The sequence below is a fragment of the Pseudochaenichthys georgianus genome, chromosome 8 (assembly GCF_902827115.2).
Source record: "Pseudochaenichthys georgianus chromosome 8, fPseGeo1.2, whole genome shotgun sequence".
Lineage (NCBI taxonomy): Eukaryota > Metazoa > Chordata > Actinopteri > Perciformes > Channichthyidae > Pseudochaenichthys > Pseudochaenichthys georgianus.
The window spans coordinates 11,953,229-12,004,796 of record NC_047510.2 but is presented as its reverse complement, the minus strand read 5'-3'; the positions used below and the strand labels follow the sequence as shown (position 1 = coordinate 12,004,796).

Below are 51,568 nucleotides of genomic sequence, written 5' to 3'. Positions count from 1 at the left end.
CTCAGTACAAAAGTAAAATTAGACTTTATGCAGAATGTATTTCAGAATTGAATTAGAAATACCTTCATATTTCATTCCTTTAATGTTGCAGCTTGCAAATACTTATTTTACTCCTTCAAATATGTAGGGCTTCATGACGTCACCGAAACTCATCTGTGTGTATACATCCTACGTTTTTCTTTAACCTTCACCAAATTTCAAATCGTCAATTTGGTTTATGTTCAAGAGCAGAGACATTTATCTTTATGGACATTTCAAAAGCTGAAGAGCTGCTTTTGATGATTATTTAAAAGAAGTGGAAGATGTTCCCTCAAGAGCCTCTTACGATGAGTTTGTGAACAAGCATGAGGAATCAATGATTGCCTTTCTAAAGCAATCTGTTATGAATAGCTAATGGACAGATATGTCTCCTGAATAATAATCATACATCGTGAGCTGGGGGTTAAACTTGTTACACGACTGCCTACAAACTTGTGACTTCTTTCAACTCTACGTTTTTAATAAATTAATTAAGTTTGCAAACCGTATGGATCTAATTGAGAAAGATGTAGACTACCAGATCACTGTGTGTACAAAATCTACCTTGACTCGGGCTTATTACATATAACCCCTTAATGACAGTAACCTTTTACTTTTGGGAAAAACTCCTTACGCTTTACTCCCTGACCGCTTATCTTCTTGCTACATTAAAATAATTATTAACAATTAGATACAAATAAAAACCAAGAGGGGTCTATTTTTATGTAGTTTTGGACTCATCACAAATTAGTTTGTATGTCATCCTAATTTTTAGAATTAACACAAATGAACTGTGGTCCAAACTGTGCACACGTTATGCAGAAGAGCAGAGGATGAGCACTGGAAAGACATTCTTGCTTGTTCTATAGGGTCTCAATTTGCTCTGGACTCGGTCTTGACTCTGACTTGTCTTGGACTTTATTTGGACGTTTTAAGGTTGGTTGGTTCTTCAACAATTACAATGAAACAAACACATTTTACATGAAAGTTCTATTGACTTTCAGAATGCTTTTCACAATAAAAATATTTTAGCTCATACTTTTTGAATTTGGGGTAAATGAAAGATTATACAGGGGCCATATGCAGTGATCCCTTGAGGTCTTTTTTTTTTTAATATACAAAGGTATCAGCCTGATGAACACAGTCTATAAACTATATTTTGCTTAGTGAGAGGCTAATATTTTATCTGGAGAGGAAACGCCAAAATGACAAAGTAAAAAATCCTCAAAATTATATTTATTAAGTGATTAGTTGCTTTTTGCTAATGACAGTAACACTTAAAGCTAAAATATCTTCATTGTTAAACTATTTTGCTTTCCATGGGAGATTATTCCTCCAGGTCTCCTCTGGAAGGCAGCAAAGCTAAATGAGTGTAAATGACCACAAACCGAAGCAGGAGGAGAAGAAGAGGAAGCAGGAGAGAGTGAGGAAAGCTGGAGAGGAACAAGGAAGACAGTCAACAATCTCATGTAATTAAAGTCACAAGTTGTCATGCGTACTTAGCATGATAGAAGGGAAGTGGTTGTAAGAGTGCTGCTCTGTTGCTGCCTCTGCACCCCGCGAAACGGCCCTTTTTCCTGCCTTCCGCGCATTAAACTTTCACTATAGCGTTAGAAAAGTCAACTCTAGTGTCGTGACTTTGTTACCATGCATTTATCCTTGAAGAATCCATATGGGAGTCTTTCCTAGTTCAATTGAGGAGACGTTATAATAACAGTGGACGCGGCAATAAATTGAACATGTATTAAAAGGAGTAGGAGAACACCATGGCAGACAGGAGGACTTTCAACGTTGTGATTCTGGGGTTGGGATTTCTGTTCATTTTTACAGCCTTCACCACCTGTGGGAATGTTGAAGTAAGTAAAACTTTATTACTGAGTTTCTACACATCTACACCTGCTTTTTTTATATTGTAAGTTGCATCTACTTTTCACAAAACCCTGCAGCAAACCCTGTCCTTCCAGTATACAAAACTTGAAGATAACTTAATTTAACAAAAGTATTGCAGCATACGGAAACAAATCTATTCTATTGTTGTTTGGATTTTTTTTTACAAAGTTAAAATACAAACATCACATTTATGCATTTGTTTTTGGTGGTACATTTTTTTATTACAAGGGCAATCTAATAATGCGCATTACGGTGCAAAAGCTGTTTGTCATGCGCAACTCGTGTTTCTAATTTCCTTCAATGGTCAGTGAAATGATCAAACCGGATGGGTGACTTAATGACACAATCATGACCTATTTTTCCCAATCTAACCCTGTGTTTTAATGTTTAATTTTAATGTTTTAATTTAATTTTAATTTTTTAGCAAACTGTAGTGAAAAGCCTGCAGAACAACACTTTCACTGGGAGTGGGTACCACAGGTAGGCACATTCTCTTTATCGACTAATCGATTAGTGTCATTAACGACGACAGATGTGTAAAACTGAGATTCACCACAAAAAATCATGGAAAAGCACTGCTTTAAGTCTTGTGTAACATAGATGTCTTTATGTATTGTACATTTAGCATGGAAACATCATTAAAATAAATGGAATAAACACATTTTCATAAACAAGCACATTGTAAATAATAACTATCTTTGCCTCCCCGCAGTCTTGGAATCATCTATGGAGTCTTTTCGTTCGCCAATTTACTTGCACCAACAGTTGTTGCTGTAATTGGACCAAAATGTACTATGTTTCTGAGTGGCCTACTTTACAGGTAAACATTGTTATTGTAATTATACAGGATGTTGCAAAGATACTGAAACATGCTGCTCATTGCTGTTCTGCATGCTTTCTGTGCAGTGGGTACATTGCTGTGTTCATCATCCCTTCAACATGGTCCTTCTACCTGACCTCCGTGCTGATCGGCATAGGAGCAGCCAGTAAGTTCCCCTACCAGATAGGAAATGATGTTGAACATATGACTGTAACTTTTTTAATGTTTGCAGCAGCATTCAGTTTATAACTTAAAATGCTGATTAGCAAACGTTAAAAGAAAATTATAGAAATTCCGTTAAGACAAAGAGATTTGTCTATTTTTAATTATTCCATAACTTACAATGCACAATTGAAACCTGGCTTATAATGTCAAGAAAGATCAATTAATTTGGGTGTTAATATCTGTCTCTTTTACTCTAATATACCAGTGTGCCTGGATGTTTGTCTTTTGGATTTTAGTTATTCATTCCATTGATGATTATTGTTTTAATTCATCATTTTGTCTATAAAACGCCAGGAAATAGTGAAACATTTTCATTACTACTCCACAGAGCTGAGGTGAAATCCATAGACAAACATATAAGACAAAGAAATGAAAAATATAAGTCAAATTGGGTTAGCTTTATCTTTCAGGTTATTTGAACGCTGAAATCGCGTTGAAAGTTATTTTTTAAGAATTCAGGTTTACCATTTTTTTGTTCTGGGCACATAGGATCAGATCCCAAGTAAAAATATGTAAACATCAATAGTACAACTTAGTTCCTGTTGGTTTTCAGCCTATTCAATCTTATTTTTGTGTTTCAATAGTGTTTGATCATGCATACAGGGATTATCAGGCCTGGGACGGGTAGACGCGCATAAACAGTCTTTCCCAAATTAGAACCTTAAATGGGTTAGGAGCTGTTTTTGTAAATATTATGCAGCACTTGGAGCTTGCTCGCAGATATGAATGAAAATGCAGAGAAAGCAGCCCTCTGCTGAGCATTTACTGGAAAAATGAAGAAAAATGATTCAGGGCTGTTTCTAATGCAGCCTCAAATCATTGCAGTGCGATGAATTTGTATCATGATTCATGTCCCAGGGCTACTGTGAGGCATTACTTACCAACACAGAAAGATCATTTGTCACATCGGGTGGGCAATTAACTGACTGGTTACATTTTTCCCTCTCATGACCTCTCTCACTCTCTTTCCTAAAGTGCTGTGGACGGCTCAAGGACACTTCCTGGTGGAGAACTCCGAGGCCTCCACCATCAACAGGAACACAGGAGTGTTTTGGGCTCTCCTACAGTGCAGGTACGCAGACTGACACAGATACACTCCAGTCTTTCACTCTATCCACTGGTACACACGATATGTTTTCAAGGGGCCCTGTTATGCTCGTTTTCATGTTCATATGTGTATGTTGTGCCTCTACAGCAGGGGTGCCCACACTTTTTTGGCTGGTGAGCTACTTTTGAAATGACCAGCTCACCGAGGTCTACCAACCAAAAATAATATCCCAAATTGCAAGGGTTGCTGAATAACACATTTTATTTATACATGGGATAACTACAATAGGGCTGCAACAAACGACTCATTTGATAATCGATTAATCTATCGATTAATGAAACGATTAATCGACTATTATTCGGACTATTACTGTATGCCTTGCACAATTTCTCAAACGCTCTTATTTAGCCATCAACTTTTAGATTTAGCTTGAGGTTGTTTTAGGCATGTGGAAACTAACAATGAAGACAATAAAGATGAATACTTGATTCAAAAATACATATTATTAAATTAACTTAACAAATTGTGAACAAAACTAACATTGCTTTTTATTTAAATAAAATAAATAATATTTCACATAAAAAAAAACAACAATGTTTTAACAAATCGTATTAAATGATCTGATGACAGAACTGTAAACAGAATATCTGAAACCTTAACAAACTAAATAACGCTGTTACCTCTAATCATTAACCCATGTTTGTATAATTGAGTTAACTCCGTGTGTTGCTGCTAGCATACAGAACACCTGACGTGGAAAAGTTACTCGTGGATGGAGCTACAGAGCTACTAGAAAGACAGTGGAACCCGGTGCATTCCTCCGTCTGAATGTGGAGCACTTTTTCTAAATGTTTAGACAAATTGCTCGTGTTACCGCCCTCACATGCTAAACACTCTTGGCAAGGAGCATTATCCACTTCAAGACGGGTAACATTTAACCACACCTTGGAGCGCTTCTCTCCGCCATCTCCTCCGTGTTGCTGCATGTAGCAGCTGCGTGTGTGTAAACTGCCCCGCCCCCTCGCACACAGACGGGAGAGAGAGATCTCGTCTGGATTGGAAAGGTCGAAAATACACCGACCATAGATGCATTTGTTTGTCTTTTTGCATGTTAGAAACGAGTTGGCGACACTAAGACTGCGAGATAATGTTTTTGTAGCAATAATGCATGACCTTTCTCTTTCTAAACTCGCTACTCGGAGGGAAGTCGCTGCTATGCCTTGTGAACACTCCGATAATGCCTCTCTCCACGTTACCTTTCTTTGGCAGAGCGACGCTTGCTTTACAAATAAGGCAAATAACCTTTGAATGTGACATCACAAACAAATATTCTTCCTCCCATTCTGGGTGGAAGTGGTATGTTTTTAGCTTCTTGCTCGGTCCCGCACTCATTTTGTTGTTTGTCTCTTGTTTCTCTCTTTAACTTAATTTGAGTTTTCCCGGCACTTGACTGATTTTGTATCGCTTTGCATTCTGGGTTAACAGACTGGAAATCGATAGGTCGCTTTTTCTGTCAATCAAGTAAACTCCTGAATTAAGTGGCAGGGAGACCAAGGGAGGAGGGATCAAAACCTGTTTTGTCTATTTTAATGGAGCTGGATTTTTTTTTTATGATCTACCAGCATTGTCCTCTGCTCTACTGTGACATGTTTTCATGCTTTAATGTTCAAAAAGGTCTTTCTTTTGTGTTAATTGGTTAGCTGGCCTGCTCTGTTGTGATTCCTCAACCTCTTACATAGTGATGTCACTAGGTTAAAGAAGTAAACAAAGGACTACAATGGAAGCATTTTCGGCAGGGGGGAAGTGTGTCGAAGAGAAACTTGGGGATTTTAGCCTTTGGAGACCATTTACATGCACTAGAACCTACAACAAACTACAGTGAAGGGAAAACCCCCAAAAGGATAATAGAGCCCCTTTAATATTTAGATAACACTATGTGAATCTCTTAAAAACATTTGACCACATCCTTTTGGGAAATAAATATTCATTTTTGTATTTGTGAATCTAAAAATCCTCCTGCTTATTTGCTTCCTAAACCAACCCACAGTAGCAAATACAATAGCTAGCATTGTTATTTCTTCCATCATCATCATCATTACATAACACCTTGATTTCCCCCCCATTTTTCTTTAATGCAACTATTCCATTTGAGCAAAGACAGAGTTACACTGCAGCAGCCAAAATACTGTCAGGCCTGTTTTTGTAGCCCGACAGGTTATTACTGTATGCCCAATTTTTAAATACATATACACAAAAAGAATCATGCTAAAAATTGGCTGATCTGTCAGTGAGTCATTTGTTTTCTGCAAAATGTAAAAACACCCAAAGCTCTTTCAACAGAGTTCTGCAGGTTCATGTTGGCCTGTTCATCTCTTGTATTCAGCCCACTGCTCTTGTACACTGGCTTGACCAGCTAACATGTATTTGTTTAAATATGCAAATTGAATTAGTCTAATAATGACATTGGCTGTCACCTGCTCCAAAGCTCACAGGAGGGCCCTGCTAATCTGGCTCTGCAGTGATGACCTCTGCCACAGTAAACTCATGAATCACTTTCTCACTGCTTGTAGAATGCACTTACTGCTATGTTATAATGAAACACTCCTGCTATAGCTTGCAGAGGCTTTGGGAAACACTAATTGCTCATCTCCATATTTTTTGTCAAAGTGTTATGTAATTAAAAAATGCTGTAAAAAAACAAACTGCAGAAGCATACTAGAAAAACGGAAACTGAAAAAGAGTTTCAGTTCTCCTTGTTGGCTTTTCTGCATGCATGCTTTCTCAAATAACAATTCAGAATATACGATATAAGCCCGTGTATCTTTTAATTAAACTGATTGTCTTAATGCAAATACTTTAATTAAAGGTCAACACGTACTCTTACACTAGAAGGTTTGATTCACAACAAATTGCACAGGGCATTACTTTCCAAATGTTTTTTTGTTGTGTAATTCTGGATCTTCCAACGTATCACATGATCTTCAGCCCTAAAGGGGCCCTGTTATGCATTTTGGGGTTTCCCTTTTCTGAAGTGCGTAATATAGCTTTTGGTGAATGTAAATGGTCTGCAAAGGCTGAAATCCGAAAGTTCATGCCAGAGGGAGTTTCTCTCCCACTCTCCCCCCCTGCCTGAAACACCTCCATTGGACTCCTTTGTTTACTCCGTAACATAATGACATCATATGTAACACTCACGCTTCTATTGGCTAACACATTGTACATGATAGGCGAAGGGGCTGGACACCTCTAAGCTGTTGACCAATCACAACAGAGCCGGCCAGCTAACCAATCAGAGCAGACTGGGCTCTGGTTTCAGACAGAGGGTGAAAAATAAAGAGCTTTTTGAACATCAAAGCATGGAGACATGTCAGAGTAGACGCACTAAATACAAATATGAACCTGAAAATGTGCGTAATAGGGCCCCTTTAGATAGCTCGAGATAAAATCAAAATCTATAATTCCATGTTGCGGAGCAAATTCTGTCTGCTGATAATGATCATGTATTACAGTTGAAAGCTTCAGAACAGCTAAACATTGACCTTGAGGTGGAGTTGTTTGTCGATTTACCCAAATAGTTTGACATGTTCTCCCGGGAGCTGCAATAGCTGCCCTCTGCTCATAGTACTAGGATGGGTTAAATGCAGAGGTCAAATGTCACTGTGTGTGCTGTGTGCATGTACTGTATGTGTGACCATTAAATAGGGTTTCGTCCCTCAACCTCCAAAGATGCATCAAAAGGCAGAATTACAACTTTTTGTGCTACTTCTTTGACGTCTGTTATTTACTCATGTACATATTTGATCTTATTTACAGCATGCTGTTTGGCAATCTCTACATTTATTTTGACTGGAATGGGAAAACAGAGATATCAGGTAGGTTAGAACTTGAGTAAGTCCTGTCTGTGACTATAATAGTAATATCTAGCATGGTGATGGAAGCAAATACCAAGAGGATTATATATGAATATATATTGTGTGTTTTAATTAAGCGCTTTGTTTTAATCTTCCTCTCCCAGACAGCAGCAGGAAAAACATCTTTGTGTCCCTGCTGGTCACCTCGGTGCTCGGCACACTCAGCTTCCTGGTGCTGAGGAAGAGCCATCACGCAGAGGAGCTGCTCTCTGAAGAGGAAGGCCAGTCGCTGCTCTCACCTCGCACTATGTAAATGAATATCCTTTAGATGATAACACCTTTTTCTCTCTGGTCCAAATCACTCAGAATATATAAAAATGTCAGTACCACTCGTGCAAAAGGACAAAAGGGTACAAACCTCAAGTGATGAAGAATAGTCCACTGTGTTTTATACAACATGTAAAAATGACAAAGAAGTGAATTCACCTTTCGTTCAGTTGTCCATGTGTAACTATAATTATACCACCTTAAAATGATATTTTTAAATAACCAGCGTTGAAATTTGCAAGTGTTTTCTTCATGACTTTCAAATGCAGTTCTGCAGGAGTTTTAAATCACCCTTGTCCTTCACAGAAATGGCAGAGCGGTTTCCTGCACATCATTGCAATTTTGACAGAGCAAAGCCTAATCATTGCACTTTATACGAGTGGGGTGCAATCAGGCAGATGTGGGACAGCAGGGACGGATACTTCCTGTTTGAGAGAGTACAGATTCTCCAGGCACAGCCCTCAAGAATATTTAAATATTTATGGCTTGAAGGTTCGACTCAAAATACGGGATGAAATAATAAGTGAAATGTGTAGCTGGAGACTTAAAGTCACGTGGAAGTTAATGGCCAAAAGAAGCCCAAATGCAAGGGTTTGTGTAGGACAATTTAGAAAATGTGCTTTTGCAAAATTTGACACCAAGGTTAGTGGATAGAAATCTAGTTTGCGCTTATTTGTAAAAAAACGTGTCCTATAAGCATGCTTGTGTCTGCCTTATAAGCAGTTTGCGCTCAAAAACAGTTACAGATATAATTTCTGGATGCAGGTATTTGATTATTAGCAGAGTGTGAGTGTGTGTGTGAGTGTGTGCCTCATTTCTTTTAGCACTCATTTGGACTTTACAGGATTATTTTAGATCATTATGCAAAAACTAAACTGTGTTTCATTTAATTAAATGTTTTAATTTAGGATTCTTTTTGGATTAAATTCAGCTTTGTCAAAGTTAAAATGTTTTTTTTGTTTTCTAGGTATAAGCAAAGAGCCAACTCTGCCGTGGAGGATGCCAAATTGGAATTCAGTAGGTTATATTATTTATATAAACTAGCGTTTATTTGGATGCAGAATCAACTAAATGTAGTAAAAAGTCCCAAATATTCCTAATGCTCATTCCATATGTATTGTGTTGGATTAGTGATCAATTGTAGTGTAAACCTTATTTTTCCACTTGAGGACATTATGCAAATGTTCACGTTTATATTTGTATTTTGTGCCTCTACTATGAAATGTTTACATGCTTTCATTTATAAAAAGTGCTTTATATTTCTCATACTGCCTGTATGTGGGAGAGAAAGTCCCTCTGGGATTTGAGCCTTTGCAGACCATTTACATGCACACAAACCTATAGAACACACTACAGGAAAATGGAAACCCAACAAAGCATAATCGGGCCTCTTTAAGTCTTCATCACCTGGGAACCTTGAATGTCCATACAGAATATTGTTGAGATATTGTATTTCAACATAGTATTTCATGGCTAAACATGCAAAGGAAGAGATATTGCAATTATTCCATATATTCCAGCATTTCACAGAAAAAGGCCCTCAATAGCTAACAGAAATACTTGTTATTTTCCGTCTCTCACCCACTGCAGGCAGCCTCTAGCTTTACACACTTCACCACTCATGTTCTGAAACTAGCAGGCACTTTGGTTTTCCTTTCAAGTGAAAACTTATTTCGTCAAGGATAAAAAATCTTCTAGCATTACAAGAGCGTACACACAAACTGCCTCGTTTCAGATTCTATCTCTGTTTGTCAACTTTAAACTGCGCAGCACTTGCTCCCGCCTTCAGTGCAGCCTCAAGTTGTTTGGATGATCAGATTGCCCTTTGTCCTGCCTGTATCTTGTGTGCGTGTAGTCCATAGACCATGTAGAACATCTGCCTCAGGTATCAGGCTTATCCAAGATGCACACTGATTCATGTCAAGCGAGGGCATCCGGGCCTGTATATAAATAAAAACAAACCCAGTGGGATTTCTTCCTTTTAAACAATCGGGATTTACCTAACAGCCGGTTGAAATTCTCCCTTGGGTGTTTTTCAACTTGCATTAAGATGCGGCTTTTTGGCCTATTGAGACGGAGTATTTCCTTTTATCTGTGTTAAACGCACATTCTCAGAGGGTAATGGCGCCTTACCATCTGCGTTTCCTCTCAATCCATGCATAAAAAAGGTATATCATATGTTATTAGCAATTCAAATCAGTGTATTGTGTCTCTCCCTGCTCAGGAACCATGCTGCAACTTCTGAAGACTAAAACTATTCTGCTCCTGAGTCCCTGCATGGCATACAGCGGTAAGCTTCATGATAAATGCGCTAAGTATTAGCATTAAGTATCAAACCTCCAGTGAAGGCTCGGGCTACAGCGTGTGTGTCTTCCTCCGCAGGCCTGGAGCTATCATTCTACAGCGGGGTGTATGGGACGTGTATCGGAGCGACTGCACAATTTGGGGAATCCGCAAAAGGCTTGATTGGAATCTCTGGGATTGTGGTAGGCATTGGAGAAATTGTGGGTAAGTTAACATTACCGCAGCTCTTTCAGTGATTAAAAAAAGTCACTCACAGTGTCTTGAGTTCATTAATGTGTTCCCTCTTGTCAGGTGGAGGCTTGTTTGGATTGTTGTGTAAGAACAATCGCTTCAGACGGACCTCTGTGGTGTTTCTGGGAATGCTCGTCCATTTTGTTGCCTTCTATTTAATCTTCCTCAACATCCCAGATGACGCCCCTGTCGTCTTTTATACCAGCTCTCAAAGTAAACCATATTTAGCTCCAAAGTAAGTGTCTCCCCCAACAGTTTTGGATTGTTTGAAGTGGGGTTTTATGAGGTACATAGTCAGTGTATTACCTAGAGTAGAACATCGGAAAAAAGCACAAACAAGTATTAACAAGGAAGCAAAGCAATGTGCTTCTGTGGAAGGGGAGAAGAAGTAAAATGTGTTTTAGCCAACTAAGAGACAACCATTTCAGTTTACTTAATGTATTAATATATTTTCACTGCTTTACCTTAAAGTCATGCAGCCCTTTCTGACAGAAAACTTAAGCAGTTATCAAAACGACCAGACTCTTAGAAAAGAACATTCATTTGACCTCACAATTCACAGAAGTTGCTGATCTAAGATTGTCATTGACATAACTACGCTGTAGCTATATACACATGACAATACAAGCCTTGAATCTTGAATCTAGCAAGGCTTCAATAAGTCAGTTCCTCTGTTTTATTATGCAACTTTTACATTTGAACTAACCAAGGTCACATAGCTGCTGCTCTTTTATTTGATTAGCTACCATTTATTGTAGCTAATTCACTGTGAATACATAGCCTTTTCAAGCTCTCTTCAAACAATCCCTAACTAACGCTTTAACAATAAAGAAGAATGAACGCCAGGAAGGCCAGTTACAATCCTCTTCAGCAATCTTTAATAAGAACTATATTTCTCTCTCAGCGTGTCCATCGCCCTGCTGTGCAGCTTCCTGCTCGGACTCGGGGACAGTTGTTTCAACACGCAGCTCTACAGCATATTAGGATGTGTTTATGCTGAGCAGAGCGCGCCTGCTTTTGCCATCTTCAAATTCATCCAGGTAATCCCGAGTCGCCAATTCCCATGATTCCAAGTGTTGTTTTGTTAAGTATGAAACACATAAATAATAAAGGTTTTGAATTGAATTCACCTGGAGTCCCATTAAAAAAGGGAAAGAACAAGACCTTTCACACACCTCCTAATCCTCCCTTTGTCTTTGCTGCGAAATTGGTCTCTAACAAGAAATACACCATAGGAATTGAATGTGAAATTAACTCCAATTAAAATGCAGTTTTGTACTCTTAGTGCATACAAATCTGCTCTGTAAACCGCCATTTTCTAAAAAACACAGATCCCAAAAGGCGGGGAATTAAAATGGTAATTTCTTGCTTTTATGATGGCCCACCGTAGTTTTGCATTTATTCGACTACTGATAAAATACCTTGTTTTGATAAAGTCAATCAGATCTTGAATAAAGTAGTGTGTTTTTATTTTAATACTTTGGTAAAAGAAACTAATACATACACATTAAATCAACACATTGACATTATTTTTGACTTGAAAGTGATTTGCACTAAATATTTTATAAATATAAAAACAGCAGGAAATTAGATATAATTACAAATACTGATGGCATTGGCANAAAGGTCTATCTTATCTATTAGTTAATTTGATTGCATTTAAAGAGGCCCTATTGTGCTTTTTGGGGTTTTCCCTTTCCTCTAGTGTGTTATGTAGGGTTTTGTGCATGTAAATAGTCTGCAAAGGCGAAAATCACATAGTTCCCTTCAGAGGGAGTTTCTCCCCTGCCTGAACACTTTCATTAGACTCCTTTGTTTACTTCAGTAACAATAATAATGACATCACTACGTAACACTCGCTCTTCTATTGGCTAGCGATGATATGCAAAGGGAGGGACATCTCAAAGTGGTTGACCAATCACAACAGCACCGGCCAGCTAACCAATCAGAGCCGACTGGGCTCTGGTTTCAGACAGAGGGTGAACGTGAAATGAGCATAATAGGGCCCCTTTAACAATGAATGTTCAGTTATATAACTGGTACAATGAACTATGGATTTTGTCGGCTGAACTGAAGCATCCTATATCTTCTATCCTCTCTCAGTCTGTCTTTGCAGCCGTGGCGTTCTTCTACAGCGGGTACATCCTGCTGAAGTGGCAGCTCCTGCTGATGGTCATCCTGGGCTTCACCGGGACTCTCTGCTTCTTCGTGGTGGAGCGGGTGCAGAACCTGTCTGTAGACCTGCCGGAATATTAGACAGAAGACATTTCTGCATCAGCAATGATTTTTTAATATGTGTTAGTGGGAAGAACTACAGCCATCAGAGGAACAATCCATCATGTTTTATTCCATCAGGAGTCATTTGACAATCTTTTATTACTATGCACTATATGTCATAAACCTTGGGATAACATTAAAGTAGTTTGAGTTGTTGCAACGTGTGACACTGAGTTGCCTTTAGAACATTTGAATCGTGGACCTTTGCTCTCTGTTCTATAAATCCCAACACTAAACAATCTCATCGTTAATGATTACCTTATTTTCCTCCTGCACTGTTGATCTTATTGTATCATTACAAACATAACCACTTACCTTTTTTTGTACTTAGTTAGAGTTGCTTCCAGCTCAGGTTTGTAATTCAAGTCAGTGTTATATGGTTAAAAAATATTTTTTCATTTGACTTTTACTTTAAAAGCTGTTCATAGTTTGTCACAATGAAAATGGAAGAGAGAAAGTCATGTAAAACTGTTCCTGTCATGTTTAAGAGAAATGTAAACTAATCTAATGCCTGACAATCCGTGTTGTACATTTTGCATTTTTTCAATGTTTTCTCCCTATCTTGATAAATAAAGTTGTATTCATTTCATTTCATTTCAAACCTTTATTTATCCAGATTGGTCCCATTGAGATCATAGATCTCTTTTTCAAGGGAGACCTGCAGCATATAGGTTCCACATGAAACATAAAACAATAAAGGACATTATACATTATATTTACAGGATACATAGTTATAGACATTTACAAGTGCCCATAGTATCAGCAAGCATTTCATTTACCCTAGCTTTAAAAACATGCAGAGGAATGAGATTGCTCAGTTTCAATTCTTGCTGAAGATTGTTCCAAGCAAGTGGAGCTGCGCACATAAAAGCTGTCTTACCCAAGACAGTCCTTGCTCTTGGCACATCCAACAAGACCACATCATGTGACCTCAGACAATAGCTGCTTGCAACTCTCTGTGTTATCAGAGAGCAGATATAATACGGGAGTTTACCCAACAAAGCTTTATAGATAAACGTGTACCAATGACTGAGCCTCCGTACAGAGAGTGATGGTAAACCTGCCTTGGTATACAGTGTACAGTGATGTGTAAGTGCTTTACAATTTGTGACAAATCTCAGAGCACTGTGATACGCAGCATCCAATTTGCTCAGGTAATTGGCAGGTGCATTCATATACAACAAATCCCCATAGTCCAGCACAGGTAAAAAGGTCACAGAGCCTTTTCCTGGCCTCAAGCGAGAAACAGGACTTGTTTCTGAAAAAGAACCCTAGCCTAACCCTCAGTTTTTTAAGCAGGTTATTGACATGAAGTTTAAAAGAGAGACAATCATCAAGCCAGATACCAAGGTATTTGTAACAGGCAACAACTTCAAGTGTTGTTCCTTGCGTAGTTACAATATCTAAAACAGGCTCTGGTGTCTTTTTAGCTTTTGAAAAGAGCATTACCTTGGTTTTATCCACATTTAAAAGAAGCTTTAGTTCAGAGAGCTGAGTCTGAATAGTGTTAAAAACAGCCTGTAATTTAACACCAGCCTCCTGAATGGAGGGACCTGCACAATACATCACAGTATCATCCGCATAAAAATGTAAAGTAGCTTCATCCACATTATCACCTACACTATTAATATATATGGAGAATAAAAGTGGTCCTAAAACAGAACCTTGTGGTACACCATTAGAAATGTTTAACCACTCAGAAGACAGTCCATCAAAATGAACACATTGGGACCTTTCAGAGAGGTAGTTCACAAACCACCCCACTGCAAGGCTGGATATGCCAATACTGAGTAGCCTCTGCTTTAAAATGAGATGATCAACGGTGTCAAATGCTTTGGAAAGGTCAATAAACAGAGCTGCACAACTCTGCTTATTATCTAAAATACTAGTAATGTCATTCACCACTTTCATTGTCGCAGTGATGGTGCTGTGTTTCTTTCTGAAGCCTGACTGATGTTTTGACAGGATATCATTTATACATAAAAACTCCTTTACTTGTTCACTCACTAAGCGTTCAAGAACCTTAGCCAGAACTGACAATTTAGAGATTGGCCTATAGTTATTTAAAATAGTTGCCTCCCCTCCTTTCAGTAAAGGCAAGACATAAGCAGACTTCCATACTTTTGGAATTGTATTCGTGCTGAGGGAGAGGTTAAAAAGAGAAGTAAGAGGTGGAGCAATAACATCTGCAGCTATCTTTAAAAAGAAAGGTTCTACGTTGTCCGGGCCAGCCGGTTTCCTAGGATCTAACTTGGATAATGCTTCATGAACAATACCAACAGTTAAAGGAGTAAAACTGAAAGGGTTTTCCAGACCACATTGTTCAGAGTCAAGGATTGGAGCGTTCACAGGAGCCACACAGCCAAACAGAGAGCCACAAGACACAAAATGCTCATTAAAGCAATTTAGCATAGTAGCCCTGTCTGATATAATGCCAGATGCTGTGGTGAGGCACGAAGGTAGCTCATTTGGGATATCACCAGTGGAAATCGATTTTATGGCTTTCCAAAATTTCCTAGGATTATTCAGGTTTTCTGTGGTAACCGACAAATAGTACTTTGATTTAGCACTTTTTATTTGAGATGTGAAGCTATTTCTTAGCTGCCTAAAACGTAGCCATTCTACCTCTGAGCCTGATTTCCTAGCCTTTGCCCAGGCCTTGTTTCTCTCATGAAGGAGACTGGACAGCTCAGCAGAAAACCAGGGATTGTTTCGTCCCTTCACTCTAAATTTACGCAGAGGTGCATGTCTATCTATAATTTTCATAAAACCAAGATAAAAATATGACCATGCAGTTTCTACATCAGCACACAAATTGATTCTACCCCAATCAAAATCAAACAGATCATGTACAAAACCCTACTCCACAAAGTGTTTTTTGTCTCTCTTTGTGATGATGATACGAGGTTTAACCTTTTGGACCTTAGTGTCCCTAATTGTGGCTACAACACAGTGGTCACTCACATCATTAGCAAATACTCCCACAGATGAGTATTTATGTGGAACATTTGTTAAAATTAGATCAATTAAGGAGGATTTATTTGGGGACTTAATATTTGGGCGAGTAGGACTGTCTATAATCTGGGTAAAATTCAAAGAGGTACACAGGTTTTTAAAATCCTCTGACACAGAAGTTAACCAGTCCCAATTAAAATCACCAAGCAGCACTATTTCCTTGTAGGAAAGTTGCGATAACAGTTTTGCCAAAGACGATAAAGAGTCCTTGACAGCCGAAGGAGCCCTGTAGCAGCCCACCACCATGAGCTGTTGACCCTTTGTTACCTCAATATTCACGGCTAAAAATTCTAGCTGTTTACTAACAGATTTGGAAACCATATTAGTTACACAAAACTTATTTTTCACATAAATGGCAACGCCACCACCTTTTTTAGGCCGGTCAGTACGATATACACTGTAACCATTTATGTAAATGTCAGAGGCCAAAATGGATTTATCTAGCCACGTTTCTGATAAGACAATGACATCAGCATCAGTCGAACTCGCCCAAATACGGACAAAATCTAATTTAGGTAACAGACTACGCACATTTAAATGAATTAAACCTAGCCCAGATCTAGATATAAAATCAGCAGGAGTAGCTATTTGACTAATACTGCTCGGTGGACCTGGATTTGGCTGTACATTTCCTGATAGTAACAACAATAAAAATACCAAGCACCTTTTCCTCTTAATCAACACGCATACATTGTCAGCTGATCTAGAGTCACCAGCAAACTTCGCGAAAGTGAGATTAGAGTTTAAAAAACAATTCTGAAGGACCATCGTGGCAGGCATGTGAGAAAGACAAACATTTTCCGAAATGAATGTCCGCGACAGTGCAACCAGCAATTGTTTGTGCAACACCTCATTCATTTTTGGAGATTTCATCCAAAATGAAAAGGAACAACCGTGTTATGTAATATTTTTCTTATACAAACTGTAATAACTCAGAAGGTGTCTAGGCCACCAAAAACAACATAAACGATTCAATGCATAGACACACATTATTTTAGAGGAATATTCACTCATAATTATTGATTACGTTGTTTATAACCCATAAATCAGCCTGTGTTTCAGATCTACATTTATAGGGATGTTTTACTTACCACAACATAACCATTGTACATCCAGTTCATTCACCCACAAAACAAGATACTTCTACCACTCTTTATCCTGATTTGCCAGATTTATTTGAAAATCCATGAGCCCATTAATCAAAAGAGCGGGGGCAGAGGGTGTCGGTGGAAGCGAAAGGGTTAAGACCCCGAGGTCCCAAATTACTTCACTGGTAATTGAGTATTGATCACATTTTAATGGGAGTAAGCTGTTTTGTGTGATTCTAACTCAATTGTGCCACGTAGCCTACTTGACGACAACAAAGCACTGATGGGCTAAATGAAGTTTACAGCATTTACTTACAGAATTAAACTCCGCAGGGTTCATATTATTGGTTTAGCCTCGTAAAGGAAAGTAACTACGTTAGGATAAGTCTATTACCTGAACCCAGGCAATGTTTAATGCACCAGCTCTTAGATATTACCCTCGCAATGGAGGTTTTTCAGGTTGCGTTGTTTGTTAGCTGGATTACGGAAACGCTACGCACCGGATTTTTATAAAACGTTTTATCTGCTGCTCTATGGAAGCTTTCAAGATAAGAGATTGACTATCAGTTCATTTACTTTTTTCAATTTTGAGGTACTTGCACTGAGAGTTGACAGGACTGCTAATACTTCTACACCCCTACATCTTAAGAGGGAAATATTATACTTTAACTTACAATACAAAATATGTATCATCATTTTTAATAGGTTAGATTAAACTAAGACCGATAACATACAACTTTATTGATCCTTTGGTGAAATTCACAAGCTCCCCAGCAGCAGTATAGATAGTAAAAAAAAGCTTCACCTTTACCAGAATCAAACTTTGATGTGATGAACACATTGGTGCAATCACAATTATCATAAATATAAATAAATAAATATACTGTTCTGAAATGGAACTTGAGTACATTTTGATGCTAATGTTTTCATACATTTACTTAAAGGTCCCATGTCATGGCCATTTCTACTGATCATAATTCCATTGTTGAGGTCTATTAAAATAGATTTATATTGTGCAATTTTCCAAACTCACATTGGTTTCTCATACAGCATCTCTGTATAGTATGTGTGTTTACTCTCTGTCCTAAACGGCTTGTTGGAGCTCCTGCCCCGCCCTCCCTATGAGCCCCAGTGGCCGTCTGCGAGACAGCGAAACCCAGCCCGAACACACACACACACACACACACACACACACACACACACACACACACACACACACACACACACACACACACACACACACACACACACACACACACACACACACACACACACACACACACACACACACACACACACACACCGACTCACATCCTCGCCGCGTCCCGCCGTCTCGGGGAGGAGAAATTGGCGGAGCTGCAGCTGAGAAAAGATTGAGTGTGTGTGTGTGAGGAAGTCGCGGATCAATTTGGACCAATCCACGGACTTAACCTAACGGCTCCGCGGACGTACAGTAACGTAACGGCTCCACGGATTGATCCATTTGGACCAATGGGTCCATTTGGGTATGGGCACGTCACTGTACCCAGGAAGCAAAAGAGAAATCTCCAACGAGGCGTTCTGGGGCAGCATAGACAGGTATTTTCTGTGTTAGAGTTTTACTCGCTACAGGGTGTACTTTGAAGGTTTGTGACTCTGCAGACCGTTTACATGCAGAAAAACCTTCATAACACACAAGGGGACGGCTAATAACCGGAAAAGCATGACATGGGACCTTTAAGGATTGTATTCAATGTGTATTTATTCAATTTGGTTTAAGTAATTGTCCTTCAGTAAAAGGTCTAAATACTTCATCCACCTCTGGTTACTATTCATAATTTAAATGCATGAATGAGCCCATATTTACAAGCACTTCGAGAAAACAGTGATTCCAAATTTCAGTCACTTGTCAAAGAGAGACAATTTAAACCCATTTTATTTTACATTTGCAGCAAATTATGCATGTTTGATTTAGCCACATTATCGTTTTAGACTGCACTTTGTTCAAAGTCAAAATGTCACACTCGTTGAAAAAAAAGAATTGTATTTAAATCTATTTATTTGGGCTGAAAAATCCTACGAAACTCTTCACCTTCTCCTCAGATGTTTGTCTGCCGTGTGCAGACTGTGAATTGGGTTGAAAGGCAGATCAAATGTGTAAATCAGTGCTGATCTACTTAATGTTGTCACTTCTGTCATACTGCTCGACTCTAATTAGAGGGTTTGATTGAAACAAACCGACGGCATAATGACTGGGGTTTGTCAGAGGTCTGAAAAGTGAAACGAAGTGTTGCCGTCTTTGTAGTCAGGTGTTGCGTTTGAGAGACAGGAGTTGTACTGTCAGGCTGCTTAACCAATGAGACAGTTTTCATTTCAAAGCCTGTCTTTTCCCAGGGGATTAATTCATTTCATTTATTAATTTAATCTGCGACCTGCCTAATTGCCTCTGGCTGTCAGTTAACCACAGAGCCATGTTTATCACCATCTTTGTACCTGTAGCTCGCTCGGTTAGTACATTTGAAGACTTGCCTCATTCCCATTAATTATGGAAATCATACATCTGAGAATAGTTGTAGGAATAAGGTTGAGAACACAATTAAATATACCAATTTGAAAAGAGAAACATACTCTATCAAAGGAGATGACTAACACTGCTCTGTAATTATATGCAGGTTGAAATGAGCACAAACAGTTTGAAATGCTCATTTGTTTTTTCTTCCAGCTTTCCACACAATGGATGTTTTTGCAATCATCAGCAGCACAATTAAACTAATCACTCAGCGGTCTGTGTTTATTGTTCGTGGATCAAAGGTTTCAGTGCCGGTCCTAAGATTTATCAGAATTAGCCTTGCATAAAAACTCCCAAATTGGTTTGCCTCCACAGAAACAGAAAACAACTGAAATTGTACAAAAAGTATATTTTTTATTAAAGATTCGTGCAGTCATGACCACCAGAAGCTGACAGAGAAGCTGAGCTCTAAGGAGCGGACGTAGTGCCAGTGCTGGACGGGGATGAACAGCACGTCTCCGGGCTGTAACACACATTCCAGATAAGGAGCCTTGGCAAACTCCGGGAAGCGCTCTGGGTCCGGGTTCTCCACATCCACCTGCATGGGAGGAAATGCTGCATATATTAACTGGCTCCAAAATGTATTTCTTATCTATATATGGACTGTCAATCCCACCTGACTGGTGTTGTGGAGGAGCTGTGATTGATGAGGGTACAGCTTGTCCGTGTCCTCCGGGGAATAGAGGCGAATGTATTTGCTTCCCACCACCTGATACACGGGAAACCCGTGGTTTAAACAAAGCGCGGTCACGTGACATCTTTAACTGGATTCATACTCGCCCTGAAAGTCCTAAGGCGGCGGAGAAAATACATTCTTTGTTTTTGTCCCTTTATGTTTGAAAAAGAACAAAACAAAGAATTGATTCTCTCTGCCGTCTTAAGCCTTTCGGGGAGTGTAGACAAATTCTTCTTTGTTTTTTTACATCTGTGGTTTTGACTGTTCTACAGTATTGCAATACTACAAGTGTTTGTCTACCGCTTTAAAATCAAAAAAGCTCCACAAGTTGAATAAATGCTCAAAGATTGGAGGTCAACCCTGTGAGAAACTCATGAATCAGCCGACCATAACATCATAGTGAGGCTTTCCAACAACATGCTCTCTGACCACAACCATGTCCTGAACAGCGAATATTCATTTTTACCATTAAATCACAGAAACAGGGTCTCAAGCAGGGTTTCCGCTAGGATTTTTTCTCGCAGGTCAAATTTCCGGGCAGAATTTATTTTACCGGACAAATTTGAAACTTACCGGTCATATTTCAATGATAATAATAAGAGTTGTGTAGCAGAGTTTCCGTTAGCAGGTAATTACCGGACTATGAGCAGATATGCTTCAGTTTAAAACTCAGTTCACGGGGCTCATTTTTATATTGCTTCAGTTTATAATCGTAACAGATCGAAAAATTCAACATAATTATTACATTCATACATACATACATACATTATTCAAAAGTTTACATTACATTTGAATAATAACACGGGAGAAACGGATCCTCTCTTTTCCCCTCTCCCTCTCTCTCCTGACAGCCCGTCAGTTTCTCAAGCAGCTCCTGCAGAGGGCGGGGCTTCAGGTGATTATGCAGAGCTGCGTGTCTCGGTCAGACTCAGCAGCTGATCTGATCTCTCTCTCTCGTCCGGTTACACTTCACTCGCGTTTATGTCCATATCGATCAGATCCAGCTCTCCTGATCGGCCTTTATAGAGAGCACCGATCAAACTATTAAGAGTGAATATCGGCCGATAATGACCGGCGGCCGATCGATCGGAGCATCCCTAATTATTACCAGACATTTTGACCGGCAGGTTTTGAATTTACCGGTTTTTAATAAATGTTACCAGCTAAGAACCGGTAATTACCGGCTAACGAAAACCCTGGTCCCAAGATTTAATAAAGTTAGACTGAAGCAATCCTTTGTGCACCATTCAATCCTCAAATTCGGAATTCAATCCGAGTTTAAATGTATGATAGAGTGTCTTGAGCGTGTTTCTCTTCAGTGATCGTGATGTTATGTTACATGTTGTTTTCCTTGTATCGTGTGTCTTAATATTTCTCCTTTTGGAGCTGCTGTAACATTTCAGACTTGAAAATGAATAATTATCACATCGTATAAAACATTGTGTGTTGGTCACCTGAGCCAGGAAGTTCTGCTGAGGGTCTTGGTGCAGAGGGGACACGGTCCCCCCGGGGCCGAACCAGGCGTTTACAGTGATGTCCTCCTCGTCTCCTTCACCAAGGCAGCAGTAATCAGGAGGACGGATGTCTGCCTTCAGCTCTGGAATCTAATGCAACATTAAAAAACAGAATCACATAGGGAGGGCTTTAATTCACACTGACAGAATTATACCATGTTGTTTTTAACCACAACATTTGCCAGTGTCTCATCAGAAATAGTTTTCTATTCCTCCCTGCTGGCGACAGCTGTGGCCGCAGGCGTTTTGTGTTTGGCTCGTCTGTCTACTTCCTGTGAACCTTATGTCTCAGAAACACAAACGCCTAGAGGGAATTTCTTCAAAATGTGTCACAAACTGTCAACATTTCAAATCAAGAATAAACGTATTAGATTGTGTCGGACCAAGCTCGCTGTGACCCGTCAAAACTAAATAATTCACACTAATTAGGACAATTTCACACATATTGCATAATAATAGAAATGATTCTATGTTAAATATATATTTATTTTTATTATATACATTATTTAAAATTAAATTAACACATTTAAAATGTTATTTATAATATTTCTTATTGTGAGATATTGTAGTATATTGTACTTTTTTTAAATATCATTTATCATTTCCTTTTCTTATATTTTGTTATGCTTCCGTACATTTCTATTTGAAATGGGAGCAACTGTATCCTTAATTCATCATTAATTAATTCATGTTAATTATCCAAAGGAGAACATCGAATGTCTCCTTTTCCGATTATAATGCAACATTTTAAGTCAGTTCCTTGATACAAATAATAGACATTATTAGCTGATTAACAAGTTATCACTTAATAATAGGGATTTCATGTAAAATAAATCATGAAACATCACCAAATTCACAGCTATGAACTTGACATGATGCCCTCTCTGTAAAGGTCAATTCACACCATTTAGACTAAAAGGTCAATAGTCTTTAAAGCAATGTGGTTTGAGGATGACCGTTAGAAATAAGGAGAATTCAATTGTACATTGTGCCAGAAAATAAAAGCTGAATAATCAATAGGTAATCAAAATAAATAGATAATTATTTCCATAATCATGTAGTCAGGAGGAAAGAAAACATACCTGATCAAAAAGCTGGTGTTGAGCGAGATAACCTGATCCTTTCACTCCATCCTGGGCCATTTCAGAACAACAGCAAATCAAAAACAAGTTAGAAAAGAGTTTTGATCGTGTTAACAATACAGCATAAATTAATGATGGACTTACTTTATTTAAAATGTATCGATCGATAAATTCATTGACGGTGAGCAGAGTCTGGGACCACCCCTCGTCCGTGTACCTGGACCCCACCTCGACAGGAACCGTCCGACAGCCGGCCACTGACCTAAGGTATTCTATGCTTTGCGGAATGAAGAAAAACAAACATTACTGAAATAAAAATGGCATAATTCCTCAAGTCTGGTCGTTCAGGGTTCGAGCACAGCTCAAAAGTATGTTGTGGGAGCACTTCAGGATGTCCTCCCCCCCCCCCCCCTGTCAGAGTGAGAGTCAGGCGCCGCATGTCAGGTGTCAGCGAGAGCAGTCAGCTGTCAGGAGGCGGCAGGGAGAGGGAGGACAGAGAGGGATCATCTTCAAAGCAGAGGCAGTTATATCGGCCTCCGGTGGCAGACATTAGAGTCAGGAATCGGGGGTGTTTTGACAACTACACCAACATAAATTCACTTTGTGTTATTTCCACATTTTAAGGCAATTAAGACGAACACGTAACCGAAGTGTCTGCTAACACACTGATGTGATTTGCTTGTAACACGCCAGAGCTGCTTCAGTGAGTCGTGCAGGTTTCCCCTCTGCACGAGTGCACTCAGCTGGCGTCACAAGTGTAAATCAGTCTGAGGAGGGCAGTAGAGTTTAACAATGCTGGAGGACTACTGATGCTTATAGCAATACCGTGTGTTGTTTTCTAAATTTAAATTGACTATCAAAGCCTTTGGGTACGGTGGCCAACCCGTGCACATGCACTAATCATGCAATGCTATGTTAAAATAGGCCAATACTTTCATTTCAGGTCATTTTGGATTATTTTAACAATGTGAACACTTACAATTATGAAATACACAAACTCTGTGAGAGTGACAGTTGGCCAACTTTACGTCAACAAGCGCTCCAATTCCAGTTGTGTGCATCACTTTTCAGTGTCCCCTTTTTTTGTTGTTATTTGTGCTTCTTGCAGCATTTTTTTATTTTTCATGTTCAGTTAATGCAGCTCTTTAAGCTGCCTGTTTCGTCAAGATGATGAATGCTTCTTCATTTGCACGTAGTTTTAGAGAAGAGAGTGACTCAAGAGAGTTTGACTTAAAGGTCCCATGTCATGCTTTTCCGGTTGTTACCCGTCCCCTTGTGTGTTATGTAGCTTTTTATGCATGTACACCGCCTGCAACCGCTAGTGGAGCCTCGCAGATGGGGTGCTGCAGCCCCTCAGCACCCCCACTTCCCGCGTCCATTCGCGATGTCTCGCTGTCTCGCAGAGCCCACGCAGCAAGCAGGAAATGACACCAGTAACCCAGCTCCAGACCCCACGCAGCATTCTCATCTGTTTGTCATTACTGGTGTCATTTTCTGGTTGCTATTGTAACACATAAACACTGATGTTCCGCTGTAACGGTGGTGGACTCATCAGAACAGAGTGGGCGAGCTGACCAATCAGAGCACAGTGGGCTCACAGGAAGGGGGGGGGGGGGGAAGGAGCTCCAACAAGGCGTTTAGGACAGAGAGTGAATACACATACTATACAGAGATGCTGTATGAGAAACCAATGTGAGTTTGGAACATTGAACAATGTAAATCTATTCTAGTAGACCTCAACAATGGAATTATGATCAGTAGAAATGACCATGACATGGGAAAACTGATAAAAAAAAATGTATAGCAGGGAAAACGACTGATGTAGTGATTTTATCTGGACAAAGAGAAATAGCCTGTTTTAATACAAATGGAACAACAGATTCAAAACAACAAACAACAAACCTCCAGGGGTGCTGGTTGAGGGCGGGCCAGTGCTCGATGGTCCCCTCTAAGATGAGCGGTTTGAGGGGGAGCAGGTAGTTTGTGTTGAAGCTCTCCAGTGAAGGACGCTTCACCCTGGGAATGGCCAGCTCCTCTCTGATCACAGGAACATGCGGGCACTCCATCTTTATTCTCTGTTGATGACGCCAACACAACAAGGGGGTTTGTCAAGTATTCAAATCGATTCTAAAAACGAGCGCTGTAAGAGGAAAATAACAAGAAAAACAACGTGTCTGTAAACAGGCTGGGATAGACGGAGAAAATAAAATATAATCATATTTTGAGTTCTGAAATTGCAATGATGTTGTTGGATTTACTAATCGTGCTTTAACAACTAATGTACACATGAGATTTTGATTTATAATCATCAGTAATGTGGATCAAATGACTAAACAGATAAAGGCAGCTAATAGAACAACTCAGTTCTGAATCAAATAGATCACTTTATTGTACAAGTTAAATACTCTTATGCCATATTTAAATATCCTAAATCTAAAATGTCTGTCAAAAAATATCAATATAGTCTTTGCACATTATGCAGCCCTATTCTGTTGACATATTTCTCTATAAAATAACTTTATTGATTATAAGATTAAGAGATGAGTCAATCTCCAGCCATTTTATGAACCATTAGAGCCGAAACCCGGATTGATGATGAGCAATATTAAAGGTTGTGGACTGTTGGTAGTGCATAAAAACCGATATGAAGTTCTCTCTACCGGTTTATGGAGACTGTCATTGCAATTTCTTACTTCTTTCTGGCATTAAGTTGATCAATTGATTGATCAAAAGGTATTGAAGATCAAAAGACATTAAAAAAAGAGTTGTTATTTGCAGCCTTAAGCTCCACTACAGCCAGACATGGACTGTTTAGTTTTGAATGCATGAACTGAGTTCAATTTTCAGTTGGATTTTTTTTAAAGAAAGCAAACATGTTATTGAGAAAAATCCTCCAAACCCTACTCTTAGCTTTCCGTCTCAATCTTAAGGAATCTAAACAAAGGGATCTGACATTTGAGTGTTTGTTCCACTTTATCTTCAGTGACATTTGACAGAGTGCCTCAAGAAGGGCGACAAAGAAAAGAAATACTTCTCTAAAACTTTAGAGAAGCTTATTTTGAAATGTCCTCCAAAGTTACCAATTGTTGTAAACATTGAATCAATCAATCAATCAAAGTTTGTTTATATAGCCCAATATCACAAATGGTACACTTGTCTCAGTGGACTTCACAGTTTGTACAGAATATCAGTATGACAATACGACACCCTCTGTCCTTAGACCCTCTGTCCTTAGACCCTCACATCGTACAAGGAAACACTTCCACTACTTTAGTGTGTGGCTAAATTGGTGACACTCAGTGGTCACTTAAATAGAACAAGTTGTGCACATCTTATTTTATGATAATGACTGATGATCTGCTACCTTTTATTCTTGTACATTTAATAGTAAATGTGCTTTGGCAATTACTTAAAGCCTTAAGAGTTCAAGAAAAACAAGTCTTTTTGTACCACTTTTGATGGTGCTAATGAGGTAAATTATTACTTATGATAAAATCAAAAGGTACAAAAGATCACCGACCTTTACCTGCGGGTGTTCACTATCTTCTCCTTTAGTAGACTTCCTGACTTCACCTTGCAGAATCCGCACAATAACCTGAAGTACATCCTCCATGATGGCCGCCCCCATGAGTAAACCCATGTCACAAGTCCTCAGAGCCTCCAGGACATCCTCTGCTGACGGATCTCCGCGGCACAGAGCGGCCACTTTGAAGAGGCAGCCGTACGAATAAACGCGCCTCCATTCTTTGTCCACATGGCGCCATGTTCCAGTATTGAGTTTCTCCCATGAAAAATCCAAAAGGACCTTGGCAGTGAGCATTCGGCTGGCGCTTGTGGTGTCGCTGTACAGCTGCCGCCTGGACCTTCTCAGCATCTCCACCACACTCGACTCCACTATGGCCCCAAACGGCAGTGGAAACTGTTCCTCATCTTTAGGCAGGACAGCAGAGATCTTTGTCCACAGCGTGTGCATTAATGAGACGTCTTTACTCATGCTGTGGGACAGACAGTGAAAGAAAGTTAGGACAGCCCTTGTTCAGACTGAATCCCTAATGATGATGCACAGATACATTGACATGTGGACTGTTTGGTGATTCAACAATTCTGAAGCAAAGGTTGTATTTGAATTATGTCCTGTGCTAAGATGTCATGGGTCCACACTCAGCTAAAAACTGTCCACCATGTTTACACAAAAACAGGACACTTGCTTGTGTATACTATAAACCTTATATTCAAGTTGGAAATCACAAAATACAGCTGAGGGCCTCCAGAGCCAATGTGTACACACAGTCAGTGTTGACCCTCTGTCACATGGTATCTGTGACCGCCATCTCTGCCTCCATGTGACTCAAACTGTTGTTTTGGATGATCGTTTGAAACTGGAGATGACGCCAAAGTACGAAGCATCCTGATTCCTTTGAGTCAAAAACGCACCCTTGTGAACAGAACACAACTAACGTAATTTGCCACATGCATGAAGTGTGTCAGGAGAGGTTTGACCGTGCAGTTCCCTCTACCAGGACACATATCATTCTGGTTTCTCAGAAACATTTGTATGCAACCTCTGACTTTACACACATTTGAGCAAAAACAACAAAACAAGCAGAAATAAAGTCTTTTTAGATACGATGTTTGGGGGAATTACGGCCCTACTCTACTGTCATACATTAGGCTATTATGGAGTCATTAAGGAGGATGGGCAGAGTAAAGCTTCACTGAACGTGCACCTCAAATTACTAGTGGGAGGAGGATAATGATTTTATCGAAAAAGCCTCAGAAATTGGTCTCTAGTGTTATTTGTAGAAACCGAGTATCCTCTTTATGCTCATGTTAACTCCGAAATGTAACCCAACAAAAAGAGTCCCAATGAAGTAGGCCTACCTGATGTCAGCTTTATTGCTGCAAGGCTGCACCATTAGTGCAATTTTAATTTAAAGATATATTTAAAGTTAACCCTCAAATGCAAGTTAAATGTCAGAGCTGGACATACAAGGATGTGGTTTAATATACTCAGTTGTTATTGGAGTGCTAAAACAGTACACATTCAATTAAATCCACAAGATGTAAGCATAACAAACAATGATTTTCAATCTTTGTAACGATATATTAATAGATTCCTGCTCAAAAGTAGTCGGAGTTGATGACAACCAAAGCTCTAGTGTATAAGATCATATTAATATCAATTTGAATATGGCATTAAGAGAAAGCTGCACTAAAAATTAAGTCGGTTAACGTTGAATAAAGTAACACGTGTAAACCAACGTTATATTCAATTCATTTTAAACAGTGCTTCCGAATTCAACACTTTAAATTGTATATTTACCTGTTTTCACAACATTTATAGCGTTTATCCAATTTATTATATCTTTTAAATAATAGTCCGCTTCAACGCTGCTTCTGGAGTGGGACGACAAAAACACACCGGAAGGAAACTCGGACAGCGGGGAATATTGGTTCCGCGTTATGTTCAAGTGCTTAAAACTGAGTAAAAGGTTTCTGAAAATGTTACAAATACTCGAGCTCACTTTCGTTGCAATTGAAGCAATTGATTTTTTTCAAACGTATTTTTATAGTTGCTCTGCATTGACTCTGTGCCCCAGTAGAGGGTAGTAACCCCTGCACACAGGACACGTCTGTGAAAGGCAGTGACAGACACTGATTAAACTACTGCGTGTGGATCATAGAGTTGTGTACACTGTATAATTACCTGCTCATTTATTTTGCAAGTATAATGTTGCATACACTATCCTACATTGTCACATTTGTCCACAACCTCAGCCTTGAACATAAGCACCTGTCTTTTTTTTTCAAGTGTTGCTATGGAAACCTTAACATGCCATGGTTTAAACATTGTATTCCCCCTGTTTTTCAACAACAACAAGTAGACTCCATTATTTCACAAGAATTCCAGTAGTTAATGAAATTATTTTGAAAATTATAATAGTTAAGTCAACATTATAAAAGCAGTCATTCAATTTCCTCTGTTATCCCTGTTATAACAAGTTAATGTTATTTGTTTGTCATTTCGGTAATTATCTCTAAAAGATTATATTATTTCCCTCAAATAACGGGATATTTATCAAGAGATCACAGAAACAAAAATGTTTTCATGCATTAAGCATTTTATCCCGTTATCTCAGGAAAACACGTGCTATTTAGAAATAATGACAAACACATTCATGGACCTTTTTATTTGTCACTTTTCTAACATTTTGAGTTATCTTAGTAAAACAAATGTGCACCTAATTGCGTAATAACTTGTGATTTTGAGATAACAAATACAATGGAATTGTTATCATGGGTAGGCTATAGACTAAAGTCAATTAAATTACAATAGTTTTACTGTGACAGACTGAGTTATATACACAAAAAAGAAATCTGTCTCAACAGGTGAAGAACCTCATGTTATAATGTGGAATTAATAAAGCAATTCTTCCTTCATAATAAATGTTGCACAAACATTTGTTTTCATTCATTGCATCTGTTACTCCGAATATTTTATGTAAATGAAAATATTCCTACAAGGCAAATTGATATGTATCCCCTGACGCGGAGCTAAAACAATAATTGTGTTTGTCTTTTTGATGTCACACAGAGATATTTGAATTTTTTATATATTCAATTGCTTTTTTTCCGAGGGGGTAAGCCTGAACAAACATGATAGGGAACCTTCAGCAGGAAAGTCTAGAATCTATAAACACACAGCACTATTATCAAATGTCAAACACTCTATGCAATTCAAATATCTCAGTGCAAACCTCAGAGCTGTTCCTGTATGTAAAGCAGATGTAAAGAGAGACGCAGCCCGCCTTTCCAGGAATCACAGGGGATTTAAAAATGTTTCATGCATTTCTGTTCATTCGCTCTATGTAAACAGCAGAATTCTCGCGGCACGATCTATTGTTCACTTACGTGCATGGAGGTGAGAAATTACTGTAGGGGCCACAACTGCTGCTTTTCCCCATCTCTTGTAAGCCTTTGCTAGCTCTTGGAAAAAAAGGAACTAAAATAGAAAAAGTGAATCACAAATTAAATACTAGAGAATAAAAGAAAGGATTAAGCTTTGGACAAACTGTAGGTGTGACCTGCACAGGAAACTGAACTGAGGATGAACAAATCTGTGTAACATCTAATACCAATATATGACAATATAATATGTGTGCCAATTCAGTACAGCAACAAAAATCCACATATAAACATGTTGTGAGGGACAGGGACTGTTCCTCATTATGCCAAACTATCTGTGTTCATTATTGTTTGAGATGCTGTGGAAGACAAACCCCACTCTATGATGTGAATCCTGTGTTTTAGCTTTACTAGTGTGAGCGGTGGGGGTGGGTCCCAGCAGCAGAGGCTGATGTATTATTCACATGCGTCTGACTCTGTGTAATAAGATGGTGTGGGGCTCCACTGAAGGTCAGAGGCCCAGCGATGTTATGCCTCCCCGTGCTGTCAGGGCTCACTATATGCTCAGGCCGTACTCCCCAATCTCCACCGGCAGGGGTCAGTGACCTTTTCCCAGGATTATGTGAGGGGGGAGGGGGTCGCTCTGTTGGATCCTCTAAGGGCATCGTTATCTGGTGTCCCTCCGATGAGGCTGAAAGATTTTCATTTTAAATTTGAGCCATTCGTTTGAAAATATATTTAAATTCAGATTTTACATGAGAATCCATTCTCAGCTATTTCATTCTCTAAAGATTGCATTCTTGCCAATTAAATTATTTTGGAAATGTAAGGATGTTTGACAAATTGAGAAAGGGTGTTCCAAACACCTTCACTCCACTCTGCATTATATTTCTTTGTATTCTCCCTGCATAACCTTGTTTTCTATTTGGATGTGCATGATTTGACAAGCCTGAAATGTAAGGTTTCCATTGCCAGCGCCTGCTTGTGTGTTATTTGTTGAGCATAAATATAGAACTTAAACTTGAAAATGTCTTTCTATTTGTATTCTAAGCTCCACAAATTACACACAAAATGTATTGTATTCATATTTGACCAAATGTCAAGTCATGAATGTAATGTAATTGTTTGTTTTACATGAAAGTAAATTCTCTACAATTTGATCCTTAAATGAAAAATGCATCCTCAACAACATTATTTTGCAAATCTAATTCTATTCTAAAGACATTCAATACAGTTATATAAAATGATCTCGAAATGTTCTTGAGCTTTGATTCATAGGACACATTTTTCTTTGGAGTTGCCTGATTTTCTATGGAGGATTGTATGATCAAATGCTTGAATGGACGTGGGAAGATTGCTTCTTCAACTGCTGGTCAAATATCACCATTCATCCCACGCTGTAAAAATCTGCATTATTGTTTATTTCTAATTGGACACGCTCTTTTCTTCCTGAAAAAATACCACAACCATTATCACTTTGTGTTTGTCTTTGATGTAAAGCAAATTGATTGAGTTTAATACACATACATAACATTTACTTTGAAGTGAACAGTTTTAAATGTTATGCCTGTACAAATAAGAGTCTGTCTTGATCTGTTGATTAGCATCTCCACTGTGTAATACTGTGCTGTAAACAATTAGTTTGATTTGTATTACCATGATTCCATTTGAACCTGTGCTTGTCTCAGCGGTGCTGTAACAGAGGCTCCCAGCAGCCGCACAGGGCAGCAGGGCAGCACGGACCGTGACTGTTAGCAGCGTGTTCCCATGGGCCTGTGCAGGCTCAACCACCGGGACACCGCAGGAGGGATGTAATCACCACCATTATGCTCCAGGTGCTGCTGAAATAAAAGATGGAAACAAGGCTCCAGTGGTGTTGCCATGGATCAGAATCCAATTAAACACTGTTTAGCTCGACACAAACTGCCAGTCGTAGCCTGTTGACTCATGAAATTAATGTATTGTTGTGGCACAAAGAAACTGTTGCAACAGCGAGTGTAGCATGACCTGAAGCAGGGCTCATTCAAACCTCTGCAGCTTCGTTTCTAGCTGATGTAAATCTCATTCGGCAATTAAAGTGTCAGACAGAAGACACTGTGTATGCAATTTCCCAATGTTTTGGCACTACTCAGTTTTAAAGGTCATATGTTTGTCTTACCTGTAGCACTATTTATCAGTCTGGATTGTTTAGTTGTGAGTTGCCCAGTGTTGGAAATATTGCTCGTATATATGTATGCCTTTTCTCCAATATTATGAAACTTATGGGGCTTTCCCTTAGAAGCTCAGAGCAGCAAAAACATACCTTAAAAAGACTAAACAGCAGTTACTCTTACATAAATCAATTGTGACGACCAATTGATTCTCACACCTTGTTTTGCGCATTTTCATGTTGGAACTATTTTATTGTACCGTATCATTGGGCAGAAGGCACCAAAACCAACTGGTTTATAAAGAGTACTCCATGTGTTTCAGGGTGTCCTGTCCCTTTAAGCCTTCACACAAACACATGTCACTACCGAATGCAGTGTCACGTTATCCCCAAGGCAATTTATGCACGCATTAAAAGCTAGTGGAGGTTAAGGAACCTTGGGAACTTGGTAATGGAAATTGGAAATGCCCTGAAGAGGTAACAAATGAGAGGTGTTAAGTTAAATGTCCTGTGAAATCATCAGGAGATCTGTAACAAGCTGCATTTACAGCCTCGGGGAGGTTTCCACAGACAATTATGTTGGGCACAGCCATAGGGGCACAGCTCAGTGTGACTACAGGTCAGAGGCACGGGGCCGCTCACTTACAGATGTTGCTGGTCAGGGCCGCCCCTGGCCAACTTGGGGCCCCAAGCGACATTGTGAGATGAGGCCCACCCCAACCGACAGGAGTGAAAACATTTTTTTTGGAAACAAAGTAGGCTACTTTGCAAATATAATTCCTGTTTATTATTATTATCAACACAGTTACTTTTTTATACAGTGAGGTAAATGGTAAATGTGCATGTATGTCGTTCAGTATGCGTTTACAGGTGAATACGTCGGCATTTCCTGCCAAATACTAGCCTCAAAAAGATTAAAACATAATTAATGCAAATAAACTACTTCTACTAATAATGATAATAATAATAATAATAATCATAATCAATTCAATGATATAAATACTATATTATTTATATTATAATATAATATAGTTATAACTATAAATATAATATAGTTGTAATATAGTCAAGACAAAACATGCTTATGACATGCTCAAAAACTGATATTTCTTAAATCTGTATTCTAGTTCCCTCTGTCAGCAATGTATCAACAACTACACACACATTTCTATCAGTATTGTTGTGGTTGACATGATGATGACTGTTAGGAGTTAAGGGGAGAGGCTGAGCATCACCATGAAATGTGCAAATTGACATAAAAATGAATATAAGGGGGAAAAATGCTCCATGTTTTTTAAGCTGTAAACTTTAACTGTTATGTAAGCCAACTAGACAAACAGTTTATCACTATTCCTCCTGTACATTAGCAGATAAAAGACATAAAATACTTGAATGAATGGTAAATAAAGAATGCTGGAAATAACTGCATCTCCATTAGCCTATATGCTATGCAGAGACTGTCTTCTTCATGTCGTGAATTGCAGCTGATGTTTTAATATGGCAATTGGCAATTTGACTTATACAACATTCGCAAGTTGTACATTTGACTCATACAATAACCCACCTTCGAGTGATGCTCTAGTTTCTTCATGTTTTGTTTTTTTCCCCTCTTGCTTGCGCCGGACTGAAACTGTCTTTTCACCGACGTCTCTTCACCTGCCGTATCAAAGCCGTGATTGGTCAGATGTCGATTCATTGCAACGGTGTCGGGTTACAGACGTGCTCCCCTTGTCACCTCTCACTCTCGCGTGATTGGCCTGTAGGGAGGGGCGGCCCTGTTGCTGGTGAGTCAGAGTCAGGGATGACAGAGCCGTCTCCTGGGTCACTGGGAAGAGACATGGGCTGGCCAGCGTGGTGTTCCTCCACAGAGCGGTGTTAGTGGAGCGCTATCGCCTGTTCACTCCAAGCAGGTGCTCAGTTCCAGTGGCTTAATGTGGGACGCCAGAGTGCAGGCAGTCCGTCAAAACCACTTTGGATCAAATGAATGCAGCCAGGTGTGCCCCTGCAGTGGGGGCTCAGGTGACACCTGCTACTTCCCTTTAATTAGAGCTCAAACAGCTGTTTCAGGATAGACAGAGAGGGAGAGGGTCCCCGGGTTAGTCTGCTGCCTCTCTCACCGCTTGATCCTGGTCACATTTGATTATTGCTGCAAGTTGTGGGTAATGCCGATACAGGAATCAATACCTGGTAGAGGGGGAATATTAGTTTTCTCCCAAATAAAATGTCATAATGACATTGTATGTGTTTGCCTCGAGTCTCGCTCAGAGCATGTAGAGCATGGCACAAAACAAGACTTTTCTGACAAAAATGACTCACTTGCGAAGCAAGGTGATGATAAAAGTAGAGGCAGCCTTCACCTCGTTATTCTAGTACTGTGAGCAATCTTCAGGGGGCTGCGAGCTCTGAGGGTAGTTTAGCTCACTTTGATCTTTCTTGGATGCAGTAATAAGCATAGTGCAGATGAAGAGAGAGGGTATCCATCTAGAAATATGATTTCCCTTTGGTTCTTTAACAAGCTAGAACGAGGTGGGTGGTCAGCTCCAGGGGCTCTGCTGGAGACTCTAAGCTCCTGACAAGAGTGTAGCTCATAAATGCGACTGCAGGATCTGAACAAAGTGTTATTACTCCAAATGTTCGAGAAGCCCCTGGAGCTGGGGATCCTGTAAATCATTACTAAAGCTGCATGCCCCCTCACCGTGTGGAGGTCTGCAGATCACAAAGTGGAGAAGATGTGCCTTAAACATACGCAAGGAGATGACAGAACATTTCTCAATCTGCCGATAAACAGCATGCTTCTGAGGAAAGAAAATAATGAATTACACTGGTTTCATGATACATCTCTCTTCATACATATGCAAATGTACAGGATTATGCATTTTTAATACTAATGATAACAGTGTACACTCATCCAGGGATTTGAGGTGTAGAATTAAAAGAGATCTTTTAAATATTTTAAAACACTTTCCTTTGACAAACCTGAATGGCCGTTCCCTCCAGTTGTTAACAGTTCAGAGGTCAGTCTCACATAAGAGGTCCATTAACCATTAGAGAGCAGCATTGTGGCAGCAAAGCCCTCCCCTATCACCGCTTTATAATTACATATGGAAAGAGGAACACGGAGATAGTCGTGTCTATCATGCTTTCTCTGTTGACAGTGTTTTGACTCCAAAGGCTTTTCATCAGGTCAGGTTCATGAATGACTTTTAACAACGTTACAGAGAGGCTGCAAAACAGAAATAAGGCTAAGGGGCGGGACATCTCATTATATATCAGAACAGAGCCTGCCAACTAACCAATCAGAGCAGACTCGGCTCTGGTTTCAGACAGAGGGTGAAAAGAGATGATGCAGCATGTAAGCCTATCACAGTAGAGGCACGAAATACAAATATAAACCTAAACATGAGCATAAAAAGGCCTCTTTAAGAAAATGCATGTCAAATCTATGTTTTTGTATACCTTTTACAAGTACAACAAATTATGCTTTAACATTGTGTTGCACTGCGTAATGGCTGACAAAGGGAAAAGAAGACCGGAAAGACGTCCAGAATTGAAAAAGAACATGCACAAAAACATACATAACTGCGAATACACCTGAGCGGAAAATGCCTTTTGGCGGTTTGTGAAGAAATAAAAGCTGTGGGTGTCTGACCTTGGCACACACTACCATCTTCAAACTGGGTCAGCTGCAGTCACCTCCACTTGTGAAAAGGAGTCTATTCTATGTGCGCAAGATGAAATCTTATACGGGCGAATGCATCCACAGAGCTGTGTGTCAGTGTATGGGAGGGTAAATGCTCGCACTTGTTTGCAGTGAAAGGAAGAAGATGGTTAATTTCCGTGGCACCTGTGACCTGCAACAGTTCCTGTCACAAACAACTGCCTGTGTAAATAAGGAGGGAGAGAAGAAGATGCTTCCTGGCAGGGTCTTATTATTTCAGACCCAACAGTCTTTGGGCGGACGTATGCAGGGCTCTGCCAAGTTGTCATCTCATGGTATTGATTTAGGAAACCTCAGGAGGTGATTGATGATTTTGTCCTCTGCAATGAGCTTTCATTGGCTCTCTGTTCAGCTCGGCACATTTGACTGAGATGCTAAGGAACATGTAATACCAGTCATTATGTTTTCAAAGCAGGGGTAGGATCGACCGGAGGCCACACAATACATTATAATCATGATACTTAAGTCACCTTAGATATATTTTTGCTTTGACATATTTTGATTGCCATCATTCTTAGCAAAAGAAAAGGGATTGCCATCAAATCATTTTTTTTACTAAAAATAATGCCATGTCTTAACAGCTGTTTTTATCTAATATATTAACATATCACTACATTTATGATTTCTTTCTCTCTTTTTATTTGTACCAACTTCTTGCCGATCCCACAACATCAAAAGCAAAAAACTCCACCATCTAAGGAACTAAAAAAGGAATTGTTTATCTAATTTCTGCAATATAAATATTTTATATAATACGATTGATATCTGTGTAGGGTCTCGCAAAACATTGCTATACTTTGCTGAATAAATGTTTCCCCATCTTTTTTTTTTTTTCACACCCCTGATGCACATGAATGTATTTCTCTGTTTTATTCTGAATTCTTGCCAATCCCACTCAAAAAGACAATTGTTACCGAAAGGCTGAAATTATATTTTCAATATTATCAGTTTGCATCTGGAGTGCTCGGCGGGAGCAATGTAAGTATTTCAGTATTTTACCACATGCCTCTCCGATACACAGACACATCCCTGAACATGCCCGAGGGCTCCGATCACACCCAGCTGTCAGGTGGGTGTGATCCATCATCCAAGTTCTGTGTTCACATTTTGACACTTTGACCCTTCTGAATAAACCTTTAATATGTTTGAATACGTTGGATTTTCATAGTTTTTGTGTTGAGATGAATTATTTTCAACAGCGACACACACATTGTGGCACGTTGTTCTTTTCTTGCCCTTCATCCTAACACAGCCGACTTTTACAGATTTCCCATTACAGATTTTCCTCTCCTTTTTACCCTTCATCAAAAGCAAATTGTGATCTATTCCCAAGTCCAGATAAAAAAAAACAAAGCTGTATTACTGGTAACCTTGGAAACTGCAGCCTTGTTTGAAGTGGCTACAGCTCCGGTTCTTTAAAATAAAAAAACCATTCATGTATTATGTAATCAATTATCTTGTGTTCTTGAGGCAGATTAGGACACTGTGACATGAAATACTGGGAACACCATGAAACACCTTGAACACCTTTAATTGAATGTTTATGATAAGATGTAATACTCTTCTTGCAAATAATGTATTCTCTGAAAAATCAGTTAAAAGAGAAATCAATTAATGTATAAAATAATAATTTAGATACTCAGCTGAAATGTCCTTCATACGCTCATTTCCTTTGAAATCAAAAACCAGACTAATTTAATGAGTTTTGACATTGACCATTTAAAAAACTGTTTGAGAAGTTAACTTATTCATCAGCATTTTAACTGGTTTGATAACTTTTCAGTATGACATTCATGATATAATTTCCTTTCCAAAAATGAAATGTTATCAACGATATTCACAACACTCTTTTTTTTGCAGCAGCAAGTGAAGAGGATGCAGCAGTCCTTACAGTAATCAATAACAGACTTTGTGGACTTAATCCAGCGAAGAGAGTTGAAATGTGAGTGGGAAGACCCTTTGATTCTCTGTTTGGCCACAGACAACATTTCCCGCTGCCATATTTTCTGCTGTTAAGACACTGAAATGAATCCTTTACTTGTAGGATGTGTACGATTATGCTGCAGGCGAATCTGGCAACCCTCAAAACGTTGTGTTTGAGTTTGGATAGACTACAGTCTATTTGGTGTGACTGGTGTAATGAACTTAAGCCTCTCTCCTTACATGCCCTCTAATCTTTATGCTGAGTAAAACATAGAAATATTGTGATTGGTTATATAATAGCAGACTGTAGCCTCTGTCAACATTTGGAAATGTATTTATTCCGATCGGTCTGTGACTCCTTTTCAAAAAAGAAGAAAACATGAATTTATTATGAATGAGCACAGGCAAAAATAATATATATTCTAGAATTCCCCTATGACTCTCTTATTACAATTTAATTTGGAGACCCTCCAACTCAGCTTGATTTCAGCTGGAAGTGATGAGTTCAATTTTGGGGGGGAAATAAACAGTACATGCTTCCTCAGAGAAAACAGAAGCATGATTTGTTTTGCAATAAGTCCCTACAAGAGAGATTTGGCCCAAAAATAAAAATTTCCGAACACAGTATCACTATTTAAACAAAAAAACATATTATTCAAACATCTATGCCAAACTATGGAAGCTAATTAATGCCAACATTCTGATCTCAGAACAGTTCTCTTCCCCACTTTTGTTCATATCTCACAATGATTTTTTACATGTGGCCCTCATCATCAGATACCAAACTGTATAACAATTGTAATGGATGTTTACCTAATGTGCTGAGCAAAAACAACGGTTTCTTTAAGTGTACTGCACAAAATACTTTTATGGTCACTGCTGTGTCATATTCAGGAATTAAATAAGTCATTTCCTTCATCAGCTGCGCACTTAAGTTTTCAAATGTTACCCAAACACTATTATTATGGGATTTTCTTTTTTAATGGAATTTGTTGAAAATAAGAAAAATATAAATTTACAACTACCATATTTTTTTAACCTTTTTGAATACTTTGTGTGACATTTACTGTAAAATACCTTATTTCATGTTTTTTTCCTCAATGTATCCTTTTTGCATAATAAAGTGTACGCTGGCAGACAGGTGCTAACGCGCTACAACGGGCCGAAACATTTCCATAAGAAATGCGCATGTCTCATCAAGTTTGTGAATGTTTTCTAAGTGCTGAGCATGTGTTTTCAAGTTGGTGTAGATGTTTCTTAATTAACATGTGTTTTGTCACATTTTTGTTTTAATATTTGCATCGTTTTTTAAACTGCAGTGCGTTTCTCCTAACGGAAATGTTGTTGGCCGTTGCAGCGCATTTGCACCTGTTGGCCACCGTAAAGTTGGCCTTAAAACTACAAAAGTCAGACTCAGCATCCTCTCCTCACCTCATCCACACCTTGAATATTCGTATCCAACATAAATATACAGACTTCATATATTATGTACACCGCAACCTAGTGAACCAACTCCACAGAAGTGATCAGAGGATTTCCCCGCCTCTCCTCCCATTCATAAGCTTTGCATAGTTGCCACACATTTCATTCTTTTTCTCATGGAGTACAGTACACGAGGGCATGATTACCTCTCTACCTGTGTGATGGAGACATTTCCTCCCTGACTCGGGGACCCTTCATGCTTTCATTACAGCGGCGCCATACATCTTCTCTGTATCCTGATGGTGTTCGGGGAGTGCATCAAGCATCTGGGGAAGCATGCAGACATACATACACTGCATCATTTGTGGCAGCCTATCAACACCAGCCTCACCTTTTTAATTCTGATTTAGAGGGAGCAGCGAGTGGTTGAGCGGAGGTGCTGATGATACAATCCCCTTCACGCCGGGGCCTACGGAAACAAAAGAGACCATGGAGACCGGCTCTCCTCCAAGAGATACATGAATCATCTCTGACAAGGCTCCTCCTCCTGCAGTGTAGCCGCCATGAATTACCTACCTCTGTAAAGGCCTTGATCAATTAGTGAATCTCTCAACTGAGGCCCTCAATTAACAAGGTGATTCCCCATGCTGCTGGCTCCTAACATGTTGTGCGTTACTTGACGCTGCCAATTAAAGCTGCGCCACAGCTCTCAAAGCCCATACGCGTAAGTATACTGAGGGATTCATCCATGACCACTGTGTGTGTGTGTGTCTGTATGTGAAGCTGAAAATGAGGGGGTAGAAAGCATCTTTCCTAGATTGATGTGCTCAGGGATGCTGTTAGAGAATTGATTTTGTTATAAATTCAGACTGAAGGTGCCAATCACCTGTGTTGGCAGCCAAAAACATGCAGTCTGAACAGAATTTGAAACGAAAGCAGGGGTAAAAGGAGATGTCTGCGGGTTCAAACTGAATACAGATTGGCACTGGGATGTGAGGGCCCCCAGTGCTCCACAGCATACCACTACCCTAAGTCCACTCCAATAGGCCGCTGTGTGTGTCAGGGGGACTGTGGTGTGTGAGGCTGGCTGTAATTGGAGCAATCTGTTCCCTTGGCCTGCAGCTGCTGAGGCTGTTACATGTTTGAAGTCATAACCCTGGCAAGATGTCCTCCATTTCCCACCGCTGGTGACCTGTGCCGCTGCCTGTTTGAGAATCTCCAACCGCTGCATGCTCCTCACTGCATCTAAACGCACTGTGACATTTGCTCATGTGCAATTGCCAGTTTTCTGCCGTCATGTGTATATGCTTGGTCTATCACAATTCCTGTTTCTGCCTGTGAATTAGAAAGATCATTCCAAGAAGTACAGTAGATGCTAGAGAGATTGAATCCATGTGTGTTTAGTTCTCTTGTTTTCTGACACTGAACATGATGTGACGCTTTCTTGAAGGTTGTATGTAAGAAGTGGATGTAGCCACCGTTATGTAACCCGTTGTTTTGAAGACTACGGTTTTGAAGCCTCAAGTCAGATTTCTATTTTTCAATATTAACCTTATTGCTGTTACATTGTATTGCATTTACTTTAAATTAAAAAGACATATTTCACTCCTCTCAACATTCATAAATGAATCAAATAAGAATGTTCATGCTCGTCTCATCTGCATATTGTAAGTGTCATTTGTTTGCTTTCACTTCCCTTAGCACAGCGGTGGCAAAGCGTGAGAGGATGTGGAGGGAAAATGTCCAGCAGGTGATTTCTAAAGAATAGCTCATCCGTAATAGAACAACTGTGTTCCCCTTCAGCTCGAGAGCACAACACATGAATGGCCACTCAAATCCCGCATTAATATTGGAGTTGATAGACTCCGATCAAAGCTGCTGGGCCAGATGCATTACATTTCTTGGCTCATTGGAATCGCTTTTTCCTCCCACTTTATTCTTTTTTCAAATTAGACATGCTTTGTTGGAGGAGTGTCTTCCTCTGAAGAGAGATGAGGGCTGAAGTTCTTTTCCAGAGCCGACGACTCAACAATCCTGCTAACACTGTTATGCACCTGCCTTTATCTTAAGTGGTTTGGATTCTTTGAAAATACGAGAATGCTATTTGAGGTAATGGCTCTGGACCCTCATTTTGCTCCTTCAAATAAACAAGTAAGACGAATCCAACCTAGATATGTTTGTCCTATCCGTGTCAGTCGCAGTGATACGAGCAAATCAATTAATTTTTTTAATTGCATCAACATCTTTTCTTACTCCATCTTGTGGTAAGATGTCATGCTGTGGGGCTGTTTCATGTACAGGAATACTGCCACCTCGTCTTGCATTAATACATTCATAGCAGTTGACATCCGTATATGGCTCCATGTGAGGCCATCTCAATCATTTTGTGCATGTATTCCTGCGGGTCCTGAATTTTCCCTGACAGCCTGCGTAATTGCAGGACTCCTGTGGGTCAGGCAGGTCCTGATAAAACCTGATAAATGTGATGAGAATAATTAAATGTAATTAGCACAGTGCTGCTTTGAGGTATATACACAGTTGCCCTAAAGCAGGGGTATTCAACTAAAATTCAACGAGGTCCAGTTAGCGAAAATCTCCCCATGCAAAGGTCCGGAACATCAAAATGTCTAACTTGCTTTATGAATTAGTGTGACATATATTGAAGTAGCCTGTAGCTTTATCAACGTCTGCATGTAATCAACAACTGACTGCCAATCAAAAGAAAGTACAATTCAAAAACAACAATATGTATTGTCAATTAACATTGAACTATACAGATATACAGTAAATACTGTGGATATGTGTAATGTTCCTCTCTGGCTGCATTTAAAAATAAAATAGAGAAAATAAATAAAATAGCTTAAGTGCTTAATTTTAGATAAATAAAATAAAGTGTAGCAGCAGCTTGAGTTTCCCTTTTTCTTTGTTAACCGTTTCACATCATGACTTAACAGTTTCAGCCGATTATAGAACCATATCAGTCTTTACACATCATAACAATTGAACAGTTTTTAAAGTTTCTCTTTCTTTCCCTCTTATATTGCAGTCCCTCACTCACTTTTTTTTTATTCAGTGCGAGAATTGAGCTTGAGCGTGTCCTGCCAGGAGTTTGTAAATCTGGGCTGAAATGGAGTCAGGGCCATTCTCATACACACGCAGGTGCTCATTGGTTAGCCTCGGTTAGCCTGCCCTGGAACGATATTTAGTTTTAATTTTGATCCTGGTGGACTGATCATATTGGGCTCTGAGACTGCTTATTTGTTGTGACCTCAGTTCTGACTTTAGAGGGAATGTTTGGTCAAACACTTTGTGTTTTGTCTCATAGTGGCGTGTTGTCTCTTTTAATGAGCGCCACGGTCTCTGAACAAATGAGACACACTGGTTCTGTGCTCCCAGTGGGCAGGATGAACATGAAGTCCACTCAGGGTTAAAGCTGTTCTCACTGTCCACTTCCTCTTCTTGGAGAGCGCCATGGTAATTATTGTCCTGTCTGCCGCTAACACGCCTGTTCACTCTCCTCTCCGCTTCTCTCCCTGTATCGCTAATTATTCTCTTCACTCACTTTCCTCTCCGCTTCTCTCTGCCGCTCTCTCATCTCTTCTTCTGTGTTTCTCTCCCTGTATCGCTCATTCGTCTCTTTCGCCCCCTGTCGGCGGCGGTTAAAATAGAATCGCCCCGTCAAAATTGAAATCCCCTATTAATGTATTGATTATAGGTCCGGGTCCGTATAGGTCTGGGTCTGGGTTCCGGATCCGGACCGCGGCCCGCCTGTTGCTGACCCCTGCCCTATAGGACATCACTGATGCTCTGCCTTATATCTACCTAGTCTTATGCACAGTAACTTCACAAATAACACAAATACATTTTCTATTAACCAAACCATGTTTCATGCATTTAACATATGTTAAGGTCAAAGAAAGTGTTAATATCTTCTGTGTACACTCACAGCCTGTAGTGCCTTACATAACACTATACAAATAATGAGGCATATAGTGGCCTCCTGGAAGTATTTAAAAAAATAAATGTCAGGGTAATTTAATAATGTTTTCCTCTGCCCTGATTTTCATAATGATAATTGTGTCCGGATGGATATTGTTTGCTTGCTCTGTTGTCATTGAAGAGAACACAAGTTAAACCATGTTTTGTTTGAGGTTACGGCAGCATTACATGTCTATTTTTATCCACTCACATAGAAGATGCTTCATAAAAAGTGAATAAATAACACATTTCCATACAATTAACTGCCATGTATATGTTCTCATTTTCTTTCATTTACTGAATATATTACCTCCAACTGTGTAAGACAACAGCATTTATTTCACAGTGGAACATTGACATTCATCATTTTTGAGTCTCATGCTGTGCCAGTTAATGCGTAATATCTAGGAGATCATGACAATCATGGTGAATGTTCGGTGCCATATATCTGAAAACTCATACCACAAGGATTGGATATTTTAAAGAGCACATAACATGCTAATTTTCAGTTTGATTCTTGTATTACGATTTCTACACACTTTCTGCGTGCTTTAATGTTGAAAAAACACATTTTCTCATACTATCTGTCTGAATCTTCCTATATGCACCCTCCGTTTAATGGCCTGTCTGTAAAGGCCCTCTCCCGAAAAAACCCAGTCTGCTCTCATTGGCTCACGGGAAAAATATGTTGCAACTAGCTGAGGATGTTCTCACATTTTGGTTGCAGATACTCAAATAAGGGGCGTATATTCGAATGAGCCTGCATGTGACATAGGAAAGGGAGCCACATCTGAATGTCTTGTTGAATCCCATGGCAGCACAAAAACTGTCTGGGATGTCTTATTTCAGTCTTTGGAATACACTTGAGATATGTATATGCACACACTGTAGTGTAGTGTAGTGTGTGCATATACACGCGGATTTAAAACAATTTACTTTTTCAACACACAACCAGAAATTACACGTTTTGGATCAAGTGATTTTTTAAGACACAACTTTACAAATGGGCATAATGAAACAGGTGCATTCTTAATCAGCACAGTTCAGGGCAATCAACTTTACAATTACATTCCATTTCCATTAAATGAATGTAGTATGAGTGGTAATTAATTGTAAAGATTATGTTAAAACAAGAGAACCAAAATCTGGAAACCAGAATGTAAGCTAACTGAAGCTTAAATTTGTGTGTGTATATTTCCATTTACTACAGGATAATATAATATGATATTACATTACATTGCATTTAGCTGACGCTTTTATCCAAAGCGACTTACAATAAGTGCGTTCGACCAACAAAATACAAACTTGAAGAAAACAGAATCATATAAGTACATCAGGCTTCAAAGAGCAAAAACATTTCAAGTGCTACTCAACTGGCTTTAGATAAGCCAGCCCTTTATTAGTATATAAGTGCTTTGTTAATAGTTCTATCTCTCGAAGTGGAGTCGAAAGAGATCAGTTTTCAGTCTGCGCCGGAAGGTGTGTAAGCTATCTGCTGTCCTGATGTCAATGGGGAGCTCATTCCACCATTTTGGAATCCAGGATAGCAAACCCACGTGTTTTTGCTGATGGGAACTTGGGTCCCCTTCGCAGCGATGGTGCAGCGAGCCGTTTGGTTGATGCAGAGCGGAGTGCACGCGCTGGGGTGTACGGTTTAACCATGTCCTGGATGTAGGAAGGGCCAGATCCATTTGCAGCATGGTACGCAAGTACCATTGTCTTGAAGTGGATTCTAGCAGTTATCGGAAGCCAGTGAAGGGAGCAGAGGAGCGGCGTGGTGTGGGAGAATTTAGGAAGGTTGAAGACCAGGCGAGCCGCTGCATTCTGGATGAGCTGCAGAGGTCGGATGGCACATGCAGGTAGACCAGCCAGGAGGGAGTTGCAGTAGTCTAGGCGTGAGATGACGAGAGCCTGGACCAGAACCTGCGTCGCTTTCTGGGTCAGCTGGGGACGTATCCTCCTGATGTTGTAAAGCGTGTATCTGCAGCAGCGGGTTGTAGCAGCTATGTTTGCAGTGAAGGTTGTTATCTAGGATCACACCCAGATTCCTTGCAGTCTGAGTCGGGGAAACAACAGAGGTGCCAATGTTGATTGTTAGGTCAAGAGTGGGACAATCATTTCCCGGATATAAACTTTATTGTCAAAATGGGAGAATCTCTCATTGAGTTGTCAGTGGTTATCTTTTTACTGAGTTTTTCTCGTGTGCTTTAGAGAGCTGGGGCAGGGTTGTGAACAGTTTCCGTTGTGAGCCCGTAAAGCCCATTGAGACATTTTATGTGATATTGAGCCGTACAATATAAACTTGACTTGACTTCACAAGGCTTTTCCTCTGGGTGCTGCAGTTTCCTCCTGCAGTCCAAAGACATACAGGTCAGGCTGACTGCAGCGTCTGACTTTCCCACATGTGCAGATGTTAGTGTGAAAGTGCTAGCCTGTGTTAACCTGTCCCAGGTGTGCCCCTGCCTTTCTCACAACATGTACAACCCCCTTTTTTCAGCTTGAATAAAAACAGGTATTGACAATGGATGGATGGATGGATGGGGGGGTATGAGACTAATCGTTAAAGTCCTCCCATTGTTGGAATCAGCCATTTTTCATGTAGCAGATGGTCAGGCATAATGAATGAGGAATCTGTGAGCTGGAAAGCAAACACTCATTTAGTTTACAATGAAACGACTGACCAACTCCAACTCACCAAATCGCTGGTTCAGCTCATCAGACATGGTCTCTACGGACAGTGTCATTTTGACTAAAACACCTCAGTGGTGTTTTGTGAGACGAATAAATAATGCAGGATGTTCGTCAGCTATATCCAGCAGCCTGAGACACACAAGTCAAACTTAAACCCTGAACTTTTTTACAGGATCAGGTCATTTTCTCTAGGTGTTATGTATGCAACTAATTAACAATAGAAAACATACTTTAAATGAAAAGCCTACTGGTTTATGTTTTCTACTAAAATAATGTTAATTAACATATCTGAGAATTGCAGAAATGCTGAGTAAAATGTACTTTGGCATAAAATATTATTTTGAAATAACATATCCATCCATCCATCCATCTCTTCTCCCGCTTATCCGTGGTCGGGTCGCGGGGGTAGCAGTTCCAGCAGAGAGCCCCAAACTTTCTTTTCCCTGGCGACATCAACCAGCTCTGACTGGGGGATCCCAAGGCGCTCCCAGGCCAGCGAAGAGATATAATCCCTCCACCTGGTCCTAGGTCTACCCCTTGGTCTCTTCCCAGCTGGACGTGCCTGGAACACCTCCCTAGGGAGGCGCCCAGGTGGCATCCTAACTAGGTGCCCGAACCACCTCAACTGGCTCCTTTCGACGCGAAGGAGGAGCGGCTCAACTCCGAGTCCCTCCCTGATGACCGAACTTCTCACCTTATCCCTAAGGGAGACACCAGCCACCCGGCGGAGAAAACCCATCTCGGACGCTTGTATCCGCGATCTCGTTCTTTCGGTCATGACCCATCCTTCATGACCATAGGTGAGGGTAGGAACGAAAATGGCCCGGTAGACAGAGAGCTTTGCCTTCTGGCTCAGCTCCCTTTTCGTCACAACGGTGCGGTAAAGCGACTGCAGTACCGCTCCCGCTGCTCCGATTCTCCGGCCCATCTCACGCTCCATTGTTCCCTCACTCGAGAACAAGACCCCGAGATACTTGAACTCCTTCACTTGGGGTAAGGACTCATTCCCTACTTGGAGTGGACAGTCCATCGGTTTCCTGCTGAGAACCATGGCCTCAGATTTGGAGGTGCTGATCCTCATCCCAGCCGCTTCACACTCGGTTGCGAACCGATCCAGTGAGTGCTGAAGGTCGCAGACCGATGAAGCCATTAGAACCACATCATCTGCAAAAAGCAGTGGTGCAATCCTTAGTCCACCGAACTGCAGACCCCCTCCCCCACGACTACGCCTCGAAATCCGATCCATGTATATTACAAACAGGATTGGTGACAAAGCGCAGCCCTGGCGGAGGCCAACCCTCACCGGAAATGGGTCCGACTTACTGCCGAGGACCCGGACACAGCTCTCGCTTTGGGAGTACAGAGATTGGATGGCCCTGAGTAGAGACCGCCTCACCCCATACTCCCGCAGCACCTCCCACAGTAACTCCCTGGGAACTCGGTCATACGCCTTTTCCAAGTCTACAAAACACATGTAGACTGGATAAGCGTACTCCCAGGCCCCCTCCAGGATCCTTGCGAGAGTAAACAGCTGATCCGTCGTTCCACGACCAGGACGGAATCCGCATTGTTCCTCCTCAATCTGAGGTTCGTCAATCGGCCTGACCCTCCTTTCGAGTACCTTGGAGTAAACTTTCCCGGGGAGGCTGAGTAGTGTGATGCCTCTGTAATTGGCACACACCCTCTGATCCCCCTTTTTAAAAAGGGGAACCACCACCCCGGTCTGCCACTCCTTCGGTACTGTTTCCGACTTCCACGCAACGTTGATGAGACGTGTCAACCATGACAGTCCCTCAACACCCAGAGCCTTCAGCATTTCCGGGCGGATCTCATCCACCCCCGGGGCTTTGCCACTGTGGAGTTGTTTGACGACCTCAGTGACCTCCCCCCGGGAGATTGGTGTTGATCCCCCGTCATACTCCAGCTCTGCCTCTAACATAGAGGGCGGAGTTGTCGGGTTCAGGAGTTCCTCAAAGTGTTCCTTCCAACGCCCTAACACTCCATCAGTTGAGGTCAACAACATCCCATCCTTACTGTACACAGCTTGGATGGTCCCCTGCTTCCCCCTCCTGAGGTGTCGGACAGTTTTCCAGAACAACTTTGGTGCCGCCCGAAAGTCCTTCTCCATGTCTTCTCCAAACTTCTCCCACACCCGCTGCTTTGCCTCGGCCACGGATGAGGCTGCTGCCCATCGGGCCTGTCGGTACCTTGCAACTGCCTCGGGAGTCCCCCGGGATAACAAATCCCTGAAGGCCTCCTTCTTCAGTCGGACGGCTTCCCTGACCACCGGTGTCCACCAGGAGGTTCGAGGGTTACCGCCCCTTGAGGCACCTAGGACCTTGAGACCACGGCTCCCCGCCGCGGCTTCGGCAATAGAGGCTTTGAACACCGACCACTCTGGTTCAATGTCCCCAACCTCCGCAGGAATGCCCGAAAAGCTCCGCCGGAGGTGCGAGTTGAAGGCCTCCTGAACTTGGGCCTCCTCCAGACGTTCCCAGTTCACCCGAACTACACGTTTGGGCTTACCAGGTCTATCCAGAGGCTTCCCCCGCCACTCGACCCAACTCACCACCAGATGGTGATCAGTTGACAACTCCGCCCCTCTCTTTACCCGAGTGTCCAAAACATACGGCCTCAGGTGATACGATAACGAAATCGATCATGGACCTTCTGCCTAGGGTGCTCTGGTACCACGTACACTTATGAGCATCCTTATGTTCGAACATGGTGTTTGGTATGGCCAATCCATGACTAGCACAGAAGTCCAGTAACAAACCACCACTCCGGTTCAGATCATGGGGGCCGTTCCTCCCAATCACGCCCCTCCAAGTGTCTCCATCATTGCCCACATGTGCGTTGAAGTCTCCCAGCAAGATTAAAGAGTCCCCTTCAGGAGCCCCATACAGGACTCTATCCAGGGTCTCCAAGAAGGCCGTATACTCTGAACTGCTGTTGGGTGCATAAGCACACACAACAGTCAGAGTTTTCCCCCCCATAACCCGCAGGCGTAGGGAGGCAACCCTCTCGTCCACTGGGGTAAACTCCAACAACGAAGCACCTAACCGGGGACTTGTGAGTATCCCCACACCCGCCCGGCGCCTCACACCTTGAGCAACTCCGGAGAAGAATAGAGTCCAACCCCTATCCAGAAGTAAGGTTCCAGAGCCGACGCTGTGCGTAGAGGTGAGCCCAACCAGATCCAACTGGTACCGCTCCACCTCCCGCACAAGCTCCGGCTCCTTCCCCCCTAGAGAGGTGACGTTCCACATCCCCAAAGCCAGCTTCTGTCGCCCGGGTCTGGTCCGTCGAGACCCTCCGCTTTCACTGCCACCCTTCTGGCAGCGCACCCGACCCCATCGTTGTTTCCCGTAGGTGGTGGGCCCGCGGGACGGAGAAGCGGAGGTGTTGCCCACGTTGCCTTTTCGGGCTGGGCCCGGCCGGGCTCCGTGGCTCCGATAACATATCCAATATGACAACAATGTTGTAGCTTCATTTGCCATGTTTGCATTATAAAGAAAATTTAAAATCTTGTGTTTTTTTTTAATATATATATATGCCCTTATGTCATATAGCTCACTTAAGTTATTTAAATCCTCCCATTTGTCCCCTAATGTCAACCCTTTTAATCTTCATGTTTATTAAGGATCTTCACTTACTGAAAGTTTGTTCAGTTTAACACCTTTACACCAGAACCTGATTTACTGCCCGGGACTTATAATATATCTATTGTAAACATATCTATAAAGCTCAACATTTGCTTAACACAACCAGTAATAGGCAGATAAAACTATAGTTAATTAAAGCAAGTTTATAGAAGGTTGACTTGCACTATATACTATGGGTTTAAGTACACTAAAATAGGATTGATATCTTCATAATATTATCCTGAACATGAATACATCTTATAAAAGGATGAATCATTGTGCTGCTGGCAGAGGCCTGCTTTGAGCACAGAATCAGTCAGGTTTAGGAGCTCTCTTTCTGATTCCTGGGGTGGAAAGCTACTCTAATAGCCACCATCACCACACCTGCATACCAAAGAGACTCTCTTATTCATCCAAATTACTCTGCAGAGGAATCCAAAAAATATCACTCGCACAGTTCAAATCTGCAGTGAGTGATAAGCTAAATATGCCAACCAAAACACAACTGATTTATCAGTAATCCATTTAACAGGCCAGACAAGGTCCGAGGTGCGGATGGCATGACCAACGAGCCCCGATAAGAAATGAGTGCTCACTCTCTCAACCTTTATCCTCTTCAGAAGAATCCAAATATGCACACTTCTGTGGTCATTTTAAATGGAAAGTCTCACATTAAAACCCAGTACCCATTTCTATCAGGTATGCACAAACCAGGATTAATGTTATTATAAGGTAAATAACCCTCATGGATTAAGTACAATTACTCTTATTTTGACATGCACATACATATATAATGTGAGTGCTTGATTATATTTCTGTAATCCTACTTTATGTAGTGCTTCCCGTTGTTGTAAGTAAAGCGTTACTATACATTCTGTCTGATGATCACTAAATTATTTTTAATTGACCCTGAAAACTATGCAATAATGATGAAGCTACATTACAGTGGCTGCCATTATGGGTATTCAATCATTTGAAAGTCACCTTATACTGTCCCTAACACTGAAGATGCTCTCTTCTCTCTTGGGTGCAGCTGGTGCAGGTTAAACTACACCAACACAACAATAAATATATATATATATATATATATATATATATATTTAAACACAAGTAATTCGGCAGGTTGCAAGTGTTATAATTTGTGTGAACATGAATTATGGAACCACACATTTTACTGACACCACATTCTAATGTTTATAATTTCTCTCTTGGCATCTAAAAAAAGTATTGTTTCAGTTATATTATCACAAGCTTATTCTAGCTTAGATTATAAATGCAATGTGTTACCTTAATATGCAACCTTGTATGGGATTAGTTTTGTTTCATAAAGATAAAGCAACACTTTCTCAGAATCAAGCAAAACTAAGAGTTTAAGAGAAAAAAAAATAAGTCAAGCAAAATCAATGTAATTTTAAAAATAAAACTATAAATTGCAAACAAATCATTTGTGTAATCATGTAAACTATAAGTATTTTTTCTTTAATTTAACATATCTTTCTGTTTGCAGTTCTCTTTCCTCCTTTCTCAATGATCAGCTCTTCTCGTTTGCGCTCCCTAATTTTTTTTCTCCGATTCTGACACACACCGCTCGGTTTGCTGTTCCTTCACTTTATCTTTATATTTATATACATTTATTTTGGACGAAAACTTAGCGTGAGGAAAGGCAAGTGTGGCGTGAGTGCGTGAGATATGGGTTAATTGCGTGACTCTCACGCTCAATGCGTGAGTGTTGGCAGCCCTGATTATAATAATTGAAATGCTGGTTCTTCTGCGGGTGTTCTATCCACGCTCAGCTACAGCACAGCACCTGCCTGCACTGTACAATCGCTGGAGGACAGGGCTGTCACTCAAAAACTGATTAGCCAATGGGGATGCACCCCTGAAAGTCCCGCCTACCTGGGACGTTTGTGTCAGAATCGCAAACAAAAAATGAGGGAGCGTAAACGAGAAGAGCTGCAGGCAGCGAGAGCAAAGTCTGATCATTGAGAAAGAAGCAAAGAGAACTGCAAACAAAGAAATGTTAAAACAAAGAAAAAATACTTATAGTTTACATGATTACACAAATTATTTGTTTTCAATTTATAGTTTTATTTTTTAAATTAAATTGATTTTGCTTGACTCAGTTTTTTTTCTCTTAAACTCTTAGTTTTGCTTGATTCTGAGAAAGTGTTGCTTTATCTTTATGAAACAAAACTAATCCCATAACCTTGCAGGTGCACTTTT

At 40.4% G+C, this 51,568-nt stretch overlaps 2 protein-coding genes across 3 annotated transcripts; one reads left to right on the top strand and one right to left on the bottom strand.

The window, feature by feature from the left end:
- Nucleotides 1–1,402: 1,402 nt before the first annotated feature.
- Nucleotides 1,403–13,580, top strand: LOC117451301 (UNC93-like protein MFSD11). Its single transcript, XM_034089531.2, has 13 exons — nucleotides 1,403–1,874; nucleotides 2,333–2,388; nucleotides 2,621–2,728; nucleotides 2,815–2,894; nucleotides 3,929–4,025; nucleotides 7,815–7,873; nucleotides 8,017–8,161; nucleotides 9,147–9,196; nucleotides 10,404–10,469; nucleotides 10,562–10,687; nucleotides 10,775–10,949; nucleotides 11,619–11,754; nucleotides 12,818–13,580. Exons 1-13 carry the CDS (start codon nucleotides 1,785–1,787, stop codon nucleotides 12,968–12,970), a joined length of 1,341 nt encoding a protein of 446 aa, XP_033945422.1. The 5' UTR covers nucleotides 1,403–1,784; the 3' UTR covers nucleotides 12,971–13,580.
- A 5,411-nt stretch (nucleotides 13,581–18,991) lies between these two features.
- On the bottom strand, nucleotides 18,992–28,324 carry kdm8 (lysine (K)-specific demethylase 8). 2 transcript variants are annotated; one of them, XM_034090161.2, is made up of 8 exons: nucleotides 28,238–28,324; nucleotides 26,435–26,909; nucleotides 24,817–24,989; nucleotides 23,059–23,191; nucleotides 22,915–22,965; nucleotides 21,773–21,922; nucleotides 20,259–20,351; nucleotides 18,992–20,180 (listed from the first exon to the last, which is right to left on the bottom strand). In XM_034090161.2, the coding sequence occupies exons 2-8, from the start codon at nucleotides 26,906–26,908 to the stop codon at nucleotides 20,016–20,018; spliced, it is 1,239 nt and encodes a 412-aa protein (XP_033946052.1). In that variant the 5' UTR covers nucleotide 26,909; nucleotides 28,238–28,324; the 3' UTR covers nucleotides 18,992–20,015. The 2 variants fall into 2 exon arrangements, with proteins under 2 accessions (XP_033946052.1, XP_033946053.1); XM_034090162.2 differs by having other exon boundaries at nucleotides 26,441–26,909.
- Nucleotides 28,325–51,568: the final 23,244 nt, after the last annotated feature.

Bases quoted from the DNA above. Each gene is read 5' to 3' on its own strand.
- LOC117451301 (XM_034089531.2), top strand. From the start codon at position 1,785: ATGGCAGACAGGAGGACTTTCAACGTTGTGATTCTGGGGTTGGGATTT. The intron at 10,950-11,618 runs GTAAGTGTCTCC...TTTCTCTCTCAG, and splicing joins AAACCATATTTAGCTCCAAA to CGTGTCCATCGCCCTGCTGT. The intron at 11,755-12,817 runs GTAATCCCGAGT...ATCCTCTCTCAG, and splicing joins CCATCTTCAAATTCATCCAG to TCTGTCTTTGCAGCCGTGGC.
- kdm8 (XM_034090161.2), bottom strand. From the start codon at position 26,908: ATGAGTAAAGACGTCTCATTAATGCACACGCTGTGGACAAAGATCTCT. The intron at 22,966-23,058 runs GTAAGTCCATCA...GAAATGGCCCAG, and splicing joins ATCGATACATTTTAAATAAA to GATGGAGTGAAAGGATCAGG. The intron at 20,352-21,772 runs GTGACCAACACA...CCCGTGTATCAG, and splicing joins AGCAGAACTTCCTGGCTCAG to GTGGTGGGAAGCAAATACAT.